Source organism: Brachypodium distachyon, chromosome 2 (genome assembly GCF_000005505.3).
Source record: "Brachypodium distachyon strain Bd21 chromosome 2, Brachypodium_distachyon_v3.0, whole genome shotgun sequence".
NCBI lineage: Eukaryota > Viridiplantae > Streptophyta > Magnoliopsida > Poales > Poaceae > Brachypodium > Brachypodium distachyon.
The window spans coordinates 9,848,358-9,918,294 of NC_016132.3; the positions used below are offsets into that span (position 1 = coordinate 9,848,358).

The 69,937-nt window shown below is 48.2% G+C and overlaps 4 protein-coding genes and 1 long non-coding RNA gene across 8 annotated transcripts; 2 read left to right on the forward strand and 3 right to left on the reverse strand.

Moving 5' to 3' along the window:
* The first annotated feature begins 663 nt into the window (after positions 1-663).
* LOC100831030 (protein FAM91A1) lies at positions 664-18,339 on the forward strand. 4 transcript variants are annotated; one of them, XM_003567536.4, is made up of 10 exons: positions 664-1,082; positions 2,263-2,380; positions 11,217-11,313; positions 12,159-12,265; positions 13,960-14,082; positions 14,175-14,328; positions 15,271-15,331; positions 15,448-15,812; positions 16,073-17,612; positions 17,696-18,339. In XM_003567536.4, the coding sequence occupies exons 1-10, from the start codon at positions 964-966 to the stop codon at positions 17,940-17,942; spliced, it is 2,931 nt and encodes a 976-aa protein (XP_003567584.1). In that variant the 5' UTR covers positions 664-963; the 3' UTR covers positions 17,943-18,339. The 4 variants fall into 4 exon arrangements, with proteins under 4 accessions (XP_003567584.1, XP_010230822.1, XP_024316032.1 ...); XM_024460264.1 differs by lacking the exon at positions 664-1,082 and adding an exon at positions 3,291-3,411; XM_010232519.3 differs by lacking the exons at positions 664-1,082; positions 2,263-2,380 and adding an exon at positions 4,439-4,566.
* A 2,166-nt stretch (positions 18,340-20,505) lies between these two features.
* On the reverse strand, positions 20,506-22,084 carry LOC100831336 (outer envelope pore protein 16-2, chloroplastic). The gene is made up of 7 exons (XM_003567537.3): positions 21,844-22,084; positions 21,698-21,749; positions 21,527-21,595; positions 21,421-21,452; positions 21,294-21,327; positions 21,047-21,114; positions 20,506-20,950 (listed from the first exon to the last, which is right to left on the reverse strand). Exons 1-7 carry the CDS (start codon positions 21,967-21,969, stop codon positions 20,807-20,809), a joined length of 525 nt encoding a protein of 174 aa, XP_003567585.1. The 5' UTR covers positions 21,970-22,084; the 3' UTR covers positions 20,506-20,806.
* A 5,459-nt stretch (positions 22,085-27,543) lies between these two features.
* On the reverse strand, positions 27,544-30,163 carry LOC100831636. The gene is made up of 7 exons (XM_003567538.4): positions 29,836-30,163; positions 29,642-29,713; positions 29,110-29,177; positions 28,277-28,430; positions 28,088-28,171; positions 27,909-28,016; positions 27,544-27,823 (listed from the first exon to the last, which is right to left on the reverse strand). The coding sequence occupies exons 1-7, from the start codon at positions 29,959-29,961 to the stop codon at positions 27,740-27,742; spliced, it is 696 nt and encodes a 231-aa protein (XP_003567586.1). The 5' UTR covers positions 29,962-30,163; the 3' UTR covers positions 27,544-27,739.
* Positions 30,164-62,253: 32,090 nt separating this feature from the next.
* Positions 62,254-63,917, reverse strand: LOC106866120. Its single transcript, XR_001406050.2, has 3 exons — positions 63,693-63,917; positions 62,879-63,162; positions 62,254-62,728 (listed from the first exon to the last, which is right to left on the reverse strand). It is a non-coding gene; the product is annotated as an uncharacterized LOC106866120 (long non-coding RNA).
* A 2,129-nt stretch (positions 63,918-66,046) lies between these two features.
* On the forward strand, positions 66,047-66,801 carry LOC106866020 (formin-like protein 16). Its single transcript, XM_014898515.1, has 2 exons — positions 66,047-66,513; positions 66,591-66,801. The coding sequence occupies exons 1-2, from the start codon at positions 66,047-66,049 to the stop codon at positions 66,799-66,801; spliced, it is 678 nt and encodes a 225-aa protein (XP_014754001.1).
* The last annotated feature ends 3,136 nt before the right edge of the window (positions 66,802-69,937 follow it).

The following is a 69,937-nucleotide window of genomic DNA, read 5'->3' on the forward strand; positions in this document are numbered from 1 at the left end:
CCTGCCTATGTTGAGATGTGTGTTTTATACTTCATCGTATCCATTATGAAATAAAAGATAAATTTCCATGCACATGTGTTGCATGCTTGTTCAAATATGTTAGACCATCACATATAGTCATATAAGTTGCCGCCTTCCCCATGCCATTACTGTTCTCTCATAAAAATGTGCATAGCCATGTTTGAAATCCTGGCCCGATGGTCCTGTGATGGGCCTATTTTATGGACCGATTAAAATTGTTGTTGTTGTTGTTGTTGGACTGTTAGGACAAGGACAAAATTGTTTTATTGCGATCGAAACTTGTTGGTGGCCTGCTGCTGATGAAGCATTTCATCCCTAAGAATTACATGTATTTTGCCAGTGGTGAGATGTGGAATAAATCACATTGAGATTATAACCGATTTGAGGATCGAGTATGGAGTGAGAATGCAGCTAAGATTACATCAGACTTGTGAACGAATTTCATAGACATGGTATGTCTGTGTTAAGATTACACCATTTGCGGTTTTACTGGAGAGAAAATGTGAGTACGTGGGCACAGGTGAGCATTTTTTTTTTGACTTGGCAACGACGGGGGAAAATTGAACCCAACAGCAATTCAGCAAAAGAGGTCATTGCACAGGTGGGAGAAAAAAATACAGTAGGTCGTAGCACACGACGGAACTCGGATTGACTGCGCGCGGTGGTCGGCAAGTTCCAACTTCCCAAGCTTCGTCTGCGGTTTTACTGCTGCACAGGGGAAGAGGTCCATCCCCTCCCACCCCACGTCCCTCCCACTTCACCCCCAGCACCAGCGGTGCACCACCGCCGGAAGCCCGCGCTGGCTTCGAGCTCCCGGCAGCGGCAGCGCACGCTCCCTACTCCGGCCTGCCATCTGTCACCTCGAGATCGCGATCGGATCCCGCTGCCGCGCGGCCAGATCCACCACGCCCGCCCCCCTACCTATCACGCGGCGGAGGACCGATGTCGGCGGCGGTCGAGGAGCAGATGGTGGTGAAGGCGATCCGGGAGGAGTGCCCGTGGGAGTCGCTCCCCAAGCGTCTCCAGTCCACGCTCCACACCAAGGACGAGTGGCACCGCCGGTACTTACTCCCCACCGCTCCTGACCCTCCATTTGATTAGCTCTGCTGCAAGCTGCAACCTGTGGTCGTTCCTTTTGAGCTCGAAACGCTAGTAGTACATCAGAAGTGACAGTGCCATTTGGAGTTGCTGTTTAGGTGACGCTTGTGCAACGACTGTGGACAATTGAAGACATGCGTTCACCCAAATACCTTGCACTTTCTTAGATCTCATCCTTACTAACTGCATTTAGGTAGTAGGCTCGGAGTTGCATGTGATGGTTTCAGTCTTGCCGGGGGACATTGCAGGGCTAGGCTTTAGAGTACCTCATAGCTGAATCATGGGCTCATGGCCTCTATGGTTACTTCTCGAACAAGTTTATGGAAGCTTTTTGCTTGTCAAAGGCAGATTGTGTAAATAAAATTGAAGTAAGCGGGTCGTGTTCCCAATAAGCCTGGAACCTTTCCTTTTTTCTTTTCTTTTTTTGCAGCAAGAATTCTAAACCCTGGATGCACATGGTATTCAGTTTTGTTTAAAGTACGTGATATAATTTCTCAAAACGGAAAAGCAGATGACATTTTATTCATCTTTCATCCTTTGTGCTCTACTAGTCTACTGTTTGGTTAGAAGTTTTTGCTTGCATACTGCCTGTTAGTTATGTTTTTACTGATTTAAATAATGGCAGCACCAGATCTATGACATTGGCCTGTCCACATCTGAATGTTTCAACTTACCTACGATCCAGAGGAGTTGGCATTTATTACGTATTCCCTTGTGATAGCAAAAAAAGGAAAGAAAAATCCAAGTAGATGTGCATGCCACATGCCATGGGTAATGGTAGTTCAATGCAAATAGGTGTCGAAAGAAGCTCAAATCCAAGTAGATGTGTATGCCATATGCCATGGGATACTGGAAATGCTTACACTCCTGTCACAAGTCCAATAGGAATTCATGATACTGTGCTCTCTCCATATGTAAACAAAAATCCCTTCTAAGGTGCTCCAAGCTACCTACCAAGAGATTTTAGTGCTAGTTAGTGCCTTAATGCTATATTGGATAGCCATTTTGATGTAGGTTCCTTCATATTAGGCCTTCTCGGATAACTCCCTTTCTAGTACTTAAAGTTGTGCATATCCTAATTCCTATTGTTGATATCGAGTTAAACTTTCAGGAGTAATCTCTGATTGATAATTTTGGTGGCAGGATTGTGGATTATTGCATCCGAAAACGTTTACAATGGAATACCTGCTTTGCCCGTAGAGTTTATAGAGAAGGGGAATACTATGAAGAAATGATGCGGTATCTCCGGAAAAATCTTGCAGTATGTTCCTCATACTTCTCACTTCCTGATAATTGCTCAGAATGACAATTTTCTATAAGGTTGGGCATAATGCATATCATGTTGGGGGCAATTTTCACTTCACAGTTTGAGAAAAAAATTGCAATAGCTAGCACCGAGCGTCGGTTTACCATGCTTATGAGTAAATTGCATTGGGGATATGATACAACAACTTTTTTTTTTAGATAAAAGGCTTTTCGCCCTGTTCCATTTCCATAGAAACGAAACAATATTTTGTCCAGTTTAAGCTCCGGTTGCAAGCACCAAGTGCTGAACTGCAGAAACTCGAAAGAGTAAAGTCTACCACCCACACATAAGAGGAAAAAATAGGAACTACTTGTCGCTAGTTTGCCCCCAGCTCGATTATCTCTTGCATCAGTACATCTTCAGAGTACCCTTGGACCTCCAGAAGGTTGAGTGTTCCAGGCTCCATCACATCTGTTTGGCGTTTCTGAGCCTCCGTTGCTTTGCATTCCATTACTAGCAGACATTGGTCCCAGATCAGGTTGTCTCTCTTTGGGCAAAGTGGTTGCCAGCGCTTTAATAAGCGAAGTAATTTCATCCATAGGACCTGTATATTCAACCAGATATGTCGGCCAAACAGAAGATCGTTATGAAATTTCCAGATTGTCCAAGTAAAAGCAGAAGTAATCATATTCACAACACCATTTCGTTTATTGCACAGCCAATAAGTGGCCAAATGTTGATAGGATGTAATAGCAGGTTTCTGAATGATGTCCACTAAATCCTGTAGAATTGTTTTCGCTACCACACACTCAAAAAAGAGGTGGTGAATCGATTCTAGCTCATTACAGAAAAGACATGTTTTGTCATTTAATTCCTGTCTTTTACCCAGATTGTCTCTAGTGAGTAATCTATTGTTGCTTAACAGCCATAAGAACATATGGATTTTCGGGGGAATGGTGATGTTCCACAAAGCTGGCACATAAACAGGGGACACACCTCTGAAGTTAACTACAACATACAGAGATTGTGAAGAATAAATACCAGAGGTATTAAGCTTCCAGAACATTTGGTCTTTCTCTGTGGTGAATTCAACGCTAGTCAAGATCTGAGAAAGAAGTTCCCATTGTTCCAGCAACCTAGGTCCAAAATTCCTTCTAAAAGACAATTTAATCTCTATCCCATCCCAAACAGCATCTAGAGTTGCTAGTTTTTCATTACAAATGACATATAAGTCCCATAATTGTATAGCCAGGCTAGAGCCTCCAAACCACTGATCTTCCCAAAAACGAATGGATTTACCATCACCTACAATCCATTGGTATCCTAGTTGGGCAGCATAGCTGGCCCACATTATACCTTCCCAAAAAGTAGATCCCACCTCTGTCACAGGCAAAGATATTGGGGTTTGAAACATCATATTTAAAATCAACAATTTGTTTCCATAGTCTATTGGAGTCAAGGTTATATCTATGAATCCAGGAAGCAAGCAAAGAAACATTAAGGTCTCTTAAGTTAGGGATTCCAAGGCCCCCATATTCTTTTTTTGTGGCCATCATTTCCCAATTTGCCAGATGATACTTGAAGTGTCCTTCATAGTTGTCCCATAGACAGTGTGCCATTTGAGAGTTTATGGGCTGGATGGCCCAACTTGGGAATTTAATAAAAGACAATAGGTAAATAGGAATACTTGCTAAACAAGCCCTAATCAACACAAGTCTCCCTCCATAGGAGAGCAACCTACCCCTCCAACCAGCTACTGTTTTAATGACCTTATCAACCACAGGTTGAAGGTCCTCTTTCCTCAATTTACTATGATGTAAAGGAACCCCAAGATAAGTAATGGGAAGTTCACTTGTCTTACAACCAAATACTTGAGAGAGTGAGTTGATTTCCATCTCCTCTAGACTCATAGGAATTAAGTCAGATTTATGATAGTTAATTTTCATCCCAGAGATCTGTTCATATAGGGTGAGTATCCATTTCAAATTCTGTGCAATCAGCATATCATTTTTGAGAAAAATTAAGGTGTCATGTGCATATTGCAGGCTAATAATGCCACCAGGGCAGAAAGTAGATAGAAGGCCAGTAACCAGGGAATGGTCAGCTGCTTTTCTGAGCATCCTAGTGAACACATCAGCAACAAGGTTGAACAGGAGAGGGGATAGGGGGTCTCCCTGTCTCAAACCTTTACCAGTTACAAAGTAACTACTTTCAGCATCATTCAATCTAATTCCAATGGAGCCTCCATGAGTTAGGGTTTTTAATTTAGTTCTCCAATTCAGGCTAAAGCCTCTTTGCAAAAGCATCTGGTCTAAAAAATCCCAGTTGACTCGATCATAAGCCTTCTCATAGTCCAGTTTGAGTAGGATAACCTTTTCATTTTCATGAATAATTTCATGAATAATTTCATGTGCTGTGACCACGCTATCTAGAATATATCTTCCTTTTATAAATGCAGTTTGATTAATGGAAATTAACCTATCTGCGCAGCACCCCATCTTGGTGGTGCAAGCCTTAGCAAAGATTTTAAAGCTGCAATTTGTGAGGGCTATGGGCCTGAACTTTTTGAGGGAAGTTGCATCAGGTTCCTTGGGAGTTAATGTAAGCATAGCAAAATTTAACCTATAAAGGTCAGTATTATTATTATCAAAATCTTTAAACAGATTCAAAAGATCACACTTGATAGTGTCCCAGAACTTCTGATAGAATAAGAAAGGAAATCCATCAGGTCCTGGGGCAACTTCAGCATAAGATGAGAAAACAGCTGCTTTAATCTCTTCCTTAGTGAAAATCTGGTCCAGGTAATTATTTTCCTCTTCTGTCATCAAGTCTTCTGGTCTCCAAAATTCATTATCAAGATTGATGTTCATTCTAGTCTTGCTACCAAAAAGGTTTTTGTAAAAGTCCACTCAATCTGCAGCATGGAAGGGGTATCATGAACTAGACCAGTAGGTCCCTCTAGTGAAACAATCTTTTTTTCTTCTCCTTTGATTTGCAACAGCATGAAAATAAGCTGTGTTTTTGTCCCCTTCTAGTATATCTTTTTCTCTAGCTCTTTGTCTAGCTTTAATTTCCTCCATTGCCCAAATCTTATTAAGTTCAGACCTAATGGCCTTCAATCTTTCCTGCTCTTCTAAGAGCAAAGGTTGGGATTCAGATAATATATCTAGACAATCATATTCTGCAATCAGGGATTTCTTATGCTTTTTTTGTGCAGCTTCAATGTTCATACTCCAGTCTTTAAGTAGTTTTCTTAACCTTCTGATTTTGAACTGCCAAATATCCATAGCATTTTGATAGGGGCAGGGAAGGTTCCAACTATTAGTAATTAGCTCTACACAACTTTCAATTTCTAACCACCACTTCTCAAATCTAAAGATTTTCTTGGATGGGGGGGTGGCCCCACCACAATCCAACCAAAGAGTGTGATCACTGCCAAGTCTGGCAAGGGTGGAGAGGAGGGAGGAGGGAAAATGAGCTTCCCAACAGGCAGAGACAATTTTTTTTATCAATGGCCGCCATAATAGGTGTGTCTTGATTGTTAGACCAAGTGAATCTTCTATTTGTAGGTTTTAATTCCATTAGAGCAGCTGCATTAACCCAGTTGTTGAACTTATCAGCCCAAGACTGGTTAATGTTTCTAGAACTCTTCTCAGCTGCTAGTCTAATGAGGTTAAAGTCACCACCCACTAAAATGGGTATGGAACAAGAGGCACAGATGGAGTTAAGTTCATCTAAGAAGTCTTGTTTAAGTTCCTCATAGGCAGGGCCATAAACAGCCACAAACCTCCAACAAAAATTATCAATTTTATTCCTAATATCACAAGAGATGTAAAAACAACCAGAGTTTTTACCAGAAATGGCAAATATATCCAGGTCAACACCCATCAGAATTCCACCAGCAGTCCCAACAGCAGGGAGATGGTGCCAGCAGAAATTGCCATAGTTGACTAAACTGTCCAAGAAAGATGGACTAAAGTCCATTTTCTTGGTTTCTGATAAAGCAAGTATAGCAGGATGATGAACTCTGATGAGTTCAGAAACTTTTTTAACCTTAATGGGGTCATTCGGACCCCTAACATTCCATATAAGGAACTGCATCTTGAAAATTTGAAAGGAATTTTTTGCTTTGCAACTTCTATCCTTTTTTAGCTTAAATGAGACATGAACCACATCATCCTGCTCATGGTCATGCTCATTATCACTAATACGGGAAGCATAATTATCTAAAAGAGAATCAGATTCATAATCATGTTGTTCAAGTATATCATCTAGAGTGACATCAATATCAGTAGGTAGAAAAATAGAAGGTTCATCACTAGCAAGTTGTTGTAACCTAGCATGCTTGTTTTGTTTCAGTTGATCAATCTGTTTATGAATAGCATTAGGTGTTGATCCCAAACAGATATTAAGTTTTTTAGCAGTAGAAGCTAATTCAGAATTGCAAATATTAGCAAAAGAGTGTTTGAATTTACCTTTATAGGAAGGCTTCTCCAAGTTCTTCTGAGAAATGATATCTTGAGCTCTGCTGAGAATAGATTTCCCATCCTGAGCTATCTTGCACTTTGTCTAGTTGGCACTACTAGCCCCCACCTTTTCTTTTTGTTTTTCTTCTTGTTTGCCTCAGCTGGTGTAGGAAATTCAACCTTGTCAACTGTTTCAATGGTGTTATCCATCTCCATTTCAGTATTCAGTTCCTCCCCCAGAATGGTCTGAATAGTCTCAGTTTCAGTTGGTGCCTCAGTACTTTGCAAGGTAGCATCAGATGCAACTGTCAACTTGTGAGTATCTGTCAGGTTCTCCTCAAGAGGTTGCATACAGGGATTGTCCTCTATTTCCACAGGGATATGTTCATCATCAGAATCAAGAAGACTTGCAGAAGCTAACACATGAAAACTATTCATTGAACCAGCTTTTGGAGGTGTAGAGTGTGAGGCTCCTAGAGGAGGTTTATGAGAGGTTTGTTTCTCCTGATTCTGTTGCTTTGAGTCTTTGTTCTTTGTCAGATCTTGTAGCTCATCTTCCATAAGATTATCTTCTTCATAATCCTCATCCTCATCATAGTCTCTGTCATCTAAAGCCATAACCTTGTCCATATCTACTCCATCCCATTCCATTGTTAATTTCAGGAGATAGAACTTTTTCCTAATGACCACCATCCTCTCAGATGGAATTTTTGCTGGATTCCTCACAGCCAGTTTGACTCTCACAGTTTTGTACATAGACTTGAAGATTTCATTCCAATCTACATCAAGCAGCAGTCCAAAGGACTTTGAAATCTGTGTAATAACTTTCCATGTGCATCTTTTAGGAGGAATCCCCTCAATCTGCACCCAAACCTCAGTAAGTTCACCCATATCAGTGAGATCTCCATCCCATGGTAAGATTTTGATAGTTACTCTATCCTTATCAGCCCCTTCAGTTAAGTTGATTGAAGGTAAGTCAATCAGGTCTTCCACTTTCTTGCTTGGTGGGAACCTGACCAGGAAGCTTTTCTCTTCAAGCTATCTGAGTTGCCATGGCCAATTGTTATCCCAAGTTTCAGTCATTCTTGCCACTAGATCTTTTTCTGAGATGTCTCCATGCATAACAGCAATGATACCACAGTTCTTCATGTTCAGCCATTTATTGGATTCTTTATCATCAATGCTTATGTGAAAGAATCCCAGTCCACCATTGGCACTCCCCACAAATTGTGCCATTGGAATCTCCTTTCCCCAAGCTGGACAGTTGTCCATATGATGCCCGGAGTTACTACAAATGAAGCAAATCTTAGGTTTTACACAATTCCCCACATAGTGTCCCGGGCCACCACAATTGTAGCAGATCAGGTCCTTGTGTCTTGGATCCAAAGGTTGGATACGGTCCTCCCCCAATTTTTGTTTGCCAAATCGACCACCTTGCTATGAGATGTTCTGTTGAAGCTGTTGTTGTTGCACACCTATTGGTTTAGCTGGTTGTTCCTGTGTCTGTCTAGTATTGTCGTTCAGCTGGGTCTGTTTGTCCTGTACTGCAGATTGTTGAGCTTGAGCAGTTGGAGCAGGCATAACCCCTGACCCCTGCAGCTGTTGAACCAGTTGCGATCCCTGTGTATTGTGGTTTGGAAGTCGGTAGTCAGCCAGGCTCTGTCCCAATTGGCTTGTCTGAACACCTTGCACTTGGTTCTGTTGCTGTAACTGAGTAGATTGAGGATGGAGCTGGAATTGCATTTGCTCTTAAATGTGTCATCTGAGCTGTTTGAGGTGGAACCACTTGTTGGCCCTGCAACGGCCCTTGCGGTGAGAAGTTAAACTGTTGTGGTGGCTGCCCTTGCCCAAGAGTCTGATGGAACACAGGAAATTGTGCTCCGAATTGCTGGCCGAAACGAAATTGCTGTTGAGGGAATTGCTGACCATAGGAGAATTGTAGCGGCTGACCAATTGTCTGCTGTGTAACATTTGGAGAGATAGCTGCGCCTGATTCCCCATCTGCGCTTGTTGAAACTGAAGAGGAATCTGCTGGTTCTGCGATTGCGCCTGGATTGAACTTTGCGGCTGTTGTGTCTGAGATTGTAGGGACTCCGTCATCTGTCCTTGCGGGAGTTGAGGGTGATTCTGTTGCATGCTCTTCTCCTGATTCTGTACCTGTGCCTGAGGTTGAGAAGGGGGCGGCGCTTGCTGAGCTCGATTGTACTGATAGGGGTTGCGAAATCCCCCCTTCTTCTGAAATCTACGGCCTCTTCCTCCCCGGGTTCCTCCTTGATTTCCACCACGACCACTTTCCATCGGATTTCTACGAAGAATGTCCGCGAAAGTCGCGTGACCGTGGATTCGGCTCCAGAAATCCTTGGCAAAGCGGAAGGTCTTCGGCACGCAAGCGAAGCGATCCGAGTGTCGTGCAACGAAGCAGTCTGCAGCGGTGAAAGTTTTCGCTACAAACAGGTCTCGCCGGATCCAGACGAGAGTGGTGGCGGACGAGGGATCCTGGTCTAGAACCCTAGATGAGGTTCGCTCTGCAGGGAGGGCCCAAAGCTGCCCATAGTATTCCTCCAGAGCTTTGTCCTCACCACGTGCTGGGTCCCTGTCGTCAGCCGCCCTCCTTCTCCACGAGGGGCGAGTGGTGGGGATGCCGCCAGGTGTCGAGGATCTGGGCTCCCGTGTTTCAAAATTGGAGTCGCGCCTTGGGGAGAGCTCTCGAACAGCCGGGGAATCGCCCTGTGCCTGCGGCGGGATGCGAGAAGCATCGCCGGCGGTGAGGGAGGGAATCTCGTCGGTGGTAGCGGCCGGAAAAAGGTGGTAGGTGGGGGCGGGGGTGGGAGCGAGAGCTCCTGGGAGAGACATATTCCCTTTAGGAACCATTTGGCGCGGCGGATTCTTCCTTAATTCGATTACCCGGCGAGCGTTCACGACGCCACGTATGCTGGGTCAAGTCATGGAACTTAACATATGCTTGTTTTGGTGGCACAACTTGATCACTGGGTGCAGTCTTCGTCAATTAGGCACCACCTAAACTAGTTCAGCTTACTCAGCATCCTAAGTGTCAAGTATCAAGTGCATGCCTCTTGGCATTGTGCAAAATATCACCTCCTCAACTTTTCTCTATCCTCCCCCTTTTCTGCACCTTCAATCTCCTGCGAGAGGGGTTAATACTGAGGATGGTGGCGTAAGTGGACAATTGTCCAAGGCGGTCTGTATCCTTCCCATTTCCCGCACCCTCATCTCGTGCGACTGGGGCTAACACTAATGATGTCGGCCTAAGTGGACAATCGTCCAAGATGGTGGCCTTTGCTCACCAATCTCCTGTGAGACGCTTACAGCACCAACTCCAAGTGATGCCTTTTCTGCACTCCAAGTGTTCCAACTCATAAGTCTGACGTGAGAGGTCAGAAGCGCACATGAGGTCGTTTTCGGAGAGAACACCGGACCATGGTTGATCCTGGTTACAAACTCAGCCCTGCCGCAGATAAGTAGAACCTAATAAGTAGCCTTACTTTGCATGTGTCTCACATGTCATGGTGGTGTTGTAGCCGAGGTCGCAGATGTGAGGCAGCAGTGAGTTGACTTTGTAGAGGAGGGTGCGGCTCGCCTGGTCCGTAGGTAAGTTTGCTTTTCGAGAGCGTAAAGCAATCTAACCTCCATCAGTTGCCGATCCTTGGTGTCGCCGTGTCGGCAGCCAAGTGTTCTCCATCTATAAGGCCACTGCCTGTTCATTTTTGTCCATTTTCACAAGAATGTGACATGGAGGGAACAGGGAGGAGGAAGAAAATGTTATGGCTAGGTGCAATGGAGTACTTGCTAAATTCCAACAGGCCAACAAATAGCACTTGACTCAACAGATCCTTGCTAAGCAAGATTAGCCCAGGTGGCATCCTATTGGCTTTTTATGCACATACTAATCAAGTTTTGTGATGAAGCAATTGACGTTTTTTTAACTTATCAGCAACTATCAAGTTCAATGAATTGATTGCAGCTACCGCACTATTAGTTGTACCTGCAGTGCAAGTTACTTTTTATTGATTTTTAGATACTTTGTTTTGTATACCTGTATCTTCAGGTCTCCCCACTTATAATATTATACTATTAATTTTCTGCAACTGCTTTTGCAAGATGATGGTGCTCTTTTATTGATGTGTTTGGATGGTCGTTGGGTAGTGGTACAACTAGCAGTCCTCCGTCTTGAGAAAACTAAGCAGCACTGTGTTATTGCCTTACTGGAACTGCATCATGCTCTGGAACTTGCTATTTATTGTTTATGAAATGGAAACTAGTCTTAACACAACTTGTTAAAAACACGCCCCCCCCCCTTATATTTAAATAATTAACGTGAAAATTTCGATGATCTTACTTTGTACGGTGTACACAATGTTTTGCAGTTATATCCATACCATCTTGCTGACTATATATGCCGAGTATTGAGGATCTCTCCATTCAGATATTACTGTGATATCCTGTTCGAAACTATGAAGAATGGTAATCCATCGTTAGCACGAAGATTCTTTCAAAGCATTCTATCTATACCTGCTTATACTGTACTATAGTCTTACATATCACTCTTAATTCTTTCAATTAATTTTCTACTGGCAAAACTCCATATTTAAAATAGAATAAAGTAATCATGAAGGCATCTTCTGTTTTGATCTGGGCATTGTGTGGCGAAAACTGGGCTATCCCAGTTCACAAGTTGACCAAAACTGTTATTTTAAATTCTTGTCAGTTGTTTTTTTTTGTTGCAGATCCGTGTAATGCACTGATATGCATCTGCCAGGCTTAGACATTTCCCCTCTACTTTGGGTTTTACGCCTCTTGGTTTATCACCCATTTTGGTATTAGCGTGGCAAACATTCTTATCATTACCAATTAATGATTAAAGGCGAAATATGGCTCTCAGTCTTCTAGCAAATCTCATGTAGGTCTGGGTGTACAGCATTCAGGTTTCAAATGATACTACTTGTACTAGCAGCTACATGATTTAATTTTTATTGCATCCCGTAGTGTCTAAAGAATTTTAGAAATACTGCTTTCCTTTTCTTCTTTTGTGCCAAATCTACAAGAAATAGTGACCGAAGTTTGGTTAGTTGGTTACTTCTGATGTTCATTCTTGCATCAGTTTTTGTGATCTTTAGTATTATACAATTCAACTTTGTACAGTCGACATCCCAGCATTGGGACTTTGTGTTCTTACTGCTTATCCCTGATAATAGTAAGTTTGTTACCACTTCGAAACAATGAGGTGGAGTATCACAATTCACGACTGACAGAATCTTAACTCGCTTTACCCATGGATAACCTTCTTGTATATTTCTGACATATTGCAGAACAACCATATGATAGTATTCCAAATTTCACTGCTGCTGATGCCCTAAGGCTTACTGGTGTCGGAAGAAATGAATTTATTGATATTATGAACAAATGCAGATCAAAGGTACTCTCTTGTTGATCTGATGACTTATTTTACATGGTATCCCTTTTCCTTTTTAGTTTTGTGAAATATACATAGGTTTTGAGGGCCTCTTTAGAACTACTTTCTGAGGATTGCAATCTTATCTTTTGTTTTATGATAAACTGATTGTTGATTTGTTGGAATCAATCAAACCAAATTCCAGAAGAATAAGATGGCATTCCTATGAGGTCACACTTTGATTTCATAGGGATCTGAGCGCTGGGCGCATGCCTGTCTTCATCGCCTGCATGAACTACCATGAGAAATAGGCTTGGCTGTGCTTGTTGCTAGGTTAGGTCTTGGGTTTGTCCTTTTCCCTTTGGATGAAAAAGCCCTTAGTGGCTAGTCTCCTGTGAATTTGTTTTGCCTCTCTTCCTAATGATAAGCCATGCATAGCTTTGGCAGATTCTCTAAAAAAGAGCTACTCCCTCCGATCCATATTACTTGTCAAAATATTACATGTATCTAGACGCTTTTTAAACATAGATACATCCATATTTGGGCAAATTTGAGACAAGTAATATGGATCGGAGGGAGTAGCATTTCTATCATATTCCTCTCTTTTAGAATTGTGTGAATAAAAGAGGGCTAAATAGTTGATCGTGTGAGTTTCCGGTAATCTACCACATTTTTTAGAAAATGGAAGCTCTTATTACCCCCGTCCTCTGCATACAAGATGCATATATATATAACCCACAGTTTTATCACATCATTTATTACAATCGAGAAAAATGACCAAAACCACAAGGCATAATTGTCAGGCCTGAAGCTAACTAGCAACTAAGGAGTCTAGAACTAGCATGCCATCCAAACCGGGAATAACTCCTTTGTAATCCACTTTAGTTTCTTAGCACCAAACACCATCGGATCCTTATGCTGTGCCGCTCAACAAAGCCCTGGATCGCAACCAGCTGTTACAAGAGAACAACACCTTCATACAAGATTTTACTTTCTTCTTGTCAAACACAATATCACTTTGGCATAGGCATAGACTAAAACCACTTCAGCCCTGAAGCCAAGACCTGAAGAGATCACAATGATTTATCCAAAATAAGAGATCCCAATGATATATCCACTCCCCGAAGCCAAGACCTGAAAATGTGGGTAATACTAGTTGGAGGGGTGATGTTAAAAGCCAAATGAATGGCACAACACACAACTCGTGCCATCACACGATAAAAAAAGACGCGTTGGATGGTTTCCTGCTGGAAGCAAGAGCTGCAGCACTTGTTACCCGGCCATCTACGTTTCGCCAAATTATCTTTGGTGAGTATGACACATTTACACACAAACCAAAGGGACACTTAATTTTAAGTGGTAATTTAAGACGCCAAAGCAATTTAGACCTGAACTGGACCTGAGCATCCATTTACGCTAAATACATGGAATGTACCAATAAATGCTGGTAGTATGTAAGTCTCATTTAAACGAGTGTTTAAAGCTTATAATAGATCACGCTGCATTTATGTGGACCAGTCAAGTCTAGTTCATGTCAAAAGTCATGAATTTACTATCAGGTTAGTCTAGTGCATGCAGAAAGGCATCGCTGTCAGGTTATCTGTGTTCTCAGTGTATCCAAGATTTGTTTTTCATGTTCAAGTAAACAGTAAACACTATCGTGCAGCAAGACTGATGATCCAAGGAAATAATGTTTTTTCTTCTGTTGAATTCTTCAGAAGCTAATGTGGAAGCTGAACAAATCAATCGCAAAAGATTTACTGCCTACACAGCCTGTTGACTTTCCAATTGAGCCTTGGTGGGGAGTTTGTCTGGTTAACTTTACATTGGAAGAATTTAAGGTCAGGTTTGCTTGTCTATGTGAAGCTATATAGTTTCTTTACGAAATCTAATGCAGCACCAATAAGAACTAATGTTTATTGATCTGCTGTAGAAACTTTCAGAAGAAGAAACAGCAACAATAGACAAAATATGCAAAGAGGAAGCCAATTCATATGTTCTTTTTGATCCGAAGATAATAGATGACCTCTATAAAAGAGGGTTAGTGTACTTTGATGTGCCTGTTTACACCGATGACCGTTTCAAAGGTATTTATCGAATTGATGAAATGTTTTTCAGGATACTCATGGAATGCTTAGGTTAAATGGTGTACTGCTCAAACTATGAGTTTGTTCATATTTGAATTAATCTTATTGATGGATATTCTTGCCTGTGCTCTCTTCAACCTAAATTCCACATTCAAATTTTCTCCTTGTTTCATGCTGACAAGGATGATGTGCATGTATGACTCCCCAAAAAGTATTGTCGACACCTTTTCCCTGTTCGATCTGTTGAAATCTGCTGAAGTATATTGCCTTCCTTATTTCAAGGCCCGGCAACACAGTATTAATAAGAGCCTAGACGCGAGGCGGAGTGTTGAATGAACTGGTTCGGTGCATATAATTCAATACGATCCAGTTATTACGTAAATTGTTTCAATTTAAATTTCTTTTCTCTGCCAGAGACCAAATATATGGGTTGCCAAAAATCCCACTGCTTATCTCTGTTATCTTGACAATTTCAACATTTAACACGGCCACGACCCATTTTACAGAAGTACCAGTCTTTTCTGCTTCAAGAGATACTATGTCCTTCCACATAGCGAATACACAGTAGTTTCTGTGCTGTATGACCAGGTTTGTTGTTAATACAACAAGATGTGATACACAAAAACAAATATGTGCCTCATTCGTAATTTCAAAATTGCTTGCAAGGATAGCAAACAAAGTTAAAATAACATGATCTTTTTTATGAGTTTCGTTGCATGTGTAGCTCAACCGTGTAGCACTTTTGGAAAAATATAATGTAATTCAAATGGTGGCATGTCCTAAAAATCATATCAAAATTCCCCAATCATGTGCCTCCTTTGTAATAATAGTTGGTGAACACCGCATGTAAGTCTGTTCTTTTGATTGACTTTATAAGCCTGTGTTGCGATTTGGGCTAAGGAAGCTTGCATTCAGGTGACTATATTGTTTCTGTTTGTTCAGTTTCTAGGCTTGAAGGCTTTGTTTCTAACAAGGATCAATCATATGAAGATCCGATCGAAGAGTAAGTGCGCTCAATCTTTCTGTGTGATGACGACCTCCATTTTCTACTATTCAAATATATTTCACTAGTAACTTTGTATTGTCATCAAATTAATTACCTGATTTTCATGGTTGCAGGCTACTTTATGCTGTATTTGTTGTGTCAAGTGCTAATGCTACTGTTGCTGAATTGGCTGCAACTTTACAAGCTGACCTTTATCAGCTGCAGGCAGCTGCATCATTTGCTTGTCGACTGGGCTGGGCTGTAAAACTGGTGGATGCAGACTCTTTACTTAAAGACGAAGGTGGACCTGCATTTCCCAGTAGTATTCTCAGTGATGATGAAGAAGGTTCAAATGCAAGCATCAACTCAGAAAAGTCTGGTCAACAGTCGCTTAGCATCGATACTAATGGACCCAGGAAAATCTCTGGGACTGCTCATGTAGGCTTTGTTGTGGATGCCAATGTTACTTCATATTTGATGATGGGTTCACTGTCCCCAGGTTAGAGATTCTCTTTATTTGCAATACAGATTATGTGAGACCTGGAGCTGAAATCTCTTGAAGATCAATTTCTTGGGACATCTTTGCATCCATGGTTGAATATTTTACTTCTGTATATTTTAAGCAATATAGAAATGTAGTGTTCCTTCTCTTGTTCATTACTGATTAAAATGGCAGTTTGAAGTACTTATTAATACTTTAATACCTAGTGAACTGCTTGAGTAGATACTACACTGAGCACCTTAATTAATCTACTGCAGGTTTAAAATCTCATGCCATCACGCTGTACGAAGCTGGAAAATTAGGCGATTCTTGCATTGCAGAACTATGCAGTGATCTGGCTAGTTTAGAAGGAAAGAAATTTGAGGGTGTGCTAGAGGAGTTTGCTAATCATGCATTCAGTCTGCGGTGGTCCTTGGAGTGTTTAAAGTCTGGTGGGGTTTCTACGAACAAGAATTCTGATAATACTGATGACGCAAATACTTCAACAAGCTCATTGCACGACAATGTTACGGCCCATCTGGTCAACGTGAACATCGAGGACACAACTGAGGATGGCCATGATGAAGTGCCCCATGATAACCACTCTACTAGTGATTTGGATAATAAAGATGGCAATGTATCATCCATGTCAGTGGATTTATCTGAAGATGGCGAAAGCTTGGTTAGAGTTAAGGCTGAGAATGGCTCTACTGATACCACTGTGTTGACGATCCAAAGGAAGTATACTGTTGATGTTCTACGATGTGAGAGCTTAGCTTCACTAGCGCCAGCAACACTGGAACGGCTATTTCTCCGCGACTATGACATTATTGTGTCAATTGTTCCTCTTCCTTCTTCATCTGTTCTTCCCGGTCCTTCAGGCCCAATTCATTTTGGTCCACCCTCTTATTCTTCAATGACACCTTGGATGAAGCTAGTACTGTACACTGCAGGCCATTGTGGACCATTATCTGCTGTTTTCATGAAAGGACAACGCTTTAGGTTGCTGCCTGAACCATTAGCTGGTTGTGAGAAGGCACTGCTATGGTCTTGGGATGACTCTGTGGTTGGTGGACTAGGAGGGAATTTTGAAGGTAACTTGGTGAAGGGAAATCTACTCTTGCACTGCTTGAACTCAATGCTGAAACAATCTGCTGTGTTAGTGCAACCGCTTAGCACAAATGATCTTAATGAGTCAGGAAACCTTGTCACCGTGGATATCCCTTTACCCCTGAAGAATGATGATAATTCCATTGCATCTGTGGTAGCTCAAGCTAATTTGCCAAAGGAACAGGTCTTCAATCTGGCCTCAGTACTGAAAGACCTATCCAGTAAATTTCAGTTGAGCACACTTGGCTACCTTCGTTTATTAAGACTCAACAGGCTTGTTGAGTCAGATAAGTTTCACCCAGAAAATACAAGTTATCAGTGGGTGCCCTTGAGTTTGGAGTTTGGAATTCCTTTGTTCAATCCAAACTTATGTGAGAGGATTTGTGAACAGGTGGTTGCGTCCCATATACTTCAGAAAGCTGATCTCGCTGAACATAATGATGTCATGCACAACGTAAGAAGGCGTCTCAGAGAACTTTGTAGTGAATATCAAGCAACTGGTCCGGTAGCAAAGTTATTTAACAAGCGGGGAAGCTCACGGGATTTACCCCGAACTTTGATCAATAGTATTAGTAGCAGATGGAATCTAACTGATGATTCTGCATCACCAACAAACAGAGAAGCCCCAAGTGAACACGAGAGGCTGAAACTTGCTGGACGGCAGAGGTGCCGCACAGAAGTTGTGGGCTTTGATGGGAGCACTGTCAGGTATTTGCAAGTTGGGAGTTTATGATTTCATATGATTCTTCTCATATTTATTTTTTGGTGACTAATCCTCTGAACCTCTAAAGGTCATATGCACTTTCTCCGGAGCATGATGAGTCTACCTCCAAACCCATCTCTGGCGACCAATCATCTACCCATGAAGGAAAATCAGATGCAGAGGATGCAGACAGTAAGGATGTAGTCTTACCAGGAGTGAATCTTGTATTTGATGGAGCTGAATTACATCCCTTCGATATCGGTGCTTGCCTTCAAGCACGCCAACCACTCTGGCTGATAGCCGAGGCGTGTGTAGCTTCATCAACCTTCTTATGATGCGTCCATGACTCCATGTAGCCATTTCAGTTCTGTGTCTAATGTGCTTGGATTGTCCAGAACTGATGTTGAAGCTAAAGCTTCTAAAAAGGATGATTCCATCAGTCTCTGACACACAAGGACTCTTAGGAAGATTTTGTTGTACAACGTGTTGCTTCTGTCTGATATGCCGGGTGGCCAAGTTTGATGCCTTCCGTAGGAACTGATCAACTGGACTATGCGTTTGTTGAGACCATGGACTTTTACCATTTGTAAGTTCTTGTTTTCAAGCCTTTTGTGGGATTTCCTGAGATTTTTTTTTTGCTTAATGCTGGTTCTCTAAGAGCCTATTTTTTAAGAAAATTTTGAGGATTGTAATCCTTTGGAATTTTTCCAGGCTGTTTGATTAGTATTCATCTGTTTCATAGGCCCTCCGTTCCATATTAATTGGTGAGGATTTAGCACAAGTATAAGTTTGTGCTAAATCTGCGCCTCCATATTAATTGACGCCGCGTCAATTAATATAATATGAAACTGAGGGAGTATAATACAATGTTAATAAAGGAGAACCATACAAGGCCTTTTAAATTAAGTGTTATACACCATCCGTTCGGAATACAAATCCACGTTACTTATTTCTGGACGGAGGGAGTATTTGTTTCTCCAAATAGTTGTGTCTATGCATGCTCGGGTGATGTAACCGGTGGGGAATTGCGCAAGAGGCTGAACGGTACAAGAACACAAACACGATGTTTTATTAAGTTGAGATTCTGATCCTGATGAAAAGGTAGAGGATGCAAGGGCAATTCCAGCGGGGCGATCTAGATTGGTGTTCAAAAGCTGATGTTTTGGTCTGTTTGGATCGTGGGCCGGACAGAAAAGAACGACGCTGGAGTTGCCATAATGAGGCTCGGGTAGGGCTTCACGGTCCAACATGGCCAAGACAAAAAAAACAGAGGAGAGGAGAGCACTCCAGAGACCGGACTGTGTATAACCTCCGATCGGGCGTCCCATGATGACTTTGGAGTAGGAGCTTAGGGCAACTCCACGCGGGTGACCCAAACGAACCACTTTTTTTGTGGTCGTTTGGGTCGCTGGCTGGACAGAAAAATGCCTTTAGGGTGGGTTGTGCGATGCCTGATCCTGAATTTCATTATGCATATGAAGAAACTGTTCGAAGGCTGTTGGTCCATGTTGGGGTTCAACCAAATCCTCACGAAAATCGCATTTTTTTTTATCACAGATGGAATCATTCCGCTCGTCCTTGACAATCATGTTGTGCATGATCATGCAAGCAGTCATCACTTCGAACATGATCTATACATCCACAATGGCCCAACGAGCTTGCAGCACTCCAAATTCCCGCTCCACATCGTTCCTGGCACCTCTTTAGCAAATCCGCATTTATTATTTCCTTGAGGTGTTGTACTGGTGGCCATTGATCTCATTGAAAAGAAGAACATAGCTGGCTAGGCTTGTCTGTTGCGGACCAACGCGAAGGCACACCCCCTAATTGACCCCTACGAATTGGACGCCGGATCTGGTTCTGTCGATGGATAAAGAGAGCGGCACTTACCAGCAATTCGATGTCACCGTCGGAGTCCTCATCAGACGAGGAGTCGATGAAGTGCTTGAAGAAGAACTTGACGCTGCTGTCGCCATGGCGGGCGCGAACTCGGGGATGGCAACGGAGAGGTTGGGTGGCGAGGCAGGCGGCAACCTTTTGCGTTGGGTGGATGATGGGCACGCCACTATGAAGGGGCGGACGAGACGGCGCTTTGTGCGCGGTCCGGATCGACTCAAACGCAGATGGATTATGGGTCGCACAACCGAACAGCGGTTTTGGTCCGTTTCGCCCGGACGGATCGTACTGGTGTTGGCCTTAGAAAGCTTCGTGCTATAATTCTTTTCTTGCAACCGACCTGTATCCCTAATTAGGCCACACTATGTAAGTTGGACGAGGAAAAAACTCAAGAAGAACCTTTTCTTTTCTGAATAAATATGACAAGAGCTGTATTGTTCATACAGTAATAAAGAAACTATGTAAGCCGGATGAGGACAAAAAATCCAATAAGTGAAACATTTCGTTTTAGAAATACGACAAGAGCTCCATTCATATAAGTAAAGAAAAATAAGTATATAAGAGTCAAAAGCTAGAAAAATACACAACGAGGAGGAACAACTTTAGAAACATCTCTACCCAAGTTACCGTGACACAGACGGATCAAAGCAACATCGAGAGCTCGGGCACCTTGAGGCGCAGGAGATGCAGACGCTACAGTGAACAATTGAACATGAGAGGGCAGGAGCTTTATTTAGCCGTGTGTGCCAGCACTCCTTCCGACCTTCTGTGTTCCTCATCTGTTGCTCTGTATCTTATCCTCTTCTTCTAACTGTGCGACCTTGACTCGATTCAAGTTCAGGCCGTTATAGCCTGTCATTGTTTCTGGACCAGCATGTCAGTCATACAGCCAGTAATTTTAGCTGGGAGCAAGATCCGTTCAAGTTTATACTACTTCGCTCCTTCAAATGCTTCAAGTGTATACAGACTCGCGGAGATAACCAGGCGTAAATCTCAACTGAGGATTGTGAAATGTAAATTGTAAAGTAAAACACAAAGTATCTTGTCATAGAAAGGGTTCTTAGTCTCGGAGGTCGGAACACCGAAGCATTCTGAATCTGAAGCCGTCGAACACATAAACCGTAGGGACTAGGGAGGAACATTACACTGGAAATTTGAAATTGCCTAGTTCAAGAACTAGCAGACTAGGCGCAAACTGCAGAGCTAGATGGAGACGGTAGTACACATTTCATAGTTCATCAGCTTAGCTAATTAATACCCTCGCTCTAAATTCTTAACCCGGCCTAGCTCCATGTGCAGTGGCTCAGAATATGCCCGAGAGCATGGTCGCCGCACTGGAAAGCGCAGCACCGGTGATGGCGAAATGGACGACGTGATCAGCGTGCCCAGTGTCCCCGGTCAGCGCCACAGCCGCTCCAGCGATTGCTCCCGCAATTGCACTGTTCTTCTGCAGCATCAGGTACAGGTACAAGTTAGCAGCCGGTCACTATTGTAAAGAATAGTTGTGAATTAAGCTTATCTATGTTAAAAGATGGGCACCAACCCAGTCATGGCATCCTCTAGCCTCTCTGAGGCCGTATGTTATCCCAGAGTACACTCCGGCCGCCAATCCTGTCAGGAGAATATGGTCAGATCTTTCCTTTTTTTGGCATGTCGAAACAGGTAGTACCAAGTTTTTGAGCTGGATGTGCGTCTGCGCACTTTGTTGCAGCATTACAACAGGCTAATTCGTTGTTTAGTTTTCTCGATGCCCAATTAACAGAATCTCTCGAACATTTGCATATACTCACCCCACTGGAAGGCCTCCTTGCCAGCCGATTTTACCTGAAAATTAAGGTGCGAGCAAGTAAATCAAACGGGAAGAAAAATGAAGTGAAAATTCCGCCTCGAGAAAGTGTTTGTTCTCTGCTCACTTACCACTGCATCAAGCGATTTCTGGCCATCATCCCCTGCAAATTAAACAATATCATCAGCTCTGGCTTAAACGCAAACCGAGGTTTGCTGGGCAGAGGATCAATATTACCTCTTATGCTCGAGAAATGGTTCCTCTTGGCGTTGCTATCCAGCGCAGCCGCGTCTCCTGATCCAAGCCCTTCAGATTGTCCAAAGAAACGTGACAACGTCAGCTCTAAGGTAAAAACAAAACGGAACACACCGGTCTAGCTTGCACGATGTGCCGAGCTGGTGTTTTTACCTTCGACGGTGACGAAGTAGGCCTCCCGCGACACAGCCCTTGTCGCCCCGACCTGCCTCTCGGAAGATTGGAACAGTCAGCTTTAGTTAAACGCTGGGCAAATTAAGGTTGCAGCAAGAGAAGAAGGGGAGCACGGATATACGGACCCCGGCGGCGCGGATGAAGCTGTCGGCGACGCGGTTGAGGAGCGGGTGGCCGAGGTCGAGGAGCGGGCGCTTGTCCATGTTGGCCACCTCGTCCTTGAGCGTCCGCGTGTCCAGCCTCGTGCTCATTCTCACTCCCAGGCTCCCAGCTAGCTGCTCTACCTTCTCTCTGCGACCGCTTGCTTGCTACTGGACTGTACTCTTGTGTGTGAAGCGCCGGAGCTGTGGAGGGCGACGGCCATGGTTTTATCAGCAAAGCGGGGAGGAGAGCGGTGGGGGTGTGGGGGAGCGTACGTAACACGTGTGTGTCGCGAGCGGCAACGTGTCCACGGTCGTGGCGAGCTCTGCCTCTCCGTGCCGACCGAGTGCAGGCGGCAGAGGTTTCCTGAGCTATCGGCGCGTGGCAGGACAACGTGGTGCCGTACCTGCTGGAGCTACGCAGAAGAGAAGCCGGACGTTTCCACGAGGGTGTCTTCAATGAAAAAAAATCTCCGATATTTATTTCACAATTAGATCCCCCACCGCGTATGATATACCCTCGTTATATTGTTTTTTTTGACCGAGACTTTGACTAACAATTACTCCAACAACGTGTGACTTATGTGATACAGATCATACCATAAGCAAATACTTCTGAATACGAACGCAATGAAATCAATTTAACTTCACAAAAAATATATATTAGTAGATTAATTCTTGGTCAAATGGTCGGTCAAAGAAAATAATATAAACCTTAATTTAATTACGGAGGGAGTAAGAAACTAGAAACTCCACCATGCTTAAGCCCACTTTTGGGTTCAAGAAGGAGACCACCTTTTACAACTTTTAGAGATCTATCAGTATATTGTTTTCTTTAACCGAGACTTTGACTAACAGTTACTCCAGCAACGTGTGACTTATGTGATACAGATCATAACCATAAGCAAATACTTTTGAATACGAACGCAATGAAATCAATTTAACTTCACAAAAAAATATTAGTAGATTAATTCTTGGTCAAATTGTCGGTAAAGAAAACAATATAAACTTTAATTTAAGGAACGGAGGGAGTAACAAACTAGAAACTCCACCATGCTTAAGCCCACTTGTGGGTTCAAGAAGGAGATCACCTTTTACAACTTTTAGAGATGGGGGTCCACATGTCGTAGAGCAGTACAAAGCTTATTTACTCCTTCTGTCTAACAAAAAATGTCTCAAGTTTGTCAAAGTTTGAATGTATCTAGACATGATTTAGTGTATAGATGTATTCAAATTTAGTCAAAATTAAGACATCCTTTGTTGGACGGAAGGAGTATTATATCTTATTTGCTTAAGACCGAGCCATAGTTCTACGGGTGTGTATTAATGCAAAAACCTTATAACCCACTCTCACAATGTATAAGACACAATCTTAAGATGTACAGATTTTTCCTACATCGGAGATGCCTAAGTACTAGTTGTATATTCTTTTTATTATTATTCTTGAACTTGTTTAGTTTTATCACCAATTAAATAATGAATATCCAAACTATTCTTAAAAGACTTTTTTTAGGCAATCATCAATATATTGCTTCAGCGTCAGAGTCATTACAAATGAGATGAGAAATAGTTGCGCCATAGACCGACCGCTATTTTCTTAGTGTTACATCTTAATCTAAAGGACCACATAGTTAAGTCCTGTATTAAGGCTTCAAGAGGAACATGGTGGGAATATCTTCATCAGAGAAAACTTTTGTTGCATTTCTAGATTTCCAAATGCATTGGCTCTGCGCATCATTTTGATGCAGATGCTAGGATTTCAACCTTTTCAATTTTTTTTTTCCAAATGCGCCAAAATATGACCAGGAGGATCGAAGGCCACACCTCCTTTGGGAGGCCGACTGGATGAGGCAGGAACCACAGATCTTCGAAGGTGAGATTCATGGGATTAATCTGCAGACGATGCCAAAACTGAACCACTTTAGGGCAAGAGATGAACAAATGCAGATAAAAGACTTTTTTTTCTCTCCTTCCGATTTCATTAAAACAAACTGAGTGTTTGATACATAAATAGCTCTGGATTTGTACCTGCAAAAAGGTCCATATTTTACACAAAATGGCAGCCACGGGATACGTCAAGCTAGTTCTGAGTACCCCACACTTTCTAACAAGCAACGTTAACAAATCTTGTGCTTCTAAAAAAACTCTTGCTCTCGAAACTTAAAATGCAGACAACTGCAGTAAGTGTCACAGCATCCCAGCAGAACCTTGACGCATCGTAGAGCCGAACATCTCAATCAGTGATACAGAGTTACTGGCGCCCAACCCTACGCTCGGCTCAAAACTTCAACTGTGACTTGCCACAGCCGTCGCGAGCAGCTTCACAGCAGTTCCTTCGATGAGTTTCTTCGCAATCCAACCAAAAATATCAATATTTGAAAAATACATAACAGTTGTTGGATCATTTGGTAAAATACTTAAAAAACACGCATTGTTTCTAGTTTTCCAAATAAACCAAAGAATGGCTACCCAATTCCCTTCTCTTTTGCTAAATCCAAGCAACCATTCATCAAAACAGAACTAAACAAGGAGTAAGCTAGAAACCAAAACTACATTGTAGCGCCACAAATATCAAGCTAGAGATCATGAGAAGAGCCAACAATTAATTCTCTCCTGCCTTGCATAGAAAAGACAGTGTTCATCCCCCTCCCATCCCCTAACCTAAAACATTAGTGTCGAATCATAACTAATTTGGAAATTGTCACCGGAATTGTGAAAGAAATTGTCATCCCCTCCCATCCCCTAACCTAAAATTTCAGGGCTTCTTTGTCAAAGTAATTGTCACCGGAATAAAAAAACATAGGAACAGTTAAAATGTACTAAATATTATAGGAATAGTAAAATACATTAGAGTTTCTAATTCTTTTTTAAACTACCAAGTTAGCCTCTAAACTTTTAAAATGCATGTTTGGGCCATAATACTTGTTTAAGTTATTCACCACGGGTCCTAAGTGTGTCCCCTAGTTTGACCGGGTGACATGACCGTTTGACCAGGGCCACGTAGGCCCGGGTCCACCTGACGGGTAACAAGCTGGATGGCCGTTTGCTAAAAAGAACCGCATAGTTTCTTCCATTTGAAATCAATTAAATTTAGCATTATTTTTTCTCACTGTATGGCCAATATGGTCTAATTTTTATAGCATTTATCCGACATGTGGGCCCAGACCTATGTGGTGCTGGTCAAACGGCCACGTCACCCTGTCAGACTAGGAGACACACACTTAGGACATCTGGTCAACAATCTCAAAAAGTATTAGGACCCAAACGTGCATTTTCAAAGTTTAGGGACTAACTTGGCACTTTTAGAAAATAATTAGGACATCCAATGTGTTTTACTATTATAGGAATAAAAACACGTAAACTGTTTGTAAAAAGTGTTTGAATGCTACACGAGGAAAAACACTGGAATTCTGAGATCAGATTGTACATAATTTGAGTAAAATATGGGAGAGATAGGGAAAAAATGCATTGAAAATTTCGAAGAAAATTCCAATGAGGTTAGACCTCATATTCTTAGTTTCCTCCAAATTTTGGAGGAAAAATTCGTACCTTATGAAATTCCTTAGTACTAGAATCCTCTATTTTTTACCTAAAATTCCTATGATCGAAAGAGGGCTTTAGAGAGTGGAGAAAGACAAACACAAACTAAGATATTTTTGGTATCTTATTTATGACAATCTACTCTCGTGGGTGACCGGATCGTCCTGTTAAGTCGCGCACCTCCCTACCTACCCCTTGCCCGCTGTCCCACTCTGCTCCTCCTCACCTACCCTTTCCCTTTTTCCCTCTCCCTCGCTTCTCTTCCCAATGCAGCTTGTCCCTTCCTGGCCGCCGCACTCGCCTCTCCTCTCCTCACACCGCCTTCTTTCCCTCACCGCCGTCGCGCCCTTCTGCGGGACGTGATCTCCGGTGGACGTGGCCAGATCCGTGCCACAGGGAAGCCGCCGTTGAGTTTTAAATTTTTTTAGAAATAAATAAAAGTTAAAAAAACTTCGATTAAAAATTAAAAGTTTGAAAATCAAAAGATAAAAAAATTAATGCTTGATTAAATCAAAAGTTTAGAGAATAAAAATAGAAAAGGACAAAAAAAAAAGAAACTCAAGCCACAATCAATTGTAGCTCATGCCAATTCTGCATCAAAGCTTCATCAAAATTTCGCCTAAAGGTAAGTTCAGATCTCTACCATCCCAATTTTTTCTAACAGATTTATTATGTTTAGTATTACAAATAGTATACATGTTCCAGAACCTAGTGGCCAAGCTATAATCTCCAACCCAATGATCCTCCCAAAATTTTACAGAAAGACCATTACCCACTTTCCAACTATACCCCGTTCTAGCAGCCTTACTTGCCCATAACACTCCTTTTCAGAACTCAGAGATGTTGCTATCTGTAGCACTCATCTCCACAGCTTATGACTGTCCAAGTGATACCTTTTGATCCAAGAAGCTAATAAACGGATATTCAAATCTCGCAGGTTAGGGATTCCCATCCCTCCAAATTCTTTTTTCTGACTGACCAAAAGCCAGATGATACTTTGTGTTTCTGATTAAATGATGATGATGTTGAAGAACTAACAACATAGACACCCTAAAAAATGCTATTAAGAAGGTGAATGGAATTTAACTTAACTTCGGGTGCAAATGCAATATAAAATATTGCGCTTGTCAGAGTGTTGCTTTTCATGCCTTTACAAGGGCAGGTGATAAATCGGCCATAATCAGGGCCTACCCTTCAGGGAATCCTCTCAGTTATCTGAATTTTCCCTCTGGCTTCACCTGAATGCAAGATTCATATGGATAGCTTGTAAAGTGCGCTACTGCTTGGTACTTTTAGACCTGCTGGACCATCCGACCATACAGTACATTTTTTTGTAAGGAAATACATTATTGTGGACTGAGATCTATGCTCTAAAGTGGTGGTCCTCTTAAATCTGGCTGCAGCACATTTTACCCGTAACACTGCAGTACCGTAGTGGAATACTGGGCATTGCAGGAACGCATTAAGATGTCCATGTTCTTGCAAAGCTAAGCTTACCATGGTGTGTACTTGCTTGTCATTTGTCTCGTCAGATTGTTCCCTTGTAGCATCATTGTGCTCACTTCAGCAGGATCCACATAAATATATCTAAATGATGTATGTGCATGGTAGTCACATTCCAACGATTTCGATATTATCATGTGTGTGATTATTTATTTACACTTTCGTGCTTGCATGTGTTACGGTAGATGTGCTAATATTCACACTTTCACAGAAGACTTGGTTACTGATTACACTCTCTTGAACTCCCATTGTGTTCGACTGATCAAATTACTCTGGTTCTGTTTTCTCAATTGCAGTTTACTGCCACACGTGATGACATGAGGCTGGTACTTTGGAAAATGCTTTTCAGGGTCATTTAGTTTGTAGGAATATGATAATGCTGCATCCCTGCTCTACTCTTTCCTGAAATGGCCTTGCTATCACATTATCATATTTTTTAGCAAAAAGGGAACTTAGTGGGTCAGTGGATGGATCCAACCAGGATGGCTATGATGGGCGCTCTTTTTCGTATCCATGGTGGTAGTGTGGCATCATGGATAAGGCGGAAAGTTGGGAGTTCATAATTGTTTGCTGTTCTACGTTTAACTTCCATGTCTATGTTTATTTGGAGAAGATTAGGAGTTGAGAATTGCAAGGTCGTGGTAACGAAGCTAAATCTTGAGCTGTTAATTCATTAATCACTGCAAGAAATGTGCGTATGTACATATGCGAAAGATTATGAACGATGTTTCCTTCTCCTTTTCTCCCTTTTTGCCCCTGATAAATAGTACTCCATCCGTCCCATATTAAGTGACTGAGGAGTACTACATTTTACAGGAGATCCACTTCATTCTATCCTTCAGCCAACAAGAATCATATGCTGCTGTGCCTGTAGTACTTGACCTGACACCCTCTGGATTCTTGATGCATTTCTTCTTTGCTCCTGCAGCAATAAAGAAATGGTCAGGACTTGTTCACTCAAACCTCCCCTGCAACGCGACACCAACGTTCAGGTGCCACAAACCCACCTGGAGCAGCTGCAGCCGGTACTGCATCTGCCCGTGCTGCAGAGCGGAGATGAGCCTCATGACGACGTAGAACGGCAGCAAGATCCCACTAGCCCTGAGCAGGTATATCTTCAAAGGAACACTTGTCAAAATATTGAACAGTGCCAAGCTAGCATGCAAAATCACGGAAATAAACTTACTGTCAATAGGCTGAAGGCATACTGATTGGCGGCTCCAACCGTGACCATGGCGATGAGATGCCTCAACAGCAATACAACGGTAAACTGCATATGGACAGGCAGAAAATTCAGAGTTTGAGACACAGACAGTTGCATTACAGATATCTGAATTTGACAATGTGGTTTCAGCCTCGGGACTCAGTTATGTACCGCCACCGTTGCCGACCGGCACCAGGAAGCCCTTCTGCCTGCGGCGTGCGCGCATTCGGCATAGGCCGGGTCGCCGATCACCGCCGCATCAGACCCGATCAACGGCAAATCCTCTGGCTCCTCGTAGTCCAGCCTGGGGACCTCTAGGCTTTCTCTGCACCACAAGCATCAGGTTAGCATGTGGCATTCACATATACAAGCTGAGGCGCTGAGCCAAGACAGGATTGAACATTTGACCATAACGACCATTCATGTCAACTCAGTGCATCGTTACAGGCTGTACGAAAGGAACGAGGGGCTGTTTGACTCATTTGCACAGCATATTTTGCAGAGTATGCAGGACACGGTTGTACAGTTGTGCAATGCAGGCCATCTTATCTGCCATGTCATGAAGGGAATAATTAGGACAAGGTGGTCGGTACTTGCCTAACAGAACAGCTAGGCCGCCAGACCCACCTACCAGTCAGCCATCCTGTCCATGATCGTTTGTTCTTTTCTTTACCCACGTCCTAAAGAAACAAGATGCTGCGCGCAGAGCTTGGCGAAAGAGAATGAGCCGGACCACTACTGTTTGATTGGTATTATTGTTTATTTGCCTGAATAATTTGGGTTTTGTATTACTGACTGAGTGCGGCTCTCTGTTCTATATCCCGGCAACCAGGTCGGGATCCGAATGTTTGCTGAATAATTTACCCCGTTGCAAGGCACTAGACATGAATTAGTGAAAAAATTGTTCAAATTTCACCTGCTCCTACAGCCTCGTTGCGCGCACCAACAACAAACACTAATGCCCAGATTAACAGTGAGAAAAAAAAAGAGGGGAGGTGGGGCACCTGATGGTGACGGCGACATGAGCAAGTCGAGCTTTCTTGGGTGGAACGGTGTAGCCAGGCTCGTAATTCTGACAAGAAGAGAAAACATGATGATAAACAAAAGGCAAAAGTACCATTCAAGGAAACAAGCTTGCAGGGCGCTGTATGCAACGTTGATTGCTTTCGTTTTGGCCAAAAAGTGAAATTTTGGGCAGTAAACTGTGCTTGATGTCATAAAGAGAAGGTAGAATCTCTTTAGTCACTTTTAATCTCAAAGAAACATCAACTCTTTACAAAAGTACTACTCGGGCACGTATACTACAGGTCTCAATTCCCCATGTAAAAGGACGAGGAGAGACGATGATGATCCCTGGCGTAATCATCCTGTGATCGTGTTTACCATCTTTAAGTGGACAAGATGGATTCTCGTTGAATAAAACAGTGATCAAGCAAAGAAAATTTTGGATACGGGGAGAGATTGGAATGAAATTTTCGCAATGAAACGTGGAAAACAGAAGCAAATTAAAATGCCGAGCAAGCTCTGCAATGAAACCTGGAGGCAAATCTCGCACAGGGTGCTCCCCTTCTCATCGCACCATCTCTGCACACATCCCCTGTGAGCATACTGCAGAAGACAGAAGACACAAACAGGAACACGCACGCAGATCAACCATCAAGAAACAAACTGTGCAGAACAGCAGTCGAGGAAACGAAGATGCTGAAATCAAACCATGTTTATATACATACCTTGAGAGAGCCGGCGCAGGCGCAGGGGGACTCCATGTCCGTGGTGGCGAAGCCCTCGTCCTCTTCCTCGTGGCAGATCCTACACTGCTTGGGGGAGCATGAACACCACGCCTCCTCTCGCGCCATCCTCTCCTCCTTCGATTCGATCTTTCTCAATTCCCCAGCCTTCGTCGAGCTCTGCTTCTCTCGTTGGGACGTTGGCCACCGGCTTCTTTCTTCTGTGTTCTATATCTCTCTCTCCTTTGTCTGAGAATGGAAGATGGCTTTAAATAACTCCGAGGAGGAGAAACCGAAAGGGGCCACGGTAACGAGGAGGGAGGAAATCCGAATGCGGCTGGCGACGACAGGTGGGGCCGAACGCTCTAGGAAGAGCCACGGCAGTTCGTGGTTGGTTCTGGTCCTCCGCAACGGGCGTGGCTTCTTCAATTTTAGCTCCTGCGCACTCCGGGATGGGCTTTTGCCTGTAATCGATCCGGGGCTCGATGTGTTGTGCACCAAACAGATTCTTGCCATACTTCCTGCCATACATACTTGATACTTACTACATGTCAGCATGTGTGTTGTAGTAGTCTCTTGTAGGTAGTACTCAAGGGCACATTTTTGTTATGTCAGGTTATGTTCTTTTCAAGACAGGAAATGTGCCAAATTTGTTGCAGAAAAAATAGATGTGTATTCAGAGATTTTCTATAACCTATTTTACCACTTGACAGGGGAAAAGAGACCAAGTATACAAAATTACTATCGTGCTTTAAGATCCAAGATGATAGGTGAGATGATGATGAGAGAGCAGAGCCATCAACTTATCGCTAACTAAAAGAACATCAGAATCCTGATAAAAAAACATCAGAAGACTTAGATATAGCAACATTTATTAAAAAACAATTGAGGCAATAGTTTCACTTACCATTCTCCAAATTTGATCACTTACTACCATTTTAGTGACTCTTACTTTTAGGTTAACGATCCCATTGCTGATTCTAATTAATCATTATCTAAATTTTGTTTGTTGGCATATAATGATTAAACGATCCAACTTGGTTGGCACAGAAATTAATGGTCACCTGAAAAAATACCATATCAGTTTGAGCATCGTAAAACTTTTGTCTTATCTCTTTCACAAGCCGCACTTTGTTGCTTCCTACATACTATGCCCTTACTATGGTAACACTTGATGATTAATTATGATTGTTTCTCTTAGCTGCTCTAAGTGAGGAAGCAAATTAAACGAAGCAACATTTTGAAGATACAAGTCCTTATCAAAATACTCCACCCGATTCTAAATTGTTGTCGTTGTTTTAGTTCAAATTTGCACTAAAACAACGACAATAATTTAGGATCGGAGGGAGTACATGAAGTCCTTGAAAGTTTGTAATCAAGTTTCTTAACTTCGGCCAGTAGTTAAAAATCAATTATTGGATTGGTTAGATACAAAAATCATTTAACTTGTCATGGAAAAAATAGCTTTAAGTCCCCCCCCCCCCCTAAGTAGTACTACTATGTATCATCAAATACGGTACAGCATCTTTGGATCATAGGGTCTTTTGGACTTCCTTTCCTTGCATAAATGCCCTTAGGATCAAAGCAATAGTGGCTTGGTTTCCTATGCCTATTTTCATATGAATTTCAACATCCACCCCAACTTCTTCTTTACATTCATTCTCATTGGATGGAGAGACACGTTTCTAGTGTTCGTTTTGTTATATCCAAACAACAATTTGTAGTGTTCCTTTTGTTCAATCCAAATTCATGTGCTATTTATTATATATCTTTTTCCTTTTCTTGTCATACCAAAAGTTAAAGAGCTTCTTTTTTTTTGAACGAAAACAATAGGAGAGGCTCCTACTGTGGTATATTAATTAATAAATATTTGTGTTTCAAAAAATATATATTTACAAAGTTACATATGTACAATCAGGATGCCCCTGTTATTCAAAAAAGGTCTATCAAAACTGAAAAAGATGAAGCTAGGGATTGAGGCACCCTAAAGCCAACAAGAGTTAAATCAGATTTGAATTTTGCCACCCAGGGTTGATATCTAGCTCTCTCCCCTTCAAAAATGAGCTTGTTTCTAATCTTCCAAATATGCCAAGCAGCAATAGCAAAGACTTCAAAGAAAAGGGGACTATTGAATTGTCGTTTCAATCGATCAATTCAGAGCTTCCACCCAAATTCACGGTTGTCTGTCCACTAAAAACCTGGAGCTTTCGACCAACAACCTTCAACTAAAAGCTTGATGTTTGCCACCACAAAACCAATGACTCAAATCTTGACAATCAACAAATAATTCAAGATTTCAACCACAGCAACGGTATTTTAACTACCGAGTTCAGCTTTCAAATCCACAAACGAAAGAGCTTCCAACTCTCACCTTTCAACTTTTGGAAAAAAACTTGAAGAAAATAGATATGGAAGAGCTCTTTCCCTACCTCCTGCTTGCCACCATGAAGAGGGATAGCATCAGTATGATTCATCCGTGGCGACGCAGCGTGGAAAGGGGAAGGGAGAATACCTTCAGTCCTCCACCCTCTGGACTGTGTGTCCGCAGGGAAAAACCTACTTAACTGGACATCAAATTTTCTTCTTAATTAATGACATGAGACAAAGCTTTTGTCTCCGTTTCACAAAAAAAATGTGAAACCTACTTTCTGTAATCCATGAAATGGAAAGACACACGTCAAATTAACCACATGGACGGTTGTTCGTATGTACATTACAAATAAATGGCTGTGTTTGTAGAAACATGGCACGTTCAATTTTAGACTATCTAATGTCTTATTCTTACTGTTTCTTACCTGAATATTCTGACAAACTAGTCTTGTAGACATCAACAAGCACGAGCACCTTTGGAAAACTCGTTGAAAGCACATTACTAGCCGTTTGTGCTCAACGTGGTGGTGTGTTAAATTACATGGCGCATTTGGCAAACGACCGACCATGCATGCCGTACCACCCTGCTTCGACACGGTGCGCGCTGTGCGCCATGTTTGCTAGCTACGCGCAAACCGGCCAACGTATATATATGCCTCGCGCGAGAGGGAGCTAGCAGAGGCCGCGCGATCGAGGCCGACAGTCTACAAGGACAAACCTACAATGGGTCCGCCGTCTAGACACGCCCGACGACGCCTATAATAGTACTGTAGTACTTTTTTTTTTGACGCAAACCATAGACATACTACTGTTCCAATTAGTAGAGAACAGTTGGGAAACCAAGCAATCTGGTCGGCCACGCCAGCTAATTATCTTTTGGTATTAATCTGGCATGGCCACGCACGTACCTATAGATCATGTCAAACAACACAGCTACTGCATCCGATCGAGGCCATCCGCGCCGGCCGTGGGGCCGGCCATATGCGGGTAATGCAACCCAGCTTGAACCTTTGACTTGGCAACATCTTCCCGTGGTGATATAAGTTAGGTCTACGCAGTTGTAGCAGCCAGCCAGAGCTATGTGTTTTCTCTTTAAGAACGAAAAAGGGTCGCATGATTTAAGGGGAAAAGAACCGTAAGATCGAGGATCTTGCATCCAGCTGTATTCTGTTGTATTCCATATTCAGCCATTCTCTAGTCGGTCCCCCATCCCTGTATGAGAATGTGCTGTTCGATATCTTAGTTGTTGATTATACTACTAACGCAGTATACGTTTTAATGAAATGAAACCACGGCCTTTGAATTCAAATAGGAAGCCATCACTGCTACAGAAACGGTTATCAGTAACGGTCAAAAAATCATATCAGTAACGGTCGGGGCTGCCATTACTAACTTCGTGTCATCATCAGTAACGGTCCCCCGGACCGTTACTGATGTACAATCATTAGTAACGGTCACACTGACCGTTACTGATGTATATATACATCAGTGGCGGTCGCTCCTCCAGGACCGTTTGATCAGTAACGTCGCGTCTCCGCATCAGTGTCGGTCGAGCGACCGACACTAATACATTTTCGGTAGTTAAAGTAATAATTAAAAACACAGGAAATACATAGGAAATACACAGCAAATTATATACAGCACAACAAATTATATACAGAATGTATCTCATCACAGAAAAATGTATCTCATCGCAGAAAAATACATATAAAGCCGCATCACATCACATCACATCACATCATTTAAAGCATACAAATATATATAAGCCGCATCATATAAAGCATATAAAGAATACAAATGTATCTCACTTCACGACATTGATTACAAAGTGTCAAAATTCCATAAAAGCATAATTACAAAGTGTCAAAATTTCATGGAAGCATATAAAGAATACAAATGAATTTATTGTCGTGGGTGAACCCTAGACACGACTTGTTCCACGCGTTCGAAGAAGTCCCCACTAGGCTTGATGACCTCATTGTTTATGAGATGGGCGAACTCCCTTTGAATGTTATAGACGACCCATTTAGGTCGGTGTCCCATTGTCATTCGGGGCCGCCAGTACTCTTCCATCGCCGCGACTGACCCCTTCCACTCAGGCTTGAACATGCTGGCATTCTCCATAAGGATGTGACAGTAGTAGTAGCCACAGAACACACTGCCTGGCGGCTGTTGCTGGCAAGGGAACCTGTGGTTGTGGTGAGGCTCGTCTTTATAACCTTTACCAGCTAGTTTTCCCTTGGTCGCATCTTTCCAGGTAGTGCTAATGAGTGATTTGATGGTTTTCCAGAACCTACCTCAAACATTCTTCTTCGGAAGTAGTGAATCGAAGTAGTACACCGCGGACTAATGCAAACAAATGAGTATTGTCACCCAATGGTCTCTGTTTAAAAAAAAAACAAACTTTACTATCTAAGCGTGTATAAGAAAGACTGAATTAGAAAAACAAACGGTTCCATATATAAATTTGAACTTACTCCAAATTAAGGAAGAAGAGAATGAAGTCGTCGTCCGCGTATTTCTCGAGACATGCCACCAAGTATTTAGATGCCATGGTTCTTGAGGCATCCTTTTCTAGCTCAAGACCGATGTCACCATAGTTGAACATCGTGGGGTCTAAAATGGCTACCTTTTTTACCTCCAATCGCCGCAGTTCTCTTATTTGGTAGGCAGACCACAGCCTTAAGAGGTTGATATCAAGCTTTTGGCGGTTGAAGAGGTGGAACAGTTCGTTGAACTCCACACCAAAGGTGATAGGACGTTCCTGAATGTTCCCAGTTTCTTGGTCAAAGAAGCCATAGTCTTTTGGGATTCTAACATTGATCTGTTGGGCATGCTGTTGAGAACCAGCTGATGCTTGCATGTAGAACTGATGAAGCTCTTGCATCTCTCTGGACATGGCACGTAGGGAATCTTCGGTAACCATCGGTCTTCCAGGATAGTAAATGTCACACCAGTGGCACCCGGGGCACCCTTGTCGTGAGTCGCACCGCTGAGTTCCTGGGAGGATCTCACCTCGGGCGGCAACGTATAGGCTGCCCGGCAAGCTACCAGCCCGGAAGGGCTAGCGGGGCTTCGGGGAATATTCCCGCCTGGGCACCTCCCGGGAAGGCACTTCCCGGGAGGAGGTGTTCCCGGGCGCAGGTTCCCGCCGTGAGGGCGCGGCTGAGCGAACAGGGCAACAACGCCACGTGGGTGCGCGACAGACGCCCAGTGCGCAGTTGCGCCAGGACGAGGAGTGAGGCGCACGACGCATTTAATGAGCCGACAGGAGGGGCGTTATCCGTCTAGTCGGACAAACAGTGTCTGTCCAGTCCTATTTTTTAGGCCCTAGACCGTCTAGCCGCGGGGTTGGCGTCCATGCATGCATGTCAGCGCACCGGGGAGGAGCTGCCCAAGCTCCTTGCTCGCCACTTGTAAACCATGCACCGTGGCACCTGTGGTATCCCCTTGGCTATAAAAGGAGGACCCCCGTCAATGGTCAAAGGGTTCCTTTCCGGCTCTAGCATTCAACGAACAAGTCGTTCTCCGCTGGTAGTAGCCCAAAGTAGCTAGGAACATTAGCCAAAAGAGACCACCCGGGGGCTTCCCCCGGCAACTTGTAAACAGCCGATTTTTCAGTAATACAAGCTCAGACAAGTAGGATGTAGGGTTTTACGCCGCAAGGTGGCCCGAACCTAGGTAAAAAGTGTGGGCATGTGTCTGTGGTAGCATCCTTGGTGCGTTCTCACACTTCGCATTGGCCCCGCCGGTGATCGCCGAAGCGATCCACGTAGCCCACTGCCAAACCTAAAAAGGGGGTGCCCGCGCATCCCTGGTGTCGGAGCCCCGCGCGACGACATCTGCGCGCCAGGTAAGGGCGCGTGAGGAGAGCTCGTCGGTGACCGCCGGCGGCGACGTCTACACCAACGTCGGCTTCATCTTTCTCGACGACAGAGCCAGCCACCATGCCCCCAAGCGGGATGGTGACTCGAGGATCGACCCGCGTGCGGCCCCAGTGGCGCACACGCGGTCGCACGACGTGCCACGCACGTCGCAGGAACAGGATGACCCTGAGCCTGCCCGAGTGCAGCCCTCACAGCTGCCACTGCCGCCTCCTCGACAGTCGGCCGATAACAAGTCAAGAGGGCTGGCGACTCCCAGCACCGGAGCCAGCCACGCGAGCGGTCACAACGCCGCCAGCACCCTGCAGCGGGGTGGCCAGCAGGCCGACGAACCGCAGCAGCGGCAGCAGCCGCACGAGGAGCATGGGGCGTCGCGGGCGACGCCAACCGGCTCCCGACCGGCCCAGCCGAGGGTGTCCGGGGATAGAGCGGAGGGCAGCCCTTCGGGAAACTGGCAGCCTCCCGCGCAAACCCCGGCAGAGGCCATCATCGCCGCGCGAGTCATGGTGCACTACGAGCCGCCCAAGGGCACGTCGGCGCACGAGGCGTGTAGCGCTGAGTTGGACGCGCTCCTCGCGCTCGCCACCCAACAGCCACAGGGCGAGTGCGGCCCTGCAGGCTCAGGCCGCGGGCAGAACCCGGGGCGCGGAGACGCGCCCCGCGCCTCGCGGCAAAGAGAAAACCCTTCCCCGCAGGGAGGCCTGAGAGGCAGGGACCCGGAGGGGTCCTCGGACTCATCGCCCACCGTCGCGCGAGGCGACGCGCGTGGCATCTTGAATGCCCGCCATCAGGAGGACCTGCGTCAGCGCCTGGAGCGCTGGTGCTGGCGCGAGGTAGAGCGCCAACGCCCACAGGAGCAGGAGGATGCTCCTATGGGCCCCGAGTACGGCTGCACCCGTGTTTACGCGCGAGTTGCGGCGGGTGACATGGCCCCGCAAGTTTCGAGTGCTCGCGCTCGGTACGTACGACGGGACTGTGAATCCCAAGGATTTCCTCCTGACCTACACGTTGGGGATGCATGCCATCGGTGCCGACAACAAGGTCAGAGCCAGCTGGTTCCCGATGGTCCTGAAAGGATTAACGAGAACCTGGCTGCTCCACCTGCCCGCCGGGTCCATCGCCACTTGGGCGGACCTGTGCGAGCAGTTTGTGAGCCCGTTCCAGGGTGGCTACAAGCGCCCGGGAACCATGGCGGAGCTGCACACTGTAGTGCAGAAGCCGGGAGAGACGCTGCGGAGCTTCGTTAATCGTTTCTCCAGTCTCTCCTACTCCATCCCGGAGGCAGAGGCTGCCGCCATTGTCAACACCTTCGCCATCAACATCCGTGACCCCAAGATGCGCGAGAAGCCGAGCACGCATCGGATCCGGACGACGCAGGATTTATACGCCCTGGCGCACAAGTGGGCCATGGCCGAGGAAGGGCGCCTAGCGCCCGAACTTGCAGCTAAGGCTGCCGCGAGCCCGGGAGAGGGTTCGCAGAAGAAGAGTTCCCGCAAGCGCAGCGGGAAGCAAGTCCTCGCCGCGGAGTCAGGGGCTGCCGCGAGGCCTGCAAAGAAGGCCTCGCCCAGTGGTGGGTCTGGCGGCAAGCAGGGCGACCCGCCCCGCTGCCCCATCCACGCCAACTCCACCCACGACACGTAGGATTGCCGCATCCTGCAGGGAATCAAGCAGCAGCGTGAGTAGCGCTACGAGGAGCGCCGAGCAGCCGGTGCCTGTTTCAACTGTGGCGACATCGGGCATCTCTCCCGAGATTGCCCGAACGACCCCAGATCGGGGCCGAAGCCAACCGGCGGCAACGCAGGCAGGGAGGAAGCCCGAGGGGGACGCGGCCAAGTCCGCGCTGGCAGGGAGCGCCCTCCCCGGGGACGAGACAGGGCTCGTGCTGAGGAGCAGCGCGAGTCCGACTGCACGGGCGGTGACGACCCGGGCTTCCAGGAGCCTCATGGCGTCGCCTGCATCCATGGAGGAGCTTACGCTCTCTCATCTCACGCCGCGGTGAAGCGCCTCACCCGCGACGTGTGCGCGCTGTTGCCAGACGCAGAGCTGCAACAGCTGCTGAGGTGGTCGTATGTGCCGATCACCTTCAGCGCCAACGATCACCCAGCGCGGCAGCTGGGTTCTGGGGTCATACCCTTCGTGGTTTCACCTATCATCAGCAACATGACAGTGACCAAGGTGCTGGTGGATAACGGAGCGTGGCTGAACCTCCTGTTCGCCCGGTTGGTGGAGAAACTCTAGTTGTCGGTAGAGCAGCTGAAGCCCACCGATCCGTTCTGGGGGGTGAACCCTCGAATCGTGCGCCCGCTGGGGCGCATCACGTTGCCGGTGACCTTCGGGTCCCGTGAAGCGTTCAGGACCGAGCACATAGTGTTCGACGTGGCGCACACCCCGTTGCCCTACAACGGGATCCTTGGTCGGCCGGCGTTGAGCAAGTTCATGGCGGCGACCCATTCCGCCTACGGCGTGATGAATATGTCATCCGTGTATGGTGTCCTCTCCATCAGGTGAGATCTCAAGGATGCAGCCTGATGTGTTGGCGAGGTCGTCAGGGCCCCCGCCGCAGCCGACGCCGGTGACGAAGATGTTGCCGGAGACGAAGGCTTGCCGGGCGATGGCCCTGCAACGAAGAAGGCCCGTGCCGCTCCGCAAGAGCTTGCTGGGGGAAGCGAAGGCTCGAGCTCGTGCCCCGGCAAGGGCCAGAAGGTCCGGGAGGAGGCCGCCAGGGTGAAGAAGCTGCCCCTCAAAGCCGGCAACAAGGAGCGCACCGTCACCGTCGGTGCAAACCTTACCGTCGGTGCAAACCTAGGGAGGTGATCGAGCATCGACTCGCGGTGCGTCCGGATGCCCGCCCCGTCAAGCAAAAGATTCGCAGGCAAGCACAAGAGCGCAAAGATTTCATCAAGCAAGAGGTGGACAAGCTCAAGGCTGCGGGGGCTATCAGGGAAGTTCTGTACCCCACTTGGTTAGCTAACCCTGTAGTAGTACCAAGGCGGGAAATAAGCTTTGCATGTGTGTAGATTTCACCGATCTTAACCGTGCATGTCCCAAGGATCCTTTCCCTGTACCCTGCGTCGATCAAATAGTTGATTCCATTGCTGGTTGTGACTTGCTGAGCTTTCTGGATGCTTTTCCGGCTACCATAAAATTAAGATGGCGGTCGAAGACGAGGAGAAAACGGCGTTCATCACCCCGGTTGGCTGCTACTATTATACGTGCATGCCTTTCGGGTTGAAGAATGCAGGCTCAACATTCCAGCGCGCGTTGCACGAGTGTTTGGGACCCTAGCTAGACCGAAACATGGAGGCCTACATGGACGATATCGTCATCAAGTCAAAGCGCGGGGACTCGCTGATTGATGACCTGCGGGAGACGTTTGATAACTTCCGCAGGATCAAACTCAAGCTGAACCCTGAGAAGTGCACCTTTGGTGTAGACTCGGGCCAGCTTCTCGGTTTCTTGGTTTCACACAGGGGGATACAAGCCAGCCCACGGAAGATAGAAGTTATCGAGAAGATGGAGGCTCCCTGCAAGGTGAAGGATATCCAGCACCTCAACGGTTGTGTTGCCACGCTGGGCCGCTTCATCTCGAGGCTGGGCGAGCGTGCCCTGCCTTTATTCAAAGTCATGAAGAAGAAGGGTCCAGTTGATTGGACCCCCGAGGCCGAGGCGGCGTTCCGGGATCTCAAGCAGTACCTGAGGTCGCCGCCCGTCCTCGTCGCCCCCAAGCCGGGCGAGCCGCTGCTACTCTACCTAGCAGCGACTGACCAAGTGGTTAGCTCGGTGCTGGTTGCCGAAAGGGAGGAGGATGTTCTGGGGACTGAGGCTGCGGGGCAGGGGGCTGAGCGGCCCCCTACAACCACCTCGGACCCCAGGACCACCCCGGAGCCAGCGGCATCGGCACCGCTCAAGCGGCTCGTGCAACATCCGGTGTACTTTGTCAGCACGGTGCTGCGCGACGCCCGTACAAGGTACCCGCAGGTGCAGAAGCTCCTTCTGGCGATTCTGCTCGCGTCCCGGAAGCTGCGCCACTACTTCCGGGCGCACCGCGTCACGGTGCTGTCGGGATTCTTCCTTGAGCGAGCCCTTACTAACCGTGGAGCCACCGGGAGGGTGGCCGAATGGAGGATGGAGCTATCGGAGTTCGATCTGCACTTCACCAACTCCAAGAGCATCAAGAGTGCGGCCCTGGCGGACTTCATCCTGGAGTGGATGTCGACGGGTGTAGAAGAGGAGGCGCCGGAGACCAGCCTGTCGGGCAAGCTGGACGAAGGCCACTTGGTGCTCTACTTCGACGGCGCGTTTAGCCTCCAGGGAGCCGGCGCCGGGGTCGTCATCGAGTCACCGATGGGGGATCAGTTGAGGTTCGCTGCCCAACTCGATTTCCCGAACTCCACCAACAATACGGCAGAGTATGAGGGTTTACTCGCCGGGTTGCGCGCGGCAATCGCCCTAGACATTGTTCGCGGGGACTCCCAGCTCGTGATCAACCAGGTTAATAAGGACTACGACTGCCCATAGATGGCAGCGTACGTGGATGAAGTCCGCAAGCTAGAACGCAAGTTCAAAGGCCTGTGATTTGAGCACGTCAAGCGGAAGGATAACTTCGCGGCTGACGAGCTGTCCAAGATGGCAGTAGAGCGCCGGAAGCCTCCGGCGGGGGTGTTCTGGCACAGGCAAGCTATGCCCTCAGTTGCCACCAAGCCGGTTGCCGGGGAAGCCCCTCCGGCAACCGAAGGAAACCCCGCAACAGACGGGGTCCATGCCGTTGACGTAGCGGCATGCATTGGCAGGGAGACCCCTCCCTTGGCAGTAGAAATCGCCCACTACCTGAAGGGGGAGGCTCCCCCGGAAGACAACGTCGCTGCGGAGCGAGTGGCTCGGCAAGCCAAGATGTACACCGTGATAGATGGGGACCTCTACTGCAGGCGTGCAAATGGAGTCAAGCTCCTCTGCGTGCCAAAGATGAAGGGCGCCAAGATACACTTCGCGTCCGTTGCTCACCCAAGGAGTAACGGGCAGGCGGAGCGAGCCAATGCGGAAGTGCGGCGTGGCCTAAAGACGAGAACCTTTGACAAGCTCAAAGGCTAGGGGAAACACTGAGTCGATGAACTCCAGCCCGTGCTGTGGTCAATCAGGACCACACCTAGCCGGGCAACGGGCGAAACCCCTTTCGCCCTTGTCTACGGGGCAGAAGTGGTGCTGCCCCTCGAGCTCAAGCACGGATCTCCCCGAGTACGCGCGTACGGCAACTCCAGCCAACACGAGCAAAGGGTTGACGATCTGAACTTCATCGAAGAGCTTCGATGCCGGGCTGCTGTGCGAGCCGTGTGCTACCAGCAGGGACTCCGTCGTTATCACGACAGGCGAGTCTGTTCCCGAGGGCTCGAGAATGGAGACCTTGTCCTGCGCCGGATACAAGGAACGAAGGCCGGGAATAAGTTGACTCCAAAATGGGAGGGCCCCTTCCGGGTAGTGTAGGTGACCAGGCCGGGGGCTGTCCGGCTGGAAACCGAAGAATACTTGCCGGTGCAAAATAGCTGAAATATTGAGCATTTGCACAAGTTCTACCCGTGAAGCGGCGGAGCCCGACCCTCAGGTGATGCCGCCGATGCATACCTCTCGAACTAGTGTAGCCGGGCAACCCCCGTGTGTAACCACTGGTTATTGTGAATAAAGATAAGTGATGTTTCCTGAATGTTTGGTTGCCTCGTTTTATTTGCATGTCCTTTTCACTTCTGTCTCCTGCCCTAGGTGCACAGAAGTCTCTTCCCATACTTGGTTGTGAGCAGGGGGCTGCCGGAGCCTCGAAAATGAAAACCTGTTGCCGGATCCCTCCGGCACGGGGCATGCAGTTGCCGGGCTTCCCGCAACATGCATCATGGCATGCAGTTGCCGGACTTCCCGCAACGTGCATCACGCACTCGTTGCGTCTGGAAATAAAAGTGCTCACAATCAAGTTTGGTTTTGACCCTTCTGTGCCCGGGGGCTGGGAGGCAGGAGAGTTATCCGTGCTGCTCATATGCTTTGTGCTTTTCGTGAATTTTGAATTTTTTTTTGCAGCATCTCAGGTTTGGTAAGAATCTAACGTGCAGGGTAAAGGTGGAATCTTGTGCACTGTAACGCCAGTGGACTGCCCACGGGTCGTGGCATGTGGCAACGCCTGGTGGTGCGGGGCGACCGCACCACGAGGGACTCGCTGCACTTCGAGGCACCTGATTCAGGAGGAAGCCGCCACGTGTGCCACAACAACTTGGCATGCAGAGTGGCGAGGACCGTACCGCACCCTAAGGGGTGGGGCGCCATGTATGCCGCCTTGACCCGGCGCGCGTGGTGGCAAGCCCCCCTCCCGCGCCTATAAAAGGGGCGTCCTGGCCATGGAACGGCTCAGAGCGAAGCCAAGGAAGGGGCCGCGAAGGCGGGCGGTGTCGCAGATGCGCGGGAGTGCATGCCACCAGCGCCCGGTGCCGGTGGGTGCACTGCCGTCGCGCCCTTGCCGCACCCCCCACCGAGCCTACTCCGAGGGGCGTCGCAGAGACACGGTGGGGGTGCATCCCACCAGCGCTTGGCACCGGCGGGTGCACGGCCGCCGTGTCCTTGCCACACCTCCTCCAGCGAGTGGCTCCGGGGCGAGGGCTGCCGCGGAAGCACTATGGTGGTGCATTCCATCAGCACTTGACGCTGATGGGTGTGCCGCCGCATCCCTCCAGAGGGTATCTCCGTAAGGACCGAGGGTTGCCGCGGAGACATTATGGTAGTGCACGCCATCAGCGCTCAGCGCCGACGGGTGCACTGCCGTAGTGTCCCTGCCCCACCCCTCCTGAGGGCACCTCCAGAGGCGAGGGTCGTCGCGAGGACGCTGTGATGGCGCCGGTGCCGGCGTCTGCCGTTCGCTCCGTCGCTCCACAGCGTCCCTGCCGCATCCCTCAGGCAGGTTTCCCCCGATCAGCGAGGGCTGCTGCCGGGACATCGTGATGTCCTCGCCACCCGCGCTTGCCGGTGGTGGCGAGGAAGCCACCACGTCCCTGCCGCAGCCCTCGGAACAGGTTCCTCCGAAAGCGAGGGCTCTTCCAAAGGCGAGGGTTGTTGCAGAGACGCGGCGATAACATCTTCGTCTCAAGGGCGAGGGCTCTTCCAAAGGCGATCTTGCCACGGTGTTCCCGCTGCATCCCTCAAACAGGCTTTCTTAAGGGCGACATACCAGGCATACACCTCTGGTAAACGTACCGAGCACGAAGCCGAACGAAGAGCTAAGTACTTGAACCCGAACGTTAAACTCTTTGAGAACTAAAATGTAACTGAACGCTGCTTCGCTAAGTGTGGCCCCGAAACCTGCGTGTGGTCGGGGTATTAAAAGGACGTGTGCGGGGGGAGTGCGCTCCCCGTGCGGCTTCCGGGTCCGTCCCGGGAGGGCATGGCTTAGAGTAGTTACCCCACAAGTGGAATGGCTCGCTGCCGCTGCTTGACCCCAGGTCGCCACTGCGAGTCCGTCCCGGGTCCCTGGTCTGGTCAAGGGTGAGGCGCACGAGTCCCCGGCAACACGAGGCACAACACACAAGGGCGAAGGGACCCACCCCGCGAGGCAGCCTCGGGAACAAGGAACAAGGATTAAGCAGAACTAAAGAGCTTGATTAACTAAGCAGCGAATGATTACACGCACTAATGAAACTGTAATTGTTCAAACGGCGCAGAGCGCAACACTTGCAGGACGAAAACAAAAGAAGATAAACAAAGGAACAGCAAGGGCCGGCGGGAGGTTGCGGCAACTAGTTGTTGGCGTCTTCCGTTGGGGGCTCCGGGGACGGCTCGGGGTTCGGCTTCCGCTGCATCCGCTCCACCACCTCGTCGACAAACCCACTCACCGCCTGTGTGTGGGTGGGCTCATCTTCGCTGTCCGACCAGGCGTCCAGCAGCGTCTCGAAAGAAAACTCCGGGTCCTGGAGGTGTACCCTTGTAAGGATCGTCCCGGCAACCTTCCGGGCACAGTTGGCAACCTCGTTGGCACCAAACTTGGCGATCCAGACGTCGAGCGCCCCGAGCTTCCCCACCAAGTCGGAGAAAAACAGGATCAGCGTAGAGACGTCCGTGCCGTCCACCTCCGCCGCCTGCAGCTCGAACCTAGGCAGCAGATCGCGCAGCGCCTGGGCGATCTTGAGCAGCTTCTCGGTCTCCAGCTGCCGCTGCCCGATCAGCGTGCCGTGGTGGAGCCGAGCGTCGTGCGCAGCCTCCTTGGCCTTGCAAAGGCAGCTCGCCAGCCTCGCGAGCTCTGCGGCCTTGGCCACATTGTCTTCGCCGGCCATGACAAGCTCCTCCCGGGCGGTGGCCAACTCGGTCTCGAGGCAGGCCCTCCTGTCCTTGGCAGAATTGAGCTCTACCTCCTGCCGCGCTGCCGCTGTTACCGCGTCTTCCGTAGCCTTGGTCTGCACCTCCAGCTTGACGCGCAGGCCTTGGATCTCGCCGTGATAGTTGGCGATCAGATCGCTCTTCTCGTCTATCCGGGCCTGGGCCACAGCGAGGACCTCAGCGTGCTCCTTTTTGGTTTCCGCCAGGGTTGCCGCCAGGGAATCCAGGGCTCCCTGGAGCTCGGCGCGCTGAGCCTCCAGTCGCCGGTAGAGTTCCTCTTCCGGGACGACCGGTGTAGCAGCCTCCTCCAAGGGTTCCTAAGCAAGGCGCGCTTCCTCCTTAGCGAAGCGCGTCTCCTCCCGCAGCCGGGAGAGCTCTTGCCGCTCCTTCTCCACGGCTTGCCGCAACTAACCAAGCTGGTTCTTCGCGATCTCGTGGTGCTCCCTCACCTCGTTGAAGGAGGTGACGAAGGCCAGCTGCTGGTCCTTAACAGCGTCAAGAAACCGGTGCCCCCGGTCGAAGACGCTCGGATCCCAGGTGATGGGATTCCAAGCCACCCCGGCAAGGGTGCCGAGGTCGGTGTTGAAGGTGGCGGCCGATGACGACGAAGCCCCCGCCGCCACTGTAGAGCTGGTCGGGGGGTCGACCGCTTGAGCCGAAGCACCCTGGTGCTACTCCCCGGCGACCTCCCTCTCACCCGTGCTCGGGGACTGCGGGGCGGGTGAGGTTGCCGCGCCCCCGGCAGGGACCGCCCCCTGCTGGGCGGCAGAAGGATCCGCGCTAGTAGCGTCCGCGGCCGCTGGCGCGTCGCCGGGCGTCGTCCCGAGGGCAGCAGTGGTTACCGCTGCCGCTGCGGCCGGCGCAACAGGGCCAGGCGCGGGGGCTGCCTCCGGCCCCTCCGCCGTTCCCGTAGCCTCTACGTTAGCGTCGAGGTCAAGCATCGTAGCGACCGCTCCTGGTGCGGGCGTGCTTGGGGCTGCAACAGCGAGAGGGTTAAGGAGCGTGAAGCTAAAGGAATTACCCGGAGACAGACGCGGGGGCTCAGAACAGTTACCTTGCGGGGCCGCTGGACCTGCGGGGGGAACCTCCACCTCCTCCGTCCAGGCTGGGGTCTCCAAGAGGCTTGCTGCGGGCGGAGTGTCCCCTACAAAAAGAGAAGGTATGGTTATGTGATTAACTGACAATCAAAAATGCAGGAAAGGAGACAGGAAGGAGCTGTACCTGTTGCCGGTGCCTCCTCCGTTGGGGCTGGGTCACCGGAAGTTGCGATGGCGGCACCGCTGTCCCCTGTGCCGGCCGGGTCGGTAGCGCTGCCAGCATCCGCACGCGCCTTCTTGCTTGGCGCAGCAGGCGCGGAGTCGTCCCTCCCCCTCTTGCTGGCGCTTGCAGACGAATCGGCCTTCGGGGGGTTGCACCGGAGCGCGAAGCTCCGGAAGACTCCCTGAGCAGGCGGGGCCGTGGGTGCCCGTGGGGTTGCCGCAGCTCGGGGCACCGCGGGCGCCGACGACGAGGCCGCCGCGACAACGAGGGCCGTTGCCGGTGTGGTTGCCCCCGCGGCCCCGACAACTGCTGTTGAGGGAGCCGCCGCCGGGCCGCTGGCGGTTACCGCCGGGGAGGTCACCGTCGTGGCTTCGGCAACCACCACAGGTGTGGTCACCGCCGAGGCGCCGGCGGTTGCCGCGGCTGCCGGGGAGGCAGCCGTGGCCGCCGCGTGCGCCCTTGATCTTTGCACGATCAAGGGCGCGTCGTCGCTGTCCTCGTCATCGTCGTCCACGGGATGACTACCTGGGGCGCGGCAGGCCGGCTGGCCTCGTCGTCCGAAGACCGAAGGGATGGCCAGCTCACCTCTGACTCACCCCCACTCCCCTCAAACACCTGCTTCCCTCGAGGTGCCGGCGGGGGAGCGCGCGGGATCCGAGTGGGGGTATCATCCATCAGTCCCCACTCGTTGCAGGGCGGGAAGGAGGCGACGATGTCGTTGAGCGCCGCAACACCGGCGTGAAGGGAGATGACCCCCGGCGGGAACCCTGTAGCGGGAAGGTCCTCGCCGGAGCTCCCCTTCACCCACACTTGGAGGGACTCCCGGTCCACGCCGTCGCGGTGGAGGCGCGTCCTGTCCCCGGGCCCCGTGTACATCCATGCGGGTCGGGAGCGCAGTTGGAGTGGCGTGACGCACCGGGTGATGAAGGTGCGCGCCACATCAACATCGGTGAGCCCCGCCAGCCGCAAAGCCTTGATCTTATCCACGATGGGGAGGAGATCGGTGTCACGGTGGAACCGGTCCCGCCAGCCGCTGTGATGCTGCGGCAGCTCGGTGGGCGAGAGGATGAACTCCTCGGGGTCTTGCACCCGGACCCAGCACCAGTCGCCCTACCACTCCTCCTCGATCTTCTTCTCTGACGGGACGATGAACTCGGACTTCATCCGGTCGCGGGAGAGGAACACCACCCCCGACGACATCGCATTCGCGTTATCGATCCGGGGGTAGAAGTAATGCCGGAACAGTGCCACCGACGGCATTACCTGAACGAACGCTTCGCAAAGGAACTGGAAGGTGTCGAGGAGGAAGAGAGATGTGGGGTGGAGCTGCACCACCCGCAGCTGGTACGACTCCATAAGCGCGTGGAGGAACAGTGCGAACGGCGGCACCGGCCCGGTGAGGATGAAGTGCTCGAATACCCGGAAGTCGTTTTCCTAGTGGTCGGCGCCAGCAGGGAAGATCAGAGTCTCCCCGTGCTCATTGAACCCGGAGGCGACAGTGTGCCGGATCTTGGCCAGCGCCTCGCCGTTGTAGCTGGGCCGATAGAAGGCGAGCGTGGCCCTCATCGCCCGCTTTTTCTGGTCCTTGTCGGCGGCGGCCTTGCTGGCCGCTGGTTTCTTTCCCTTCCTTGTGGTGGGGGGCACCATGGGGAGCGGAGGTGGGGGCTAGCAGAGCTTTTGGGCGCAAGAGGCGAAGAAGATGGAAGGCCAAGGCAGGGGAGAAAAGTGTTTTCCCCCTTTGTGCAACAGTAAAAGCTTTATAGCACCTTGCTGTTTGGTAATGGCCGGTTCCGCACCCTACGGGCGCGCTCGGATAATTGCTAATCAAAGGATAATGCGGAGAGTGGCCTTAATGTCCCTGTTTAAGGGAGAGGTTACGGCGGAAATCACGCACCCACTACTCTGTCCGTAACGGCGGGGTACTGGGGATGGCGAAGAGACGCGGGCCCGAGGCGAGTCGGGATTCACGCGTCGGTTGGGGTGTAGCCCGGCAACCGACCTGGGAAAAGTTCGCCCGGGAACCGGTGTTGCCGGCCCACGGCCGGGGGCTACTGTTGCACCAGTGGCACCCGGGGTACCACCGTTGCACGACGCGTGGGTCGCACCACTGAATTCTCGGGAGGATCTCACCCCGGGAGGCAACGTATAGGCTACCCGGCAAGCTACCAGCCCGAAAGGGCTAGCGGGGCTTCGGGGAATATTCCCGCCTGAGCACCTCCCGGGAAGACACTTCCCAGGAGGAGGTGTTCCTGGGCGCAGGTTCTCGCCGTGAGGGCGGGGCCGAGCGAGCAGGGCAACAACGCCACGTGGGCGCGCGACAGACGCCCAGTGCGCAGTTGCACCAGGACGAGGAGTGAGACGCACGGCGCATTTAATGAGCCAACAGGAGAGGCGTTATCCGTCTAGTCGGACGAACAATGGCTGTCCAGTCCTATTTTTTAGGCCCTAGACCCCTAGCCGCGGGGTTGGCGTCCATGCATGCATGCCAGCGCACCGGGGAGGAGCTGCCCAAGCTCCTTGCTCGCCACTTGTAAACCATGCACCGTGACACCTGTGGTATCCCCTTGGCTATAAAAGGAGGACCCCCGCCAATGGTCAAAGGGTTCCTTTCTGGCTCTAGCATTCAACGAACAAGTCGTTCTCCGCTGGTAGTAGCCCAAAGTAGCAAGGAACACTTAGCCAAAAAGAGACCACCTGGGGGCTTCTCCTGACAACCTGTAAGCAGCCGATTTTTCAGTAATACAAGCTCAGACGAGCAGGATGTAGGGTTTTACGCCGCAAGGTGGCCCGAACCTGGGTAAAAAGTGTGCGCATGTGTCTTTGGTAGCATCCTTGGTGCGTTCTCACATTTTGCATTGGCCCCGCCGGCGATCGCTGGAGCGATCCACGTAGCCCACCGCCGAACCTAAAAAGGGGGTACCCGCGCATCCCTGGTGTCGGAGCCCCGCGCAACGACATCTGGCGCGCCAGGTAGGGGGCACGTGAGGAGAGCTCGCCGGTGACCGCTGGCAGCGACGTCTACACCAACGTCGGCTTCATCTTTCTCGACGACAGAGCCAGCCACTATACCCCGCGCGACGACAGTAAAGAAGCACCCGGTCAAGCTCCCTAGCCACGAAATAGGATCCGTCTTCGAATCTCTGGCCTTGATATGGGTTCTTGATGAGAATGTCAGGCCTATTGTCCTCCCAGACTCCAGTTATGTCAGGCACATGGTGCATCTCATCTTGAGTGACATTGGAGGACTCCTTGATGGTCTTGCCGCCGCGCCCCCTCTTTTTATGACTCCTCTTACTGTCCCATGCCTTCTGCTCCTCTGCCTTGTACTTGTCATCGATCTTGCGGCCACCCATGGATTCAGCGGCACCCAAGAGAGAGAAGGTGGGAGGGATGCTTCCAGCCTGTGCCGACCCTGTGGTCTGGCTATCTTTGAGCTGTGCAGGCATCGACATTACGCGCTCTTCATCTCCGCCGACATCGGCAGGAGGAAGTATCCTAGGGGAAAGGCCGAGCGGCGAATGAGAAGTACCTTTGTGGGCGGAGGGAGTGGAGTCATAGAGGGTCGGCGCTGGTTGTAGAGAGATACCAAGCTCCTAGGCCACATAATTCGGTAGTTTAGACAACCGCCTAGGATATCCACGCCTTCCTCCGGAGGTAGCGGGATAGCATAATCCCGATGCTCCTCGACGACGGAGTCCACCATCACACTCACTTGTGCGTCGTTCATGAGAATGCCGTGCACCAGTGGCGGTGATTGTCTGGGCATCAGGCAGCCAATGGCGCCTACAGGCTTCCCAGGCTTGTCAACGTGGATACGACACTTCACCGGTGCCTGCGCGTAACAAGAAGAAGGCATATGTGTGTAAGATCTTTATTCATGAAGGTAAGGATTGAAAAAGAGTTTGAAAAGATTGCTTACAAGGATGTTGTCGCTCGGACCCTGATCATTATCCCGGCTGCCCTCGCTTGGGGAAGGTTGGCTAGCGGGGGGGTTGTCCATGCTAGGAGTCGGGCTGTAACCTGAGGTGTAGGTTTCTTCGTCCTCCATACGTGTGTCGGAGGCAGCGCTGCTCTTCAGCGGGGTGCTCTTTTGTGAGGGAAGAGGAGGAAGAGGAGGAAGGAGGTTCCTCAAACCTTCCACTCCTCCCCCAAGTATGGCGCCAAGGGCGGGGTTGTCTTTGGCCAATGCCGACACCAAATGATGGACGGCTTGCACTGCATATTCCCGCGACACCTCTTGAGACACGATAGATGCCTTCTCTCGTGCCTCCGCCTTAGCTTGTTCTATTATCTCAGAAGAAGCGGGAAGCTTTATCTGGACTCTGCTTCGCTTCGGAGCAGGCGGGAAATAATCATCCCAGCAGGCCCCTTCGCCTTCTCCTAGAACACGGCCCGTGTGCTCCGCCTTTTGCAAGCCGGCGGTCACAGCCGACTCCCACCTCTTGCTTTGCACGGAGTTGTCGGAGGTTTCTGACCTCTTGCTCTCCTCCCATTTGTGGGCATTTTCCTGTTATCATATAAGACAGGACGTGAGTCTATATGGATCAGAAGTGTCATAATTAACGCCGAAAACAACTAAATGCACGTGAACCCTTACCGTAAATTTTTTAACAGGCGGCTACATTGGCTCAATGCCCGCCCACTGCTCAGGTGTCATGTGTTGACGTGCATATTCTCTAGCACGTTGGTCCTCTAGCATGTCATGCACTGGAGGCACCCTGCCTGCCGCCTCGAGAATTTGGTCCTGCTTGCGCCAGACCTTCTTCTTTCCCTCTTTCCCTGCACTCCCTAGCCTGTGGTTCAAGGGCTTCCTTAAGCGCAGCGCCCTCATGCGTTCACTCTTCGCAATGAAGGCAGGGTCAGACGATTCCTTCTTAAACTTTTCCCATTCAGCCTCATCAGTTACCGACGGCCATTTTTTCTTGATGATCTCGTACGGTTTGTCCATCCACCTTCTAGTGGTGGTTTTCCAATTAGCAAGTTCATTACGGACTGCTATGTTGACGGCCGCTAGGAATCGCTCGCGCCACTCGTCGGTGACTTGGAATCTTCTTGCAACGTCCGCGATGCACGTGTCTCTAACGACTTGGGAGATGTCACTCCACTCGTCGGTGATCTTGCAATACTTGCGTGCAACGGCTCTACAGGTCGTTGCGAAGGCCTTCTGTGCCGGGTGACCACGTAACAGAACTCCTTCAAGTTGTGGCTCTCCCTCGGCGTCTTCTTCCTTTGCTTCTTAGCGGGAGTTTCAGAAGCCTGCGGGTTACTCTCTTCCATCCGTCGCTCGTTGTCGCGCTCTTCTGAACGAGAGCTACCTGAGCCAGAGCTGGCAATTTGCTGTCCCGATGAAGACTCTTCATCGACATGATCTACCTCCTCCCGATCAAGAACTGGTTTCTGGCTACTCTTGCCATTTCGTACCTATGTGCCATCAAAACCATCAAATATATATCGGCCGAAAATTTCGGCATGACCTATGCTAAAAAACTAGCAATTTTTCTCTACCAGGAGCTCGAAATCTGCATAAAAAACCCACCCGCATATGTACCCCCTCGGCACGATGGCCGGCCCCTTCTCCAATGACCCGACACGATGGTCGGGCCCACAATTCACATAAATGAAGCACGTATATAAATCATATGTAGCATGTATATAGCATAAGTAAGCAGCACGTATATAAATCCTAAATTACTCTAACACTAACACTTGTAACCCTAACACTAACACTAACACTTGTAACCCTAACACTAACACCAACACTTGTAACCCTAACACTAACACTTGTAAATTATCCACTACGACAAAATACAATTTAATTATCAAATTCATGCTCTTTAATTCAAATTTCTAGCATGTATACAAATATCAAATTCTAGCATGTACATAAATCCTAACCCTAATTAAACAGCAGGGGTGAAATCGAAATCAAAATTGAAATCACCCTAACCCTAACCCTAAGGAGGCAGAGGAGGCGCGCACCTGTGCGGAGGGAGACGGCGGCGCGGTGGCGGTGCTCGGGGCGAGGATGACGAGGCGCGGTGGCGGGCTCCGGGCACAGTGGCGGCGCTCGGGGCAGAGGAGGCCGACGACGCGCGCGCGGGCTCGGGGACGGGGAGGGCGGCCGGAGGAGGGAGACGACGACGGCGTCGGGGTCGGGGTCGGGGCGTCGGGCCGGAGGAGGGAGACAATGGCGGCTCGAGGTCGGAAAAATCCGGCAGGGCTTCGCCGAAGCTAGGGTTTGCCCACTGCTGGTCGCTCGGTGTTCTGAGGACGCGCAGGCGGAATAACCCTAAAAAATTTCTAAGTGCTTCTTTATATACCCAAGTATCATCAGTAACGGTCGGTTAAGGGTGGCGACCGTTACTGATGTTTCCTCACTCATCAGTAACGGTCGGGTTACAAAGCAACTGCCACTGATGTGCTCAAGTGAGCAATGCCCAACATAACATCAGTAATGGTCACCTTGCTACCCGCCCGTTACTGATGTGTGCATATACTCATCAGTAACGGTCGTGTAACCATGCGACCGTTACTGATGAGTGACCATCCTTGTTGAGCTCTGTACCAATTTTAATTACAGGAACGTTTAAAAAAATTAAAACCTGTCCTTTTCTCTAGTACAAATTTCAATTCATGCATACAAATTTCAAAAAATTCAATTAATACAAAGTTTGCATTAAGATTCTGTACGAGTACATTTTTACAATGTGACTACTAGTGCTTCTCCTTCCTTCGGTAAGTCATAACTTGTCTACTCGCAGAACTGCTTCTGAGGTAGGGTTTTTGTGGTATTTTATCATTCTCGCTCCCATCACTTCTTCTTTTCCCTCTCATTTTCCTCGTTAATATCGTGCGTTCCGTTTCTTCGTCATCTGCGGCGGTCATCGGATCATGGAAACCTTCGTAGTCTTCTTGTGAAGTAACTCCGTCCACTCCAACAATGCTTCTTTTCCCTCTTCTTACTACGACGCGGCCTTTATTTGCCGGGTCGTCTATGTAGAATACCTGATTGCATTGTTTAGCAAAGACCCATGGTTCCTCTCTTGCCGAGATTTTTCTCACGTCAACTTGTTCACGAGGGATCTCCGGAGGTAGCACCATCGTCGTGAACCTGTGACTTTTTCTTTGTCACCTTTGGTCCATCTTACACGGAACATTGGGATCTTTGTGATCGAATACTTCAATTCCCAGATCTCCTCGATAACGCCGAAGAACGCTTTGGTTTTGCTGTTGTCGTCGGTTGCGGTCTCAGAAGTCATGACTACACCACTATTTTGATACGTGCTTTTACGGTCCTGAGACGCAGTGTAGAAGTTATAGCTGTTGATCGCATATGATTGCCAAGTAGAGACGTGGAGCGCAGGTTGCCGTGACAAACATGCAACCGTCTCTTCTGATATATTGGTCGTCTCCCCGCCGTACCAATAATTCTTCAGCCACGCTGCGAATGTTTTATTGTGCTCCTAGTGGATCCAGACTTCTCCTCTTTTAGGGTTTTCATTTCGCAGTTGTTCCATGTGCATTTCCTGATAAGGCCGACAGCAACCGACAGTTTGCAACACAACCAAATGTGCTCTTTCAAATTCAGCTTCCCTTCCTCTTCCATAAACATTAAGGTATGTATGTCCAAGGCCACCTTCGCCATCGAGCTTGCCCTTGTGCCGTGATTCGGGAACACCTATTGATTTCTGATCGGCCAACCAATCCGTGAAGAACTCGATGCACTCTTCTGCCCGAAAGCCTTCCACGATGCTACCTTCCGGACGCGATCTGTTACGAACGTACCGCTTAAAAACCCCGTTGTGTCGTTCAGGGCCATACATGTTATGCAGAAACGAGGGCCCTAGGGATAGGATCTCATCGCATATGTGGATCATTAGATGGACCATGATATCGAAGAATGATGGAGGGAAGAACATCTCGAGCTCGCACAGAATCTGTATCATACTATCCTTTAGTATCTGGCATCGTCTAACAGTGATTGACTTCTGTGAGATGCTGTCAAAGAAGTCAGAAAGCTTCATTATTGTCTCCCTTACGTGCGGCTCCATGATACCTCTGATTGCGACTGGAAGTAACTGAGTGAGTATGACATGGTTGTCGTGAGACTTCATGCGAGATAGCTTGTGACTATTCATGTCAACTAGATGCTTGATGCTCGACGAGTAGTTCGATGGGACTTTAATGCCCTGCAGGCACTGGCACATCCTATGCAACTCGTCTTTGTACAGGTTGTAACATGCAAGACGACACCGCGTGGTCACCGTCACGAAACCATTCTTGTCGGCTGTCGACACTTGATCTTTGCCCCACAACTCTTTCCTGATAGACATGAGTTCCAAGTCCTTCCATGCGTTGGGTCCATCTTTCGTCTTCTCTGGAATCTTCATCAGCAACCCCAGCACGCTGTCGCATACATTTTTCTCCACGTGCATGACATTTATGCTGTGGCGGCATTCTAAATGTGCCTAGTACTCCAAGTCCCAGAATACGGACCACCTTTTCCACACGACGCCTTCAGGTTCCTTATATTTCTTCGTAGCAATCTTTCCGTGGACAACCTCAAGATTGTTCACAATTTCAAGGATTTGCATACCAGACTTCTCCTTCGGCGCTGTCCCGTGCTCCGTCTTCCCATTGAACCTTTCCTTGTCATCCCTCCAAGGGTCTTTAGCATCTAACCACTTTCGGTGGCCCATGTAAACAATTTTGGATGAAGCGGGCAACTTCTCCGATGTCGTGTTTTCCCCGCACTTTGTACAGGCCTTGTAGCCATGTGTCACCTGGCATGAAGTATTTTCATTCACGGGATAGTCATGCACGCAGGTCAGAAGCACTGCTCTCATCGTGAAGTACTCCCTCCTGTTTGCGTTCCAAACCACTCTGCTAGGGTTCCAAAGCTGCTTCAGCTCATCCTTCACTAGCTGCAGATACACATTTAGGTCAGCTCCCGGCTGCTTTGGACCCTGTATGAGCATGCACATGTGGATGTACTTTCTCTTCATGATTAACCATGGAGGAATGTTGTAGACAAACAAGATCACCGGGCCATGTGCTGTGCTTGTTGTTCATGTTTCCGAAAAAATTTATCCCGTCAGTGCTGAGACCGAGTCTCAGGTTTCTGGGCTCTGCTCCGAAATCCGAAAATGCCGTGTCGAAGTTCCTCCACTGAGTCCCATCGGCAGGATGTCTTAGGACCCCAGGTTCCTCCACACGGTAGTGCCCGTCAGAATCGAATGCAGCCTGCGCCGGATCGTGATGGACGAGATACCTCGCGTCCTTAACGTTCTGCATCCAACGTTCAACTCAGCCACCTACCGTAAGATACCAGACAGTCTTTGCCGGCCTGCCCTTCATCACTTCTTCCCCATCGTCTTCGCCAGCTCTGGCGTTTTTCTTCTTGTATCTCGATGCACCGCATATGTGGCAGCTCTCATGGTTCTCGTATTCTCCAATGTATACCATGCAGTCGTTTGGACATAAATGATGTTTCACGCAATCCAATTCAAGCGGGGATGTAATCTTTTTCGCCTCGTATGTGCTCTTGGGCAACTTGTTTGGCTGTGGAAAAACCGAAGCAAGGTAACGCAACAAGCCCGTGAAGCCCTTGTCTGACCAGCATGATGCTGCCTTCAGCCTCAAAAGTTCGAGCATCACTTCGAGCACGTTGTTTTCTTCGCCAGCTCCATCATACAAGGGTGTGTTTGCGTCCTCCAACAATTTTTTGAACTGAGCAGACTCTGCCTCATCTTCGGGGTCCTCCAGCTACTCCCGTAGGTATGGGTCGTCTAGCATTTCGGCAATCCTGCCACGTGGAGCTCTTTCACCTTCCACATTAGCCTCCTCATCGATCCTTGTTTCTTCCTCGGAATCATTCGCCAGATCATACCGCAGGACATCATCATCTTCGCTACCGCTACCGACATCAACCGCATCCTCCTCGTGACAAGTCCAACGAGAATAACCATCCACAAAACCCGATGCCAGCACGTGCATCTGAACATCTTCAGGCTTCATTATGCATGTGTTTCCACATTTGCGACATGGGCAACGCATCATCAAAAGTCCTTTTCGTTCCATATCACCTTTCGCGACTCCAAAAAAGACCGTCCATTCGGTTATCCATCGAGCATTGATTCTTTCCTTGGCGTACATCCAAGAATGGTCCTTCGATCTACAACACAATACACAAGAAAAAAAAAAAGCAAAATAGTTAGCCTAATCATTGACAAGGAGATTAAGGTGCTAATTAACCGGAGCTAACTAAAAATTTAAAATTAGAGACATTCGGAGAGAAATTGGTGGCCGAAGAGAAAAGATCGGGATGGAGAGAGAGCTCGCAAGCGAGAGGGAAGTTCCGGGCGACGACGAGGAGGCCGCATTTGGCCGGCGGCCGCGGAGCTCAAAAATTTGAAATTGGGGAAATTCGGAGAGAAATTGGAGGTCGGCGAGACAGATCGGGGGGGGGGGGGGAGAGATATCGGGAGGGAGAGGGAAGCTTAGGGCTCGAAGATCGGAGCTCGCGGCCATGGCCGCTCGCCGGCCATGGAGGCGGCGCCGCCGGCGCAGGGGGGAGGGAGGAGGGGCTACCTGGGGGGCTCGCCGGCGGCCTTGGCGTGGTCGGGCAGCAGCTCGCCATCGCCGGAGAGGAAGGGGCCGCAGCTAGTCCGTTACGACGCGCGGCGTGACCAGCTGCGGCTCTGTCCAACATATTTAAAACGTGACGAACATTAGTGTCGGTCGAGGTTTTCGCGACCGTTATTGATAATCGTGTACACATCAGTAACGGTCGTGCTGGGCCAACCGTTACTGATGCATGATTCATCACTGGCGGTCGCCCCATAACCGACTGCCACTGACGTTACTTGCGAGTTATGAGTGTTAGCGCCGCCACTGATGTGTCGCTGGCCGGAGACAGATGATGCCCGTTCGGTTCATCAGTAACGGTTGGGGCCACGGCCGACACTGATGTTTTTCATCAGCAACGGTCGTGTAGGACCCGTTACTGATGTGACGTTGCATATAGACCGTTTTTTAGTAATGCAACCACGCAATATAACGCTGTATACTGATAACCTGCAGTGAGCAGCAGCTAGCACCCGTCTCCCGGTGGGTCATGGAGCTGAGAGCGGAGCGCGAATCAAGTTGAAAAAAGGGTGTGTCTATCGATCGGTCGCCATCGGTCGACGAATCTTGGCCGTCAGATGCACATCCAACCGGCGGATCGCGGAAGCCCCCCATGGGTACAGCCGGCTTGGCTTTTCGGCTTTCTTGTTTCTTTCTTTTTCTCTCAATTCGTGGCTTCTAGGCTAACAGAAGCCTCCTAGGCTTCTGTGATTGTCTTTTTTTTTTCTAAATTGTGCCTGTTTATTCCTTCTTTCTTGGATGAGGACTATTTGCCTCTGACTACTTCCTTCTTCTCCTACATACTTTTGTGCTGGCTGTTTCTTGTATGTTTGCTTCTAAAGCCCAATATCAATCACGCGTGGAAAAAAAATGTTGTAATTGCCTTAAAATCAAGCTGATTTCGAAAAAAAATACATACCAGGGAAAAAAAAATACATACCAGCCCAATATCAAAACATGTGAAAACTTGAGGCGCCGCCGGACACACATGCGCCCGTGTGTCGAGAAATACATATGGAAAAAAGAAGAAGAAAAAACACACTGTTAGTAAGTGGTGTGCAGTAAAAAAAGATGTGACAAAAAACCAAAAATGTGGTATGTGTGCACCCTGCTATACCTTACGAAAACAGCCGGGGTTCCGATCCCATTAGAAGTTGACACCCCCACCCCCTCACAAAAAAATAGAAGTAATATGGGTGACCAATATTGATGTTAAAATCTCTGCAGTGCATATGCTCTTGCCTACAGATAAAAAAGAAGTAAAATCCAAAAAAAACACAGGTGTGACCTGGGTTGTGCCCCCCCCCCCCCCACCCCCCGGTTGCATATATCGTTAAACCAATGTGCAACTGTGAACAAAGGGAAAGAAATGCAGCTTCAGCCCACACAAAAATTTGCAAAAAAAAATCGCATCATAGGAAAAAACAGAAAAAGATAGATTGTGCATACCTGATTCCCGTCTTGATTACAGCACACCTGGCTGTAAATACACACAACAAAAACGACAAAAAAAAAGAGAACAGTGAGTGGGATAAAAAAAAAGGCCGCACTGACGCGAAAACGGAAACAACAAGACATCAATCTAGAAAAAAAAGGACACTCACATGACCAGGTGCATTTTGACATACCATCTTTACCCTTCGTTGACGATGCTGGACAAATTCTGGTTAACATGAAAAAGCTGTCTTGTAATCCCAGCAAAGCAAAAAAAAAAAACCATTTACAGCCATAAAACTTTGCATGGCAGCACATTCTAACAAAAAAAACCGGGTGAAGCGCAAAAAAACATGCGATAAAAAGGTCGCTTATAAAACGCTTAGGTTGATGTCTTGGAGAAATCACAAGCTACAAAAGTATGGGCTTGAAAACGTGCTTACAGACCCACGCCATGTCTACCATGCATTGCAACCCTCCCAACCCCAAAACCACCACCACGCACACCTAGATGTTTAATAACACGCACTTTGACCCTCAGTACGTCAGGCAGCTTCCTGAGGGCCAGAACAATGGTGCTCCCGCTGACAATTCCAAGTTGTCTACGAAAACGAGTCCAACCATGTGTCAGCATGGTTTCCATGCTGTTGCCACTTGTGTAAGCACCGTGACCTTCCCCCATCTCTTTGTTAAAAAACCAAACATCGCCATCTCTTGGTATTTCCAAAGAAAAAGTCACATTGCTAGGGATGATCTGCAAGAAAGAAAAAGAAAAAAGATAACAAAAGATAAACCAAAAAATTAGCAGCAGAAACTGTTAGTTTGAGCAAAAGACACCTCCCACACTTGCGCGAAAAAAAAAAAAAAAAAAGACAAATAGACTTGGAAACACATATGGGGTGGAGGGGGGCTCACCAATCTCCTGGAAGCAACGTCATCATCAGTCAGCTTGTGGGCTATGTAGCATTCCGCCCTGTGGTCTGCGACAGGTTTCCTGGTCATCAGGTAACACACTATCTTGCTGACATCGTCATTTGTTAGAGCAAACATGTCTGTAAAAACAGTACCATGTAGCCTGTGCCGCCTATGTGGAAGTGCTTGAGAGATACCTCCGACAAACAAAAATTGAACAAGCTGAAGTAAAAAGAAGCTGCTAAAAAACGGCTAAAAAAACATACCAACCCAATAAAAATAGAAAACACACCAGGCGGGCGTAGCATGGCCTTCCTTTGGTTGTGCTCATTGCATACTTCCGCGTTAAAAGAGACTCCCTAGGCCAACATCGTTGAAGTGAATTTTATCACCAGCTGAAATGCCCATGATGTCCGCGAACACCCTCCAGTATGCGCCGCCGAGCAGTGTTTTGGTTTGTATTTACGGTGACCCTAATCATTGTAAAAATGCTAGCATCTGGAATGTGGTAGCCTCTTTTGTTAGTCAGAATCCAGATATGCCCATGTTATGTATGGGAGACTTAAATGAAATTCTGTACCCTCATGAAAAAAGTTCTCCTAATGTTAATTATGGCCGTATATCTACTTTTCATGCTTTCCTTAAAGATTGTGGCTTGTTTGATCTGGGTTACAATGGTCCCGCTTACACTTGGACTAATAAGAGATATACTTCCAAACCTGTTTATGAGAGAATCGATAGATGTTTGGCTAATTCCTTCTGGTGTGATATGTTCCCAAATGCTAACATTTATAATTTGCCCATTATTCTTAGAGATCATGCTCCTGTGTTAACAATGCTCCACTCAAAATTCAAAAGGCCAAAATCCTACTTTAAATTTGAAAATTGGTGGTTGTTAGAAGAGGATTTTCAGGAACAGGCTCAGAAGGCTTGGGAGGATACAAGACAACAAGTCTTTACTACGAGAACAAAAAAACTTACAGGTGCTCTTAAAGTATGGAGCAAGAAGAAACAAGATCTTCCAAGGAAACTGCATCAACTAGAGAAACAAATTCATGAGATACAATGTCAAAATATTGCTGATCAGGATCACATAAAGGAACAACAGCTGGTAAGTGACTATGAAAATACTATGTCTAAAATAACCACTTTCTACAAACAGAGCCAAAAAACACTGGGCTATTCATGGGGACCGTAACACTAAATTCTTTCATATATCCGTTCTTAAGAGTTGAAGAAGGAATAGAATCACTAGCATAAAAGATAGAAGAGGTAGCATTCTTTATGATCCTGAAAGTATTGCCAATTGCTTTATCGACTATTTCAAAAACATTTTCAAGTCTTCTCATAATGGGTATAACCAAGCTAATGTTACTAGTAATGAATCTATTGATGATGATTTCACCAATTCTATTCCTAGCAAGGATGAAATTTTACAGATCCTGAAAGAGATGAGAAAGGAGGCTTCACCTGGACCTGACGGTCTAAATGTAGCATTTTATATAGCTGCTTGGAGATGGATAGGAGAGGATTACAAACTTAGTGCACACGTTCTTTCACCAAGGTATGTTTCCTCCTACTCTTAACAATACCAACATTGTGCTAATTCCCAAAAAGAACCCTTCAACAATGCCTCAAGATTTCAGGCCGATTAGCCTTTGTAACGTTATTTACAAAATTATCGCAAAGGCTTTAGCTAATCGTATTAAGGATCACCTTCCAAGTTATATCCATGAATCTCAACAAGCTTTTGTTAAAGCAAGAAGGATTTCCAATAATATTATTCTGGGCCAGGAAATTACTCACTCCTTTAATCTTTCATCTTGGAAGAACAGAGCTTTTTTGCTTAAAATTGACCTTGCTAAAGCTTTTGACAGAATAGAATGGAATTATATTCTAAATGCTCTAAGAAGACAAGGTTTCAAAAACCACTTCATCAACTTAGTCAAAACTTGTATCACCTCTGCCCATTTCTCGGTGGTTATTAATGGTCAACCTAGTGGTAATTTCAAAAACTACAGAGGTATTAGACAGGGTTGCCCGATGTCTCCTTATATTTTTGTTATGGCTATTAATGAATTATCAACTACTTTGCAAGATGCCATGCAGGAACAAAGGCTTCAGGGCATTCTTCTAGGTGAAAATGCTCCTGCCATTCATTCAATAATGTTTGTTGACGACCTCATTATATGTGGAGATGCTGCAAATGATGATTGCCTCACAATCAAACATATTCTCCAAAGTTTTTGTCAACACTCGGGACAAATCCTCTATCCTTTTCAGCAAGCATGTTACTAATCAACAAAAAACTAGAATTCGAAACCTTTTTCCGGCTAAGGATATGGATACTACTGAAAAACACTTGGGACACCTTTTGATAATGCCTGCTAAGAATAGATCTTCTGCTTACTCTTTTATTGTTGACAAATTTATAACTAAGCTCAGCTTATATAAAGCCAATAGACTTTCACATGCTGGAAGACTTGCTCTGATAAAGTCTGTTTTCTCTTCCATTCCTGTGTACTACATGGCTAACATCCTTTTATCAAAAAAACTCATTAAAAGGTTAACTTCTATCATTAGAGATTTTTGGTGGACAGGTGTCCAAGAAGGAAACCGGAAAAAACCACTTTACCTCAAAGCTTGGACTGAGATTTGCAAGCCCATGAGAGATGGAGGATTAGGTGTTCGAGACCTACAAGCTGTCAATGAAGGACTCTTAACATGCACGGCTTGGAGAATTGCGACAGATGAAACAACTTTTGTTAGAAAAATTCTAAAAGGTAAATACTATCACAACAACTCCTTCTGGAAGGCTAGTGGTAACACTCCCAAATCTGGTTTTTGGACTTCTATCCTCAAAGTTAAGGATAAACTTGCTGAAAATTGCACTATCCAAATTGCTAGAGGTAACAACAACATTTGGAATAGCCCATGGGCCTCTTTCTGGGAAAACATTCATAATCTCCTTAATATCCAATATCAGAATTTTGTTTATCCTAATATTGTGGCTGATTTATGGATACCCAACACTAAGGTTTGGAATGCTTCTCTTGTTACTACTCTATTTGGTGAGGATATTTGTGATCAAGTTCTTGCTATTCCCATCACTCATGATGATTATGAAGATATTGTGATTTGGAAGCACTCTGCTAATGGGATATGTACCTCTAAAAGTGCCTACAAATCTTTAATTGCACGTTGTATCCAAAACAATCCTGCTGTCAATGTCAGTTTTGCAGAAAATCTGAAGAATCTAACTATGGCGGCATGGAAAAGTAAGCTTTTGCCACCTCGGATACAAACTTTTGCGTGGCGCTTGTTGAGGAAAGCTCTTGCTACAGGAGAGAGAGGGTCTACCTTATCAAGGCACATTGAAAAATTCTGCAAACGATGTGGTCAGGTAGAAAATGAACTCCATCTGTTTTTTATTTGTGAATATGCAAAAGTTGTGTGGTTTGCTACTTTTTTAGGTATAAGGGTTGATAGCATGCTGGAGCAAAATATTCTGACAGTCCTGGAGATAATTCAAGCCATTTTACAAGCTTCCACTCACGACAACATGCTCGAGTTCATCTTTGCAGTCCTCTGGATGTTGTGGAAATCAAGAAACGATCTCTTGTTCAATTCAATAAATCAAAGTCCATTGCAGGTCATACATGGAGCTAAGGAGCTTTTTCAAACCGAAGCAAAAACCTTCCAAATGGAGATTGCACAAGATCCTATCCAAAATACTCTTTATAAATCTGTTTATCCTATTGACAGCAAAAGGATAAAGGAAGGCCCAAATATATTTATTGATGCGGCTTGGAAGGAGCAAAATCCTCTTAATTTTTCTTGTGTAGGTCCTGGAAAGCACGCCGGACTGGGAGTCTTCATCTATGCACCTCGTCATCATCAGCACAAAACCATCTTCTTGCAGGCAACTTCAGTAGCGGATAGCGCCCTTCAAGCTGAAGCTCAAGCCTTGGAACTCGCAAGCATCATTGCTTCAAGATTACAACTTCTTCATTGTGCAAACTTTTTAACAGATAACGAGACTCTATCACTGGCGGCAGCTTCGAGGAAGCCTAAGGAAAAACCAGGCCATTGGAGCATCAGGTCAAATCTACAAGGCTTCGTATCCAATACTGAAGCAAATGACACGACAATCTACAAGATTAAGAGCCAAAGCAATAGAAATGCACATAGGGAAGCTCAATGTGCTTATAGAACTGCACCTAGGAGCTCTTGCATCTTTGGTTGTAGTTCAGTAAGCCATCCTTCGGCCTCTTGTCCAACTAAGGACGTTTTATGTAATCTAGCTGTGAACATCTTCAATGTTGTATCGGTGACCTGTTTGGTCTAGTTTAAATAAAGTCTTGAGTTTACAAAAAAAAAAAAGCAGTGTTTGGTGGTCAGTTCTTTTGATGTACAACTCAAATGTAAATCCTGGCTCATGCCTGATGGTTAGGAAGTTCGTTGCAAATGAATTCAACCTCTCCCTGAAGAAGCATGGTACAACCTGGCAAAAAGCAAAATAAATAAATCGCATTACATCTGACCAAAAGAGATCAATGAAAAAACAGAAAAAACAAAAGGAATAACCATGCTGCTGCTGTATGCACAGAAAAATATAAAAACGTTGCAAGCCAGTGATTGCTGCAGCACCAAAAATTAAAATAAAAAAGGAGACAGAGAAAAAGCAACCACCACACAAAACAGCCCTGTCGAAAAAAAAGTTTGCCAAAATGGGAGCCCACTCGCCTAATTGTTCTTGCACTCGCTATGGAAACTCAAGGTTTTTGTCTGGCTGCTGCTTAGTGACAGGTTAAAAATACCAGGGCATATACTCTCAGGCTAGAAAAATAGGGTGCAATAAAAAGTAGAAGGTATAACGCAGCACAAACACATGTGAAAATGATGAACAGAAACACAACCGAAAGCACATCATCGTGGCCATCCCCAAAAAAACACTTCATACAGGCTAGCACAGTTAAGGGGTAAAAATCAGGGTCGCAGGCAGCAAGAAAAAAGCACTTCGAACACACTTACCCCTAGAAAAGGCGAAACCCTAAAGGTCCCCCACCTCCCCCCGCCGACAGTGCTGGCCGCAGGACCGGCTGAATCTCCACTGGGCAAGGCGCGTCGAAAAAAAGGAGGCAGGGGGAAGTCGACAGGGCGCGGGGAGATTTATAGATGGAGGTGCCGAAAATGGAGAAAACAGTGCACCCAAAACACTGAGGGTTTGGCTTGGCTCCTCGCCTGCCTACCCTAAAACGCAACGATGAAGTCCCCCGGCCCCCCTTACACCTCCTTCCGTCTCTTCGTGTACCAACAGCCAACCCAACAACCGAAGACGCGCACGGCCTGCGGCTTACGGCCCACCGGACGAAAACAAAGCCAAAAAAAGGCCCACCCCATGAGCAGTTCGAGAAAAGGCCCAGAAAAAAGGGTGAGGCAAAATGAGCCAGGCCTGGTTGAATAGGGCCAATCTCCAAAAAAAGAGGGAAAAAAAGGCCATACCTTCCCCAGAAACAACTTCTCCCCCAAGAAACTGTCGGAGCATGGAACCCCGGCACCGGGGATGCTGGACACCCCCTTTTTGGTTCGGTGGAGGGCGAGGCGATTGCTCCGACGATCGCCGATGTGACGGAAGACACGAAGTGTCGACGCGTGAGTTTATCTAGGTTCGGGCCACCCGGAGGTGTAACACCCTACGTCCTGCTTCTTGTTGTATTCATGAGAATATGTGTGTTCTTACAGGTTGCCTCGGAGAGTTCCCGGGGGAGCTACTTGTTCTCCTAAGAGATTTGCTATGAACAGGAGCAATACTCCTTGCTACTACCAACTAGGGTTTGGACTTGAACCCTTTGACCGGTGGCATTGGTCCTCCTTTTATAATCAAGGGGACACCACAGGTACCGATGCATGCAGCACGACACGTTAGCTATCCGCGTGTCATTGCCACAAAAGTCATACTATTGTTGATCCACGCTGGGCGCCATGCAGCGCCCAGGCCACTGCACACAGTAGATAAAAATGGATTATAGGGTAAACGCTCTAGCCTTGCTGAGCAAGACTAGCCTTGCCGATGTGACTCCTGTCGGTGCATTGAATGCACTGCATCCGCTGTCTCGTCCTGTCTTCACTGTTCTGTGGGCCCCACTTGCACGCCCGAGCGCGGGGAGCCCGGCTAGCGCACCCGGCCAGCTGCCGGGGCAGCGTTCCTTCTACTTCCCGGGACCAGAGTTCCCGGGTACCCACCGAAGCGGGCGCTTCTCCTGTTCCCATCCTTTGCTTTGTCTTCGCCAGTGACCGTCTCTTTGGGGCGGGCTCCCTGGGTCTATCCTTCCCGGGAGGCCAACCTGGCGGGGCTTTGTTACTTGCGACCTACGCGTCCCGTACCAGTGGGACCCCGTGGGCTACTGGTACGACAGTAGCCCCCGGGCGTGGGCCGGCAGCCTTGAGGCCCCGGTTAGTGCTATCCTTGGTCAGTTGCCAGGCTACACCCTATCCGATGCGTGGGTCCCGGGGGAGTATCCCGGTACCCGGCCTTGTGGGCCGCATTTCTAGTTCCCCTCTTCCAAGCAAAACGGTCGGGCGCTCGATCTGATGCCTTATCCCCCATAATCACCAGAGAGTTAAGGCCACGTCGCGCACCGCCATCTTAATTCCCGATTCTTTTAGGGCACTTTATTGCTGATCGTGGGGGTGTCCGTTGCAGCCCGCCAGCCTCGATAAATATCCGAGGCTAGCAGCGGTCATCATGGCTCAAATTCACCCCACGTCATTCTTCACATTGGCTGTCTTCCAACACCTTTGTGAAGCATTCGTGGGGGTGATGCCGTCGGTGGCTTTGTTTCGCCACTACTACTACCCGAGGGTGGAGGCGAAGGCTCCCCTGTCCTCAGGAGTGGTGTTCTGGTTCCGCGACAAGCTCAAGTCGGAGTTCATCCAGCTAGGGAAGAGGAAGATCGAGAGCGAGTGGCGCCGCGATTGGTGCTGGGTGCGCACCGACGAGCTCCAAGATTTTCACGAGGAGCCCCTCGGACCCCCAAAGGGCTCTGACGATTGGACACTCCGCGACTAGAAGGACGAGGAGCTGGCCCCGATCTGCGCCAAGAGCAGGGCGCTCCGTGAGGCTGGGCTCACGGACATGGACGTTGCGCGCCACTTCATCGGGAGGCGCGTGGCTCCCCTGCAGTAGTGCTCACGTCCGGCATGGATGTACACTAGGCCGGGCGACTGGACTCAGCTGCAGCGCACAGGGCTCTCGCCAGACGAGATACAGTTCTGGGTGAGGGGCATCACTGGCGAGTACGAGGCCTTCCGGTTGCTGCTGCTTGGAGCGCACCCGCTCCACACCAGGATCCCGAGCCTGGGAGCCCGGGATCTCCCACTCTGCGATGAGTGGAGGATTGTGGATCCCCCCCCCCCCCCCGCAACCTAGGCCCCCCAAAGGCAAGAAGCCGGCTGCCGAGTCGGGGAAGGGCGGCCAGGACCGAGGCTCCGCCAGACCGGCGGACTTGGACTCCGACGATTCCTTGCTGGGCGTCGGAGGAGACTCCGACTCTGATGACAACGACGGCAACGCTCCACCGGAAGCTGGCGGGGTCGCACTGGAGGGGGACGATGATGAAGACGACGTCCCCCTGGTGAGGCGGTCCATAGCAGAGCGGGCGTGCAGGCGGGAGGCCAGCCTGCAGCCTCAGACACCTCACGTCGATGCGGGGACTGGGGCCTCCGCCGGTAGCGCGGCGGCGGCAGCAGCCGTCCCGGCTACCCCGGCGGCTCCGCCAGTCCCCCCCGCACGAAGCGCCCCCCCGGTGAGAAGCATCCTGGCGGACAGGGTGCTCAAGCTCAACCCACCGGGGTAAGTTTTACGTTGCTCTAAATATTTTGGTTTCCATGAATTTTACATATTTTGCTAGCTAACTTCCGCATTTCCAGGTCTTCGAGGAAGAAGGGGCAGGCCAGTACTTCGCCGGCGGCCCCGGCCAAGAAACCCCACCCGGCGTCGGGCGGCGGTGACAAGGACGCCCCTGATGTGGCTGTTACTGCGGCGGCAGCTGCCGCTGGGGACAGAAGGGTCCCCGACCCAAGCTTGCAGGGCACCGCCCCGACAGCAGGTACACACAAGCTCAAGTACTTCCTCTTCTGACTTATTTTCTCCACTACTTTCTGACACGGATTCCCCCGCAGGGTCCATGACGTCTGGCAGGAGCGTCCCGGCAACTGGCGGGGCCGCACACCAGGCCACTGGCGAGACATAGCAAGGTACAGTCTTCTTTCGCCCATCTGCGCCATCTTCTAGACTGACGCAGGTGTTCTTCGTGCAGTAGCCGGGGGTGTCCCAGGTGCGCCCGCGCCCACTGAGGTGCGGGTAATCGACCTCACCGGCGAGGTCGACGATGAGGCTCTGGAGGAGGTTGCCTCTGCCGGAGCCCTTCAACAACCTGCCCCGGAGCTTGCCGGGGACGCGACTGCAGCCGCAGGTGACGCCATGCAGTCGGCGCCGTCTGTGGCAGGTGACATGGGGCAGCCTGTGCCGGCCGAGGCAAGCAGCGGCGCCCTGGAGAAGCCCCCGAGCCCCCATCCTGCCCCTTTGGGCAGGCAAGGAGCGGCGGGACACGGCCAAGCCGGAGGCACGTCACCGAACCCTGACATGGCCTCGGGGTCGCAGACGGTTGCGGTGGGGTCCTCCTCCTCCGCCGGAGCCGCCTTCAGCCTGGGAGCAGGGGAGCTCGCCGAGCGGTCATGGGGGCGGATCACTTTCGACCCCAGCGTGTTCCAACAGGGGCACCAGGTAATCGACAACATCCAGCAGCAATAGCGGATGTTCGTCGATTTCTTCAATGCTGCGCAGCAGCACCATGCTCGCGTGGTGGCGGAATTGGGCGCAGCGCGACGGGAGGCAGAGGAGCAGCGCACTGAGCTGCAACGGTGAAGCGACCACCCCTATACACGGGTTCGATCTCTATGCTTTAGTGCTAGTCCCTGGATCGACTCACTAGCACACACAGTTTCAAGATGTAATATCACAGAACAAAAGTCTCAATATTACATTAAATGTATGGGCAAGATCACTAGGAGTTATATCAGAACCTACCAAGTATATGCATAATGTGGCAAAGTGGGGTTTAAGGCTATTTGCATAAAAGCTTAGTTGTTTAATCCTATTTTTTAATCAAATAGAATTTTATCACTATTGGACATGCGGCAGACACACCCATGCTCCTATTAAACTAAGGACATTGAGTAGACACATCAATGCTCCTAAACCCAGTTCAAACCATTCATTTTAATAAGAAATTAGAATGAGTGAGACTTTCCTTACAGCTCCACATCTAGTTGCTCAAATTGTCCATTGCCGGGGACACGGCTAAGTACTTAGTTTTGACGCTCTCGAGAGTTTGTACACATTCCCGACAAGAAACCGATGTGTTAATCCCTTGCTGTCCTCAGGTTACGGTAGCAACAGCATCGATTGCGAGATTTTCAGAGGTAATTCCCTAAACCACGAGAGAATCACGCTCCCCCTACACGGCTACCTCAGTACAATTCCTCGGGTCTAGGTTCATACAACATACTCTTGTCTCACCAGAGCCCATATAGCATTGTGGTTGTACTGGAAGCTGCTAAATAGGAAACTAGTCCAGTCTCGGTTACCCCAGGTGGCATTCCACATTTGCAACGTAGGCGCTCCCCGAATCCACGGGAGAGACGTCCATGGACGATCCATTCCCGAATCCACAGGAACTCGACTCAGAGGGACCCATAGAAATGGACCTGACGCTGCTAATCCTCAAAATTCTGAAAGCAACCCACCCAGGATGGTTCATTGAATTAATTGTTTTGCCTTACATCTAACAAAACATTTCATATCGCCAAAGGCATAACAATATCATAATGTAGTTATTTCCCCCACGATACTACCATAGCCTAGCATTCAACTACAATCGATGGCAATTTGGTAGCAAGGTAATGGTAAGGGTAAACTATACTACCTAGGATTTATAGCTAGCATAGAGGTACGAGTAATATTCCTAATGCATATAATAAACAACCAGTGCATAATAAAATAATTAGGAGAATGATCAAACTGAACTTGTCTTGTCCAAGGTTGTGGTAGTTCTCGCACTCTTCGCAACAACAAGGTTCACAAACCGCACAATCTAAAATAAAAGAAAACACACACACAATAAACACAACATTCAATACAAAATCATGCTATGATGCATATGCCATGATGATGCACACTTGGTTACTTCTAATATAACAAGTTTTGTTTCTGTTTTGAAAAGTTTTTCAAATGATTTGGACAGATTATACAACATCAAAGAGGTAATTAATATGCATGAAACAAGGATAGGCTTCAATTAAAAGATTATATCGTTTTTTCAAAACATAGAGCAAGATTTAAACTTGCAGGGTCATGTCATTCATAAAATAATTTTCTCCTCTGGTCCTAACAGACGAGAACATGTTTAAATTTTTTTACAGCAAGCTAACATGCTCAAAATATCTTGAAATAATTCATTTGAAATTTAAACCATATTCAATCATTCTGTAATTTGCTTCTGGCAAAGTTGTTCAAAATTGAAATTGGACTGTGCCAAAAGATTCTACAAGTTGTGACGATTCTAGAAAGGTTCAAATCATAATTTTTGGACAACTGGTTTAAAAGTTATGATGCTTTGAAGTTACAGGGGCTTTTCTGCAAATGTGGAGTTTTTAATTCGGCCGAAAAAGAAAATAAAAACTCCGCCACGTGGCACGACGGGGTTGGTCGGGTTTACACTGGCGGCGTGGTGGCCGGACTTGGGGAAGACGGTCGGCGGCGGCGCGGTCGAGGACTGCTCGAGGCAGCGGGCGACGGGCGCCGGGGCGGCGGACGGCGCGGTGACGGGAGACGGGCGTCGGGCGAATGGCGGCGGTCGGCGGCGGCTCGGGCGGTGCTGCATAAAAAAATCCGCACGCGTTACGGATGCGGGAGAGAGAGAGAGAGGAAGGCAGGGAGAGGGTCGGCGGCTCGGCTTCCTCACCGGAACGGCGTTGGCGGCGACGAAGACGGTGGCGGCCGGCGAGAACTCGGAAGATAACCGGCGCATAATCGAGCGGGGAAACTGGGGGAATAGGAGGAGAAAAGGAAGGGGCTCGAGATGACGCGCGGGGATTTGGAAGAAACGGCCCGTGCTTGGAGAAAACGGGGGTGGCGTCGTGGGCAGACTCGCGGTCGGGCGCGACATGGACTGCGGAGGCAGTTGGAGGAAGAAGGGCGCGGGTCCCACCGGTCA

What these genes read in the sequence shown, in the direction of transcription:
- LOC106866020 (XM_014898515.1), top strand. Translation starts at nt 66,047, where the DNA reads ATGAGTGGAGGATTGTGGATCCCCCCCCCCCCCCCGCAACCTAGGCCC. An exon ending in CTCAAGCTCAACCCACCGGG is followed by an intron (nt 66,514 to 66,590) that starts GTAAGTTTTACG and finishes CCGCATTTCCAG; the next exon opens with GTCTTCGAGGAAGAAGGGGC.
- LOC100831030 (XM_003567536.4), top strand. Translation starts at nt 964, where the DNA reads ATGTCGGCGGCGGTCGAGGAGCAGATGGTGGTGAAGGCGATCCGGGAG. An exon ending in ATCTCCGGAAAAATCTTGCA is followed by an intron (nt 2,381 to 11,216) that starts GTATGTTCCTCA and finishes AATGTTTTGCAG; the next exon opens with TTATATCCATACCATCTTGC. An exon ending in TATGAAGATCCGATCGAAGA is followed by an intron (nt 15,332 to 15,447) that starts GTAAGTGCGCTC and finishes TCATGGTTGCAG; the next exon opens with GCTACTTTATGCTGTATTTG.
- LOC100831336 (XM_003567537.3), bottom strand. Translation starts at nt 21,969, where the DNA reads ATGAGCACGAGGCTGGACACGCGGACGCTCAAGGACGAGGTGGCCAAC. An exon ending in CCATTTCTCGAGCATAAGAG is followed by an intron (nt 21,453 to 21,526) that starts GTAATATTGATC and finishes TTTAATTTGCAG; the next exon opens with GGGATGATGGCCAGAAATCG. An exon ending in CTAGAGGATGCCATGACTGG is followed by an intron (nt 20,951 to 21,046) that starts GTTGGTGCCCAT and finishes CTGATGCTGCAG; the next exon opens with AAGAACAGTGCAATTGCGGG.
- LOC100831636 (XM_003567538.4), bottom strand. Translation starts at nt 29,961, where the DNA reads ATGGCGCGAGAGGAGGCGTGGTGTTCATGCTCCCCCAAGCAGTGTAGG. An exon ending in GCCGGTCGGCAACGGTGGCG is followed by an intron (nt 28,172 to 28,276) that starts GTACATAACTGA and finishes GTCCATATGCAG; the next exon opens with TTTACCGTTGTATTGCTGTT. An exon ending in ACCGGCTGCAGCTGCTCCAG is followed by an intron (nt 27,824 to 27,908) that starts GTGGGTTTGTGG and finishes TTATTGCTGCAG; the next exon opens with GAGCAAAGAAGAAATGCATC.